Source organism: Squalius cephalus (genome assembly GCF_949319135.1).
Source record: "Squalius cephalus genome assembly, chromosome: 3".
NCBI classification, from domain to species: Eukaryota; Metazoa; Chordata; class Actinopteri; order Cypriniformes; family Leuciscidae; genus Squalius; species Squalius cephalus.
The window spans coordinates 34,765,797-34,837,885 of NC_137124.1; the positions used below are offsets into that span (position 1 = coordinate 34,765,797).

The 72,089-nt window shown below is 37.7% G+C and overlaps 2 protein-coding genes across 2 annotated transcripts in view; both read right to left on the reverse strand.

Moving 5' to 3' along the window:
• Nucleotides 1-545: 545 nt before the first annotated feature.
• On the reverse strand, nucleotides 546-35,113 carry hsd17b12b (hydroxysteroid (17-beta) dehydrogenase 12b). The gene is made up of 11 exons (XM_079865113.1): nucleotides 34,796-35,113; nucleotides 12,577-12,623; nucleotides 11,628-11,703; nucleotides 7,044-7,151; nucleotides 6,651-6,715; nucleotides 6,481-6,525; nucleotides 5,636-5,670; nucleotides 4,874-4,955; nucleotides 4,548-4,613; nucleotides 2,339-2,488; nucleotides 546-1,663 (listed from the first exon to the last, which is right to left on the reverse strand). Exons 1-11 carry the CDS (start codon nucleotides 34,947-34,949, stop codon nucleotides 1,556-1,558), a joined length of 936 nt encoding a protein of 311 aa, XP_079721239.1. The 5' UTR covers nucleotides 34,950-35,113; the 3' UTR covers nucleotides 546-1,555.
• Nucleotides 35,114-48,373: 13,260 nt separating this feature from the next.
• Nucleotides 48,374-72,089, reverse strand: part of ttc17 (tetratricopeptide repeat domain 17) — a 30,417-nt gene continuing 6,701 nt past the window's right edge. The window contains exons 9-25 of the mRNA XM_079865094.1: nucleotides 72,031-72,089; nucleotides 71,693-71,805; nucleotides 61,623-61,769; nucleotides 60,068-60,183; nucleotides 59,644-59,794; nucleotides 59,408-59,479; nucleotides 58,122-58,346; nucleotides 56,645-56,831; nucleotides 55,851-55,979; nucleotides 54,189-54,451; nucleotides 53,953-54,103; nucleotides 53,337-53,457; nucleotides 53,074-53,233; nucleotides 52,876-52,959; nucleotides 51,826-51,945; nucleotides 49,846-49,989; nucleotides 48,374-49,725 (exon numbers count right to left, since the gene is read on the reverse strand). The exon at nucleotides 72,031-72,089 is cut by the window's right edge and continues 102 nt beyond it. Coding sequence (XP_079721220.1) covers nucleotides 49,594-49,725; nucleotides 49,846-49,989; nucleotides 51,826-51,945; nucleotides 52,876-52,959; nucleotides 53,074-53,233; nucleotides 53,337-53,457; nucleotides 53,953-54,103; nucleotides 54,189-54,451; nucleotides 55,851-55,979; nucleotides 56,645-56,831; nucleotides 58,122-58,346; nucleotides 59,408-59,479; nucleotides 59,644-59,794; nucleotides 60,068-60,183; nucleotides 61,623-61,769; nucleotides 71,693-71,805; nucleotides 72,031-72,089 — 2,374 coding nt within the window. The 3' untranslated portion in view covers nucleotides 48,374-49,593. The remainder of the gene's footprint in view (nucleotides 49,726-49,845; nucleotides 49,990-51,825; nucleotides 51,946-52,875; nucleotides 52,960-53,073; nucleotides 53,234-53,336; nucleotides 53,458-53,952; nucleotides 54,104-54,188; nucleotides 54,452-55,850; nucleotides 55,980-56,644; nucleotides 56,832-58,121; nucleotides 58,347-59,407; nucleotides 59,480-59,643; nucleotides 59,795-60,067; nucleotides 60,184-61,622; nucleotides 61,770-71,692; nucleotides 71,806-72,030) is intronic.

The window sequence follows — 72,089 nt, forward strand, 5'->3', positions numbered from 1 at the left end:
ATGGATTCAATTGTTTACATTTGCAAATACATTTATAAAAATTCTGAAATCATGGGAAAGCATGAGGGAATTAAGCCATGCATGCCAAAATCATGACAATAATAGTCTTACTGTAGACCTTCCATCTTTATCAATTTACCATAAACACACTTATCTGATACATAATATTAAGAACAAAAATAGCCTGTTTAAACATCTGATCTAAACTTTTTATATTCATATCCATTTGGGAGAAATATTTACTTTTTTGGATGTTTCTCTGGGCCCAAGATTCTAATCTTTGATGACTATTTTGAGTGTTTAGGTTTTACAAAGTACCACGGCTGCCTCGATTGAAATGTATAACTGTTCCAAAAGAGTATTGTCCGGACCTCCGCTGGGAAGGAAATATTGAGACCGGACCTCTTGGAACTTTAATTGAATTCCCCTGCTATAGACCTTCCATCTTACCACAAACACACTTATCTGATATTTAATATTAAGGTCAACTGACGTTCCCTTTTTGTGTATGAAAAATCCATCAAAAATATGAGTGAGAAACAGTATTAGAAAGATTTCTTTTATTATTATAATTATTTGAAATGCAAGATTAATTCACAAGCAGGCATTTGGACTGCGTTTAGTCTGCTGCAGCAGGCTTTAGACTTTTTTTGTAAAAGTAATTCAAAATGAAACCTGAAAGTGCCAATCATTTAGGAATTCTAAGTGCTGTTTGGAGAAAATACTGCATTTATCGACCACATAATAACGGAACCACAGCCTCAGCTTTCAAATAAACTGTTGCCAGATTTGAAATTTGCTTCCTCAAAACCCCAGACAGCACAAGCATTACAAAGTGAAAGATACACAAACTTTCCACAACAAACTCCTTTCAAAAATAGATGCTCTGACGATAGAATGCATAGTGCCATCTGTGATGGGCACAAATAGCTAAATGTAGTGCATTTCGTTTGTGTAAACAACTGCTGAGTCAGATGAAGAAGAAGAAAAAAAGCAAATATGGACCACGAATAAATGCACGTTCCAGATGCAATTTTCAAATTGTTTGTAGGCAACCTGCCTAATTTAAGTCATATATCTTTTGATTATGGTAATGGCGTTGCTGCTAAGTGCTGCGCAAATAGACATTTCATTCAGGTTAAGAAAAAATTTCATAATTTATGTTCATCAGATGACTATTACCAGAGAACTACTAATTAACTCTCTCTAAACATTAAAGAAAACCAAACAAACTGTACTGATCGATGCTGTTAGTGACTGTTAGGACACAAAGAACAGAGACGGAGACTATTCTGCGGTTGTCCAAACGAGCTAATCAGCAAAGGCTGTTCAAGCAAATCATTTTTGGTTAGCAACAACTCAACAAAGCACTCTAATGTCTGGAAAATACATTGCTTGATTCGTACCATCTCAAACAGACTTATCAGGAGCAGTTTGGTGTGACTGCTCTTGGCCCCTGACAGCAAAAGGGAAGAGAGATTAAGGATTTTTTGTTGCTGGTCCCTCATTTCATCACACCATTCCTTCATCCCTCTGTCTGTCCTTTTTTGTGTCTCTAACCTTGCTTCTGTTTCTTCAGATAGCGTGCGCGCTGGGACAACCCCATGCTCATAACATATTTGTTGAGCAGCTTTGCAGGAAGCAGAGCAGTGGTCACCCAACCCTGCAGCAAAGACATAATAACAGACTTATTAGACTGTCAGAATCCAGAAGACAAAAACATTCGGCTTTAGTACTATAGTTTATACCATATACGAGCTTCCATCATTCTAAGTTGTCCTTTTAAGCATAGTTTGTAGGATTTACACTACTGTTCAAAAGTTTGGGGTCAGTAGGATTTATTTTTAAAGAAATTATATTTTTATTCAGCAAGGATGCACTAAATTGATCAAAAGTGACAGTAAAGACATTTACAATGTCACAAAAGATTTCTGTTATCAAACAAATACTGTTAAAAATCCTGATTACACATTTTACACAAAAATATTAAGCAGCTCAACTGTTTTCAACATTGATAATAATCAGAAATCAGCATATTAGAATGATTTCTGAAGGATCATGAGCCACTGAAGACTGGAGAAATGGTGCTGAAAATGCAGCTTTGCATCACAGGAATATATTTTAAAATACATTAAAAAAGATATGTTACTTTGAATTGTAATTTCACAATATTACTGTTTTACTGTATTTTTGACCAAATAAGTGCAGCCTGGTAGAGCATACTTCTTTCAAAAACATCCACAAAAAAAAAAAAAAAAACATCTCACTGACCCCTTGAATTCACTGTAGACCTGACCTCTGAATTAAAGATGGTGAAGGCATTTTAAGAGGGTCTCACCATGACGGCATGAGGGAGGTAACCGTTAGACTGAGTCTGCAATCCTACGGTACTCAGCTGGGCTTTTACGTAGCGTTCTGGAGTGGGGATGTCGAGAGACGCCCTCTTGATTTTGCTCAGCTTGGTTGTCACAAAAAACGGCAGCACGCTCTTCAAGAAGATACACAAGACACTTCATCACTGTAAGTAGTTGAACTAGTCTAAGTCTGGGTGACCAGAACACATCACATCACAGAAGAAAAACCCAAACACTATACAGTACATCTCAAATGGAATTTCACTTAAAATCATCAGTTGCATTTTTAAAGGTACACTATGTAACATTTGGCCCACTAGCGTTAAAATAGCAAAACTCCATGTATTTTGCAGAAGAACATTGTTTTGGCTCTGCGTGACTGTGCGGATGATTATGATCCTTTACAATTGATAATGCTTTACAATGAACTCTGTTAGATTGGTAATTTATCCGTTTAAAGTCCCTGTAAAGGCAATTCTAAAAAAAAATTCTAAACACATTATAAATGTTAGAAATGTATTGCTAAAACATATTACAAAGACTGTGAACTGTGAAGTACTGAATTGTGGAGTTAGACCGTTAAACAGTTTTTCACCGTTGCTGTGTTCAGGATTTTTCGGGCGGGGCTAAAACGGGGGATCGATGACGCACTGGAGCCCCTGAGCTCCTGGACACGCCCCTACTTGATGACGCACTGGAGCCCCTGAGGCTGCCCCCTCCCCGATCAGTTCGCCGCTCAATCGCGAGTTACTGTCAGTATTATTTACCACAGCCTACAGTTTGCTAACTAGCTATGCCTTCGTCACGGAAATGCGTATTACCTGGATGCGATCACTTACAAAACAGATCGGTGTCCTTATTTAAATTTCCAAACAACGATCATATCAACAAGAGGTGGATTAATTTTGTGAAGAGCCACTTTGATGGAGAGCTGAGGATCACCACCAACACCCGCCTCTGTAGTGATCATTTTACACAGGATATTTTTATAAACTTTCGTCTGAGACAACTGGGATTCACTGATAATCCGCTGTTACTGGTGAATGGGGCCGAGCCGACTAGCCGACGAGTGACGCATGTACACAATTTCCCGCAAAAACCATCCCGCTAGGTCTAAAATACAAACACTTACAATAAGCTTACCATAGTGAATCAAGGTAAGACAAAAACAAGTTTTGGAGGAGGGATTGATGATGCAGTCTCATTATTAAAAAAAAAAAACAATAAAAAAAAAAAATAAAAAAAAATAAAAGAGTTACATAGTGTACCTTTAAATGTCCTTCTTTTCAGCCAACAACAATATAATGTAATGAGGTCTGAACGTTGAAAATAGCTCTTAAAACATTATTTAAAACAATAATGTCTTAGTAAAAACCTAAAGTAATATTGACAAACTATATATCATTTGAAAGCTTACAAAGCTTAAAGAATTCTGACTTTCATATTTGGTAACTGATTTTCTAAGTAAACTACACAAGAGTAGTAATTTAATAATTTGAAACAAGAATATTTACATACTTATAAGGCGTGTTCCGACCTTTATTTTGAAATAGTGATGAACATGAAAAATCGTGAAAGATTGGTAGAAACCTAAAGATTGTTTTCATGAGTTCAAAAGATAACATCCGAGCTATAACGCACATTCATGATCTTTTTATGTTTATTCGAGGTCGAATTCAAATCAAACACTGCCAAACTGCTTATACTACTTCTGAATAGGATGTCTATTTCATAAATTGTATGAAAATTATGGAAATATATGGTTCAGATCACTCAAACCATATGGAAATGGAGGTGCCTTTATATGGTCAGTAATGCAGCTTAGTTGTCATCTAGTGAAAACGTTTGGTACTGCGCCCAAATAAAATCTTACTGAAAGCTCATGTTTTGAGATATCAAGCTAAAATTTGGAACACAGCTTACTCCGATTTTTTACTTAGATTATCTTGCGGTTTTGGAGTAAAACATGTCTTGTAAACATAATATTTCTACATTTTCTTAAACTACTATAACTTTTTTTGTGAATTTATTTCACATCTACAATAATCTGCCAAGTGTCTTCTTCAAAACAAGATCAACCTTAGGTCTACATTCAAAAGCACTCTTGAATTACAACCATTTAAGTTTGGATAGTGCATTTTCATGTGACAGTTAAGTGGTTTAAAACTACTCTGTCATAAAATTTTCACTCACCTGTACAATAATCCCTTTGCTTTTGTATTCAGCATCAAGTCCACGGGAGAAGAAGTCCACAAAGGCCTGGAGGAGTGAGAATAATCATCTAATGCATGTCCTTCAACATCGTGAATGTAACAAACTCATTAACCTTCACATAACCCAAAGCATCAAGTTGCTCTAGTATTCTAAAATCAACAACTAATATGCTCAAAATAGAGCTGCTAAACACAATGAGATTTCAGGAAACTTCCTCTGAGAACATTAGCAACAAGACAGACTTTTCTCAGAAAGATTTCCAAGGCCTGATCCATGGTAGAGAGAAAAAGAGAAAAATGGCTTGCCTTCGAAGAAGAATAGAGGGTGAGGAGAGGAACTGGGTACATGCCACTCGCTGAGGCAACATTCAAGATCACTCCTTTAGACCTAGAAAGAGTCAGGGGTTTTTCACACATTAATGTTCAAACTGTTGTAGAACAGCACACAACAGTGCTTGTAGCGTCCCTTATATTTGTTCCATTTTCACTCGACTATTTTGACAGCACAGAATTATCCCTTCTAACGGATTCTTGCATCCCTGTTGCTATGGCAACCGGTGCCCGTGCCAGTGTACATACTGTTGCATTATGTACTAGTGCACACCAGACTCTAGGGCTCTAGATGGGAGGAGCTATACAGATACTTTCGGTATGGCTTTTATTCTCAAAACTGAGGAAAATTCTTCTAAAGACTTTAACTTTGTACATTGGTTGGAACAAACTTCCATTATTTGTTTCATTTTGGTTTGACACAGTCAGCCTCTGCCACAAGAAATAATTACAGTTTCTATCGAGATGCATTTATAATAGCCAATGAGAAAATGTAAAAGTAAAAAAAATGTATCATGATTATTGGACTGAAGTGTGCAAGACCTAAAAGGCCAAAACCAACACGTAAGCATGAGATGACCAAACAGTATAAAAATAAATATTTGCATGACACACGTCTGTGGGAAATACTAGTCATATCGCTACACGCATGAAAATCATTCCATCTGCTTTGAATAACCAAACAAACACTACTTTAAAATGTCAACAAAAACGCATTTTAGTGATTTCTGAACGTACCTGTCAACCATCCTGGGCAGAACCAATCGCGTCATCTACAATAGTACAGGGACAACACACGTGAATCAGATCTACAATGTTTTAAAAGTCTATTGCACGGTGAATTAAAGAACATGATTATAAACTCTGATAACTTCCAATGATCTTTTATGGAAAACAATGCACATGACAATCCTTGAAAAATTCTGTCCTATAAATTGCATATGTATTTTCATCATACAGAGTCATACATCTTGGATCCTGAGGGAGGCAGCATAGACTCAAAATTCAGGCTTTATAATACAGAACTGCAGTGGCAGCTGGCTACACACAACTTATTATGCACAAACGAACGTTTATATGTAGGGCTATAAATATTATTAGTTTATATGTAGTGCTGTAATTATATTGTATAAATTAGTCAAATCAGTCACATCATGAAGAAGCTAATTTTCCTGGATACGTTGAGATAAAATAGTTTCTTATAGAATGAAAACACTGCCACATTCAGGATGCAAAATGTTCTCTCCAGCCCTAAAAGGAGTTCTGTAAATATACCAAAACTATGAAGACTTTTACACATGACAGCCCCTATTAGCACACCAACAGCAGTTTGTGTTGAGAAACTTGGCCCATCCAGACACAATACAGAGGAAGTGGGACAGTTACCGTTAGTAAAATGTAGACAAGGAGTCTTAAAAGCAGAGCAACAACAAAACAAATGACCCAAAAAAAAAAAAATGATTAACCTTATAAATTATAAAAACTACGTTATGACTGTTTCTGTCATTTACACATACACTTTGTTACCAGAGGGCATGCAAAGGCCGTTTCTAGGACTTTAGTGAAGAGCAATTGCGTCTTACCTGACAAACCGACGTAATGTTGATGTTGATCATGTTGTTGATGAACTGCAATTACAACTGTCAATATGTTACCAACCAAAACAAAATTTAAAACAACAGACAATTACACTTCTTTTTAATAAAATGGAGGTTTTGCACAATGCGTTTTACAAATGGCTACATAAACTCACGCTGTCGACATTAGGAATGTTGAGGAAGAACTCTGGGTAGGAATAAGACACTCCAACATTGTTAACTGTAGGTGGAAGAGACATAAAATAATTTCAGGGGAGATTATTATTAAAAAAAAAAATTTTTTTTAAAAACATAATAAAAGCACTTTCTATGCACTTGAGCAATATAAAAAAAAACTGGTTAAGAAAGAGATGTGGAAAGATAGGTAGTTCCCTCCACTTTCCCATAGCTGGCAGCAAATACTAAAGTGTCACTAAACAGACAATTGATCATTAAAAAAAGAGAGAGAAATAAAGTTTTGCTGTTTGAGCCCAGAACATATTGTTCCAGAAAGACACCCTTACCAAATAGTATCCCACTAACACCTAAAAAACAGAGATGTAATATACCTAAAACTCCTATTTCCAGTCCAGCCAGTCCAGACTCAATCTTAGTGTAGATGTCCACAGATCCAAAGTCAGCGGAAATGGTTTTGGTCTCTACAGTATATTTGCTCTCTGGAAGAAAAGGAAAAGTAACATTAGGAATGCAGGTGATTTATGGAATGTCACAGAATGTTAACAACATGAGGCTAATTTGCCTTGCACTGGTTTGATTCGAAGAAAGTATACATAATTGCAACAAAACATAACACAAACTAAACAAACTAAAACTGCAGTTTCTCTTCACATGAGCCAGTGCATCATTCAATCCTTTGAAATGCACTAAGATGTTCTGTTGTAAAAGTACTTTATTTACTAAATATGCCTGAGTATGGATGGTGGAGAGGAGAAAGAAACAGAAAGAATGGAAAGAAAGCACTAAAATAACTCCATTCACGTGCGTGCTCTAGTAGACACTGCACTGTTTCATTGAAAGAAATGTGACGTGCATAGATGGCAGCACTCAGAAAGTCACACCAGGAAAATGCAGCCAGAAAAGAAAAAATACACCAAATCTTAATCAAACTACACTCAAAAGGAGAATAGGAGAATTTATTGTACTGGTGGATACTGGTACCTATTAAAGTAATAGATACTCAGGTCATAAGCTGTAATGATGTATTTGGTGTTAGTAACAAATTTGTATTGCAACAGACCACAGATTCAATGAACAGCTCTGAAAGTAAAATCAATAGGGTACATTTGAGGAAAACCCACTAGAGGAATCTTAAAAGCCTACTGACCATTTTCAGTTCACTATTGTCATTTTGTAAAGAGTACTTAAGGCTAGGGGTGTAACAATAAATCGTGTCACAATATAATCGCAATACAAAAATGCAACAAAATATGTATCGTGTATAGTTTACCCAAAATGAACATTACTGTGTGAAAAAAAAAAATCAAGTTTACAGAGTTTTAGTGTCAGTACTGCATTAAACTACGGTGTATAATGTATAATAATGCAATTGGGGAATACTTGTGGGTCCTGATAATCCCAAATGTCATGTTACTAGTAAAAAGTGGCCTACGTTATTTTAAATATAGTCAGTGAAAGAGTGCAAGTATATTTGTCTAAAATAATTCTGTTTTCAGCTTCAGAATCATGAATATTTTTAATCTGGTCTCACTATTGTCCCATGCATTGGGTTACCAGCACCAAGTCCAAGCCTATTCATTTACACCCACAATGTAATGCCAAATTTAGCATTTTAATCAAGTTAATTTTTTGTTAACCATCTTTTACCATATGTCTTGGAGTATCGCAATAATATCGTATCATGAGTTCAGTATCGTGATATGTATCGAATCGTGACATGAGGGAATCGTCACACTAGCCTGGTCCTACCAGAGTCTGTGGCAGAGTCTGGCCACTCTCCATTGACAAGCGTTAACTTCCTTGAAGGCGGGTACTCTGAAGTTTAAAACTATTGGATCTGCCCAGAGCCACTCTGGATCTGCCATAACCAATCGCTAACGTTTGGTTGTGACCTCAAACTAGCGCACAACATCAACGTCATCGTTCTCAGCCACTCCCTCTGTTCGCTAATTGGACCGCCAAAAAATTGCCCGGAGAAAACCCACGAATATACCGCAAACCCAGACGGAGTACTGAAGGAAAATGAAAATTGAGCGAAAGTACGTAGGAGGGCGGAGCCAGGCTATCGTCACACCCCTTCTTAAAGCACAATCATCAGTATAAACTACAAGTACACTGATATTTTGGCCACTATTGTCATCATTGTGACATCATTATAATTAGTTGATGGCCACTTGGTTGATTAAAACGATTTGTAAAAATTTGGTAAAAAATTGTGTTTTTTTCAAAAATGAAAAATGCTTTTTTTAAAGGTTCAGGTTTGCTGTGCAAAAACCTTCTCTTTAGTTGGCAACAGCTGGTTTTTAAGCACTTCTCATTTCAAGATTGGGAAGATAGTTGGTGCTTGTCAAGTTCCCAAATGAACGCTATAGAGACCAAAGCTTATGAAACACTGAAAACAAGGAATTTTGAGCTGCTCGTGTGTAAACGAGCACAGTGCCTCAATTCATACATTTATTTAATCAAATCGCAGAAATCGTGATTAATCGTGCAGACCTAATAAATTCTGCATAAAACAAATGTTTGAATATAATAAATGTTAATATAAACATTGCTCTATCACCAGTATACACCATATAGAAGTCCTGTCCATTTGGAGGACTACACCACACATGTAAGGCAAGAGTCATCATCATGTCCAACACTTTCGTCAATTGTCACTTTTGTCTGATGAAAGGTGCGCCTGACTATATTTGCCAGTGTTCAGTGGAGGTCACTGGGCTGATTTCCTCCATTCGATGCTCTCTCTCTCTCTCTCTCTTTCTCTCTCATCCCCGCCATGACATCTCCAGGATCCACCTCCATCTGTGAAGTCGCGCTCTGCTGCAGAAGCCAGGCAGCTCAATTGGCAGAGTGCCTGCCTTTCAACACAGAGCTAAAAATAACTCGGCTCATTAACATCCACATTCATTTAGCAGAGGGAGACACTCGCTGCCTCACAAACAGGAGCAGCACTCCATACACACACACCAATAGGTACCCCACAGGTCCTCTGCACACGAGCAAACGCAAACGCACATTTGCCAGCACATGGATGCACACACGTGCGTGCATGCTCTAAATCATGCCATCCTCCTTAGATCAGGAGTCAGCCAACCAAAGGACAAGAAGAAATGAATGGGGGTGCATCTGCGATTCAGCCACTGCCGCTCTATTCATGCAATGTTGAGACCCTGCCTTTGCTTTGTTCTTGCGGTGCCAGTGATATACACAATCAACAGTAGACTATACATATAAAAGTGTAAATAATGAAAATAATTTATTTAAATATAAAGGTCACGTTTTATATTAGGTGTCTTCCACTACTATGTACTTGGATCAGAAAGATAAATCTCATGTACAATGTACGTACTGTGCTCATGTTGTATTGCAAAACACTTTTGCTGCTATTGAGGTGGGATATGGGTAAAGTTAGGGACAGGTTTGGTATGGTTAGGCTTAAGGGTGGGTTACAGTGTGAAGTGAGGGTCAACAGTGTAAGTATAGATGTAATTACAGCTGTAACTACATACAGGTATTTTTTTTATATAAATACAATGTAAAAACATGCATGTACACAATAAGTGCATTGTATCAAATGATACATTTAAATGTTAGTACAGTACATAGTAGTTAAAGACCCTTAATAAAAAGTGGGACCAAATTAAATTTCTCTTTTTACAGCAACACAATGTACATAAAACAAGAAAATCGAGTATTCTTAATTAATAGTTAAACATAGTGGTGGAAGAAGACCGATTAATAAAACAATATTTGGCCATTATAAGAATTACACAATTTTTGGTTTTAAATCTTTTGGTGAATTTTGATTTGAATCAATATTGCGTAAATACATTTTTGGTGTAATTTCAACCCATTATCATGCAGCTCATTTGCTAAAATTAAATTGCAGAACGTGCACCTATGCATTCATATCAACCATTGGGCAAATTGCATATTATATGAGCTACAAAAAAAAGAGAGAAAAAAATAGACACATTGGGCTTCATTCATGAAATTTCCTTCCATATATCACTAAATCTGCATGTAAAAATGGACTCTAAAAAAATCTCTCCTTCAAATTCACAAATGCTTCATAAACCTCAGATTTGGAAGTTAAACGTGTGCATACAGGGCCTAAAACTAACGTTTTGCCACACCTGCCAATGGCCGGTGACTTAAGAAGAAAATGCCCAGTCAACTGCACGTAGCGTCGTTCACATTAGTTCACGTTCATGTTCTCACAATCGTTAGAATTCATACAAATATTACAGGCCAACTGTTACACCGTTTCAAATACTCGCCAACGGCTATTTTTTCTCACATTTGGCACTTGGCGAGTGTTAATTTTTGGCCCTTTGTAAATGTCAATGAATTCCAATCATTCATAAATAGGGCACATAATATGCACGCTCATTCATAATTAGAATAAACCCCACCCATGAATTATGTGTACAGGAATGCTGTGGGATCTTCTGGACTCCTTTATCAGGTTTGGCAGACTTATTGGCCATGTGCCTAAATAAAACTTTATTAATTAAATTGCTAATCTTGCTGACAAATTCTACACACGCACTCAGAGTAGTAGCAATCTATAATAAAAAATTAAAATAGACTAGGTGGATGTTTTCAATCATTTTTGTTTATCAGTGAAATTAATTTTCACATTTAACTAAATGATTTTGGTATTATTATTATTATTATATGTTATCATAGTAAATTGTGTCATCAAAATGCAGTGTCACCAGTTTACCTAAAAGAACACAAAACGTTCTGATGTTTTACACACCATTAACTCGTGTTTGGAAGCAGGTGTATTTTTTTTTCCGGACCAACTAACAATTTGCAAATACAAACACTCCTGAAAATTTATGAATGGTTTACGCAAAAAAAAAAAAAAAAAAAAAATCATTCTGCTTGTGTTTCATAAATGAGGTCTATAGAGTGTTTTCCCATAGGTCGAAGCAGACACCTACCAATAGCTTTGGACACTTCATCCAGCTTCTCTTGAGTACGGCTGATGAGAACTATAGCAAAACCTTGTCGAGCAAGCTGCACAGAATCAGAAACATTTCACATTATAACTATACAATATTATAACAATTGAAATCACACATGATCAGATCATAAATTACGCTAGCATTCACAATCAACACATATTCTATCTGCATTACTATACAAAGGATCCGACTCTTAAGGTCCCAATATACTTACAGTGAAATTAAAGAAAAAAGTCAAGGTCAGAATTAAGTAAAAACAAACACACTGACGAGTTGCTTTATAGTAGAAATTGAAGTCGTAATTCTACTTTAAAGAGACCCTGACACTGTTTTTTTCCATGTTTAATATTGTAAAGCTGCTTGATTTTAAGCAATCTATTGTATGAAGTGTTATATAAACATATCCACATCTCTATGATCAGATGCTTTCTTAACTGCTGTTTTCTCACTGCTGTCATTTTCGTTGTGTGTTTATTTTATTATTGAGAGGAAAACATGCAGCACATATTTAAATATTCATCTGAACGCAGCTCTCAGCAGTGTGGGCAGCGTTGGGATGTTCGCTAACAGTATATCGATGCAAAGGTATTGCAAACTGTGTTTTACACCCAAATGAAAGAAAAAGAACTTCGCTGTGAGTGTATCGGTACCTTATGTGTATTATTACAGAATCAGATCTCGTTATCTGAATCTGATGTATTGTTACAATCACTTAAATATAGCATATAATAAAAATAGCAATTTCATAAAGACCTTCAAACAGTAGAAATGAGAAGCAGTAGGGTAGTAAATGCTTGCCGGGTTGTCGACTGTATGAGGCAAACCTTTGAGAGCGGAGTTCTCCCTGAACTCTGACTGAGACCTCTAGTTTGATGACTCATTGTGATTTCCGTGAGGGGGGCAAATAAAACATGAGGAATCTTACCTCCTCCGCATAGGCTTTTCCGATTCCATCTGTGGCCCCAGTCACAACTATAGGGAAAAAGTCAGAGGAAGAGAGTATGTAAATTATCACACTAAACACACATCATCTCGACTTATATCTAAAGACACTAAAGACAGCAAGTGTAACTATACATATTGATAAACAGTGCTTAAAACACAAGCTATTACTTTTGTGAGAAAATAAAGATGATGTCATAAATTTCATTAAATAAAAACTAACCGTATATTTTGGAATTAAAAATAAAAGTATCCAGGGACTCTCATGCATATTAAACATGGATGTATGCTGTATGAGCTGATGAGACCATGGAAACGACAGCAAAACAGGCGACATGTTCCTGTACCGTTCTCTATTACACTCTTAAAAATAAATGATCCAAAAGGTTTTTGCAATGATGCCACAGACAAATCATTATGGGTTCCCCAAATGTTTCAGTAGAAACTTTGGGTATAATGAAAGTTTAATAATCTATATATATATATATATATATATAAGGTTTTTTATATATATATATATATATATATATATATATATATATATATTTATTAGAAAATATATATATTTTCTCCCGTCTAGCAGTGAAATTGTTTATGACTACCAACTGAATATTACTTTCTAGCCCCTCCCATTCCGAGGGCGTTTTAACTCCTATGGTGGCCGTATTATTTCAAATCTGCCGGCAGTCGCGAGTAATCTCCCCCTCGCATTCGTCACGGTGCCACTGAGTGTAAAAACGCGAAAGGCGAAGCTTGAATTTCCAGGTATGTCCCTCTTTGGCTAATGTATTTTCAAGATGGAGGCGCAACATGGCTGCCGCCATTCGAGCGGCTCGCTCATATGTATTCTAAATGGCAGATTCTACACTTACGAGAATACTTGATTAGTTGGTAGAAGTAATTACACATTAATGAGCATATATATTTTTGAAAGAACAAAGTGTTTTTTGCTTAGAATCAACTTAAAAAATTACAGAGTGTAGCTTTAAGCAACCCAAAATGGTTCTTTTGTGGCATCACTGTGAAACCCCGCCACAAAACCTTTATTTTTAAGAGTGTAAATAACTTTTTTCCAGTCTAAAGAACCTTTCGGGAAATTAATTGTTAAAGGTTCTTCATGGAAACATTCACACTGGTGAAAAATAAAAGAAAGATAGTAGTAAAGGTAGTATTGGCATCAAAGGTTCCACGAAGAACCTTGAACAGGTTCAAGAACCTAAAGAACCCGAAAGGTTCTTTAGACTGGAAAATGGTTCTTTAGAATATTAAAATGTTCTTCAACATAAGAAAAAAGTGGTTCTTTTAGGAACGGTTTACTGGAAGGTTCTTTGGGGGAACCAAAAATGGTTCTTCTATTGGCATCACTGTGAAACACCCTTTTGGAAAGTTTATTTTCAAGAGTCTAAATGCCAATAAAGAACCTTTATTTTTAAAATATAGTTCCCCTGGCTTCACCTAGACAACAGGCCCTGTCACCCCACATATGCGGTTCACCTCTGTAAAAATAGCTTGAGGGCAAGCAAAGAGGGAAACGTCCTCACATTTATAGAAAGAGCAGAAAAGAATGAATTCATGCATGGTTCCCTCTTCACTGGGCATCAAGGACACGGGACAAACATCCCCAACCCTTTAGCCTGGCATCTTTGGTGTCAGAGATGCCAGTCCTGATTAAAGATTTACATGGGCAGCCCGCATACACCGGCTGGAGTAACACAAGAGAGTGTGGAAAGGGAGGGGTGGATGACGAACAATAAGACAGCGCAAGGGAGGAGCGAATGAGGACTGATCCTGGGGGCAGTTAAAAATAGAAAGGGAAGAGTGAAAGGCAAGCAGCTAACGGAGAGTACAGTTGGGAGGGGGCGGCACACAGTTAGAGGCAAGGGAACCATTTTCCCAGTTATTTTTAAGCACATTTACAATACATTACTCCACATGAGCGGAGGAAAAAAAAAAAACACTGGTTGGGACGAAACGCTCCGAGGGTGTACTGCTAGGTGAGGACATGCAGAGAGAGTGAAATTTTGTATGAATGCTGCTGTATATAACACACCCTGAGCAATGTCCTACAACACATTCTGGAAATGTGAATGAATGGGAGTCTTATTCAGAAAAACTCTGCTCTCACGTGTTTAGCGCTGCTGTACCACATCACATCTGTACTTCAGTTTAACTAGACATCCAATGTAAAGAAGACGCATCTGTTCACGTCAAGTTGTAAAAATATCTTGATTTGAGTATAATTACTTGATCTGAGTACAAACTACATTCGTTGTTTGATTATCTTGCATTTCAAGGCTTTGACATTTAGAATTTCATAAAATAACCTTGCCCTTCATCTAAATGGAGGCAATGCTTTGAAGAAAAATTAAGTTGATGCATTACAGGTCGTAAACAACACAAATAGCTTAATATTAGATATGGAACCTACCAGTCAAGGTCTTTCTTACTACAGTTAAAGGGATAGTTCACACATTTTTCAATTAAAATTATATACAATTTAATTTAAAAAAATCACAATATATTGATAAAAACATTAAAATACCACAATATGCAATGGATCATGACTATAGCATACAATTGCATGGCCAAAACGATTCTCATTCTATTTAATTATTTTTACTGAGAATGACAAACAAATGGTACATGATAAATAAACAAAACACACATTAAATGTTTTAATTATTACTTGATCTTAATTACACATTTTTAACAATTTTTAGATTAACAGTACAGTAAAAACAGTAATACTGTAAAATAGTATTTTAATTTAAAATAACCGTTTTCTATTTTGATGGTAAAAATGGATTTGCAGCATACATTACTCCAAGTAATATTTCTTATTATTATCAATGTTGAAATGTGAAACATTGTGGAAACCGTGATTTTTTTTTTCATGGTTCTTTGAAGAATAGAAAATTCAAAAGCATAGCATTTATGTGAAACAGAAATCTTTTGTAACATTATAAATGTGTTTACTGTCACTTTTGATCAATTTAATGCATCCTTGCTGAAAAAAAGGTAGTGTATTTAATAGTTAGACTTTGTTTACTGAGAAATGTTCACTTCATTTACATTTCGTTGAAAAAAAGTTCCTCCAATAAAAGGGTAGCAGCGCTATCCGGTTTACTTTCTAAAAATCTGGCACAATATTAAATACTACAAGCCTGCATCTGAGTGAAAACATTCACAGATTGATGGTGAATTTGAGCATCATCTGTTGGAAAATGTCAAAAAAAATCCTCAGAAAGTGATGCCAAACCTGACGATGAGGAATTTGGGTCAGTGTAATTCAAGTTATTTTAAAAGTAGCCTATCTAAACAATGACGTTAAACAGCCCAGTAAATTAAATTATCACACAAACTGTACATTAGTCAGACACGGCCCCTTCCCGTCTGCCATTTGAAAAACAACAGAGAAAACTGCTGAATAAAAAACTGCAAAGTTTAAATATAGCTGCGAGCAGCGATTACGGGCCCAAGCCGGTGGCACCGCCACCCCGGTGCCTTTAGTTCTCGCAGCTATATATATATATATATATATATATATATATATATATATATATATATATATATATATATATATATATATATATATATATATATATAAAGACAGAAAATATTACTTGTCTTACCTTATTCTGATTTTATGATACACTCAAAATATTCCACAACATTGATTAACGTTGATTAACCCGTTGATTAATCGGTGGTAAAATATTCTCACCGTCACATACCTAGTATATTTTTATATAGATACAATAGGCCTACCTGATTTTGAACACAAGAGGGTAGTATAGCACTATGAATGACATGATTTATTCATTTTTTGGACAAAAAAAAAAAAAATCTGGCTGTTTATAAACTTTAACAATTATTAAATTGAAAAAAAAAAGAATAAAATGAGTTTAGTTCTGATATTTGTACCATTTTATATAGAAATAAATGGTGTATAATTACATTTTTAGAAGATATGAGGCTTTTAGTGTTTTCATTTTTGACATTACTTTAATCCCTCGCCATAGCAAAACCGTTTGAGATATGTATTATCCGTTCACAATTTAGCATCTTTAATGTATTTTCATCATGTTGAAAAAGTTAAGAGGAGTGGGTAAAAATTCAGAGGCTGATTTTGCAAAGAAATCCACATTCAAACCAAAATATCTGACTTCCTGTTGGTCGGAGCTAATGACTGTAAATTAGAAAGTTGTCCGGCTCGATGAGACCAATATACGTACTGATTTTTGTAACTGTTGGTAAAACTAAAACCCCCACTTTTGTCAAAAGAATTTTGAAAGTGACACACTTCCTGCTGCCAGTTGGTGGCGCTATAACTTTGACTCACAGTAATTACATCCATCTGATCGGCCTCTTACCACAAACACACTGCTGAAGTTTCATCAAGATCAGTTAATGTGTGCAGAAGTTATAACACTTCGTGTTTCTCTTTTCTCGTCATAAATTTGTGTCCTCGCCACGGCCAAAGCGTTCGAGATATCAAAAATCCGTCCGCAATTTAGCATCCTCAATGTCTTGACTTCATGCACACAGAGTTTGGTGGCGATTGGATGAATTCTCTAGGAGGAGTACATCAAATTCCATAGCATGCGTTCTCCAAACAACCCATAATAGCCGACTTCCTGTTGGGTTGGCGTAAAACTTAAAGAGTGCGAAAGTTGTTCGGCCCGATGAGATCTATATGTGTACCGAGTTTCATATTAATTCATGCAAGCGTGTTTGATATATGGACCACGTTTTCAGACCCCGTTCAAGGGGGCGCTGTTGAGCCCCCGTCACGCCCGTTTCTGAAACTTTTCACATGTCTACTGGCTAATAAGTGTGATGTGTCTGTCGAGTTTCATCCAATTTGAAGCATGCTAAGAGTCTCAAAAGCATCCGAAAAGAATATTAAAGTTTGATGCGTTGCCATGGCAACAGCATCTAAGATATCAATAATCCTTCCACATGTCTACATCTGCCGTGTGTCTACATTATACACAAAGTTTGAAGCAAATCGGGTAAAAATAAGAGAGTGATTTCAAAGCATTTTGAAAGTGACACACTTCCTGCTGCCAGTTGGTGGCACTATAACTTTGACTTTGAATAGTCACATCCATGTGATCGGCCTCTTACAACGAACATACTGCGGAAGTTTCATCAAGATCAGTTAATGTATGCTGAAGTTATAACACACTTCCTGTGTCCCATTATTTGCCATTTTGCCATAAATTCATTTCCTCATCACGGCCAAACCGTTCGAGATATCAAAAATCCATTCGCAAGAATTCATCCTCAGTGTCTTGACTTCATTCACACCGAGTTTGGTGGCGATCGGATGAATTCCCTAGGAGGAGTATTTCACATTCCATTGTATGCGTTTTCCAAACAACGTATAATAACCGACTTCCTGTTGGGCTTTTGTAAAACTTAAAGCACGAAAGTTGTTCAGCCCGATGAGATCTATATGTGTACTGAGTTTCACATGCAAGCGTGTTTGATATATGGACCAAGTTTTCGGACCTCATTCCAGGGGGCGCTGTCGAGCCCCCCTGCCACGCCCGGGTACCATCTTCAGTCCGGCCCTGATGGCCGCAGGTTCTGACGTGTGTGCAAAATTTCAAGAGTTTTTGAGCATGTTAAAGGCCCCAAAAGTGGCAAAAAGGCACAAAAAAAAAATCCTTACGAAAAGGGCTTGGGCCCTAATAACCTGGAGAAGCATTTCAATTTTGCGAACATGCAAAGGGGCGACAGGGAAACACCCCTTGTAAATGTCACATCCGTAACTGGCAGGTTATCACAAGCATGAAGAAGTAAAAAAAAAAAAGTGTTTGTCGTCGACCTTCTCAAGCTACATATCAAAAGATTAAATGCTGGAGTCTGGTCAACTGAGAAATGATGTTATAAGAGTGAAGACGACGCCCCCTCACAGCGCACACTGATGCTGCTGCCGCTAAATATTCTGAAGGCTAAAAAAAGAACAGGAGATTAAAAATACCAGGCAGGCACTGCAGCCTCGTCTGGAACAGCTGCAGCACTTGAATACAAACGAGCCTCAGCTTCCCCCGGCATCACATGCACCGCACTCGCCGACCAGGCCGTATACATGCCGTCAGAGACCCGTGCATTTACTGCAGCTGCATGTCACACAATGGAGAGCTGTTTAGTGAATTAACCGACAAGGATGAAGCGGGAAAAAAAGGGTACAAGAACCCTGACTGCTAGCTGCCGTCCGTCAATAATGGATTTGTTTTTGTTTCATTCCACAAATATATACTGCCGCAATCATCGCGGGTTTAGATTAAACATTTTATCATCAGATGAATGTGTTCGTATATAGCTCAAGCTACAGTTTACTTACAAGTCAATTTTTTGTAACAACTGGGCATTGTTCTTCAACAAGCCAGCAAGTTTCTCTCTCTCAAACCTGGAAAACTTTGAGAAAAACAAAAGTGCCATCCCTCACTGCCCTTGGATGTTCCCATGTTTGCTGTGTTATGTAATAGCACACCCATCTCCGTCCGCAGACCGGGATCCTACTTCCTCATTGGATGCCGCAGTAGAGGATTCAAAGTGTCTCCTGGGCCCCCACTCCCAGTAACATGCTTCTTTAAATAGCATGGGGTGCCACGTGCCTCTCTCGACGGCTTTATTTGCTTCACATCAGCAGCGCTGTTCAAAAGGACGGTTTTAAAATCGGCTGCTCTAAAAATAGACCGAGATGCATTTATTTTTCCCTGAGGCAAGATATTTTCAGAAAGGGGGAGAACTATGTGAATGTCTTCTGCGATCCAGTGTGCAGTACAGTAGCATAACAGCAATTCATAAATGTCTATTAATGAAGCAGCATTCAGAACAATGTGTAAAAGAGGGGAAGAGCCTTCAATTAGGGGAGGGCAAAGGAATTGCAATCGAGATCACATTTCTTGCTGAAATATCGCACAAATATTCATAATTATGTCACGTCGTTGTGGTGAAATGCGTACGTGTAGTCACACGTTCAAGTATTTTTTTATTCAAATTCTCAGTTAATGACATTTTGACATTTAGAATTCCCTGGAATAAAGAAATCACAGACATTTATAGCGGACATGGATGAGCTGAGTAAAGACATACTTCCTCAGTTCATGTTCAGGCATTAAAGAACATTCCAGTCTATATTAAGTATAATTTTCAATTGACTGGTTAATAAAAACATATATTGGTCTGTGTTTATCAATTAATAACAGAGTAGTGTAAAACACCAGAGGAGTTGAGAGAGAAAAAAGGAGGCAGGAAGCACTGTGCACATTGTTCCATGAGAAAGAGGAGGGAGTGACAATAAAAGAGAGCTAAACGGAGGGAGATAATATGCAAAACAAGGAGACGAGGCACGTGTTACTGAGGGTGCTCTTCGCGAGAGATGTAAATACACACAAAAACTCAAATGTCCAACTGCAGCTCTCATTCAGTCATTTAAATGCATTCATTCACAAAAGTATACTACCCACAGACATGCATATAATAATTGCTGAAAAAAATGTAAAAAATACAATTATTAAAAGGACAATAACTGGTATGAAGAAAATGTATTTTCTATGCATATTTGTATATTTCTTATTTTCTGTTTGAAAAAAGATTGCCTAATGCCTTCAAGGGATTCTTTTGACGAAATTAATCCATGCAACTAATTAATAACTAATAGGGACTGGAGCTTTCAAGCCTCAGAGAGGATATTACAAGATTCCTGCACTATATTTCAAGTCTTCTGAATTCATACTACAGCTTTATATTAGGAACAAGCCAAAAACTACTCGGTTACTATCGTAACCTCGGTTCCCTGAGATAGGGAACGAGTATTGCGTAGCTATACGCAGTGGGGAAACTCCTTTTCCTCGATTTACTGAAGCTTTTATTTAAAACGCATTTGCAGCTGCACAGCTAGCACATTGAGCGCGGCTCGCTCATAGGCTGTGCTGCAGCAACTGCTTAAACCAATGGCGCGGGCGCCTCTGACAGGCCACCAATGAGCAACATTGCACGTCAGAGCTCCCCAAGGGGGCGTGGCCTTAGTCTATATCAGAGCCCCGAATTCGCCATTATAGCAGGTTCCACTACTGAAGCGACAACTCACCTGGTTACTATAGTGCGGCCGGCTACGCAATACTCGTTCCCTATCTCAGGGAACCGAGGTTACGATAGTAACCGAGTAGTTCCCTTTCGAACGGTCACTTCGTATTGCGTAGCTATACGCAGTGGGGACGCCATACAAAACGCCGCACTAAAAGTAACTGGTTGCCACTGAACTCAGGATCCCTGAGCCCAATATCAGTCAGAAATAGGGTTGGGCATCGAGAACCGGTTCCAACTGGGAACCGTTTAAAAAATAACGATACCATTGGAATCGTTTCGAAAATTTGTTTTCGATTCCGATCATCGGTTCCAAACGCGCACGTTTGAATTTCCGGAAGTGCTTGCCGCGCCCGCTTGTTCTGTTGCAGCAATGGAGCACGTTAAGCGGTGCTCAATAGTGTGGCTTTATTTCACCTTAAAAAAGCCTGGGTCGGCAGAGTGCAACACAGGTGACAAACGTATTTCTTGCACGGGCGGGTGCACTACAAATAAGACTAAACACCTACGCCTGCATGGTGTACAAAATTAAGTGTAGCGTTTTTGACATGCTGCGCGGTCCACTGTCTCGTCCTCCTCGGGCAACCCTGCGCGACCAACGTTAGTAACGTTGCCAGGAGTGCAAAATAATTCATCTGTAATGTTTGTTATTTTGAATAGAAATCATCACTCATAAAGCAGTCATTCACGTCTTCTCCGGTTTATTTGTGTTCACATACAGTATCCACCAGGGCTCTTAATCCAATGGTGCGCATATTTGGAGAAATAATGATTTATCATCACATGTTTGTAAAATATTTCGTCATACAGAATAACATTACTATTCATTTCCCACTGCATTATGCGATCTGAAGAGCTCAAACAGCGAACACATCGAGCTCTGTCTCTGCTCTTCCTGATTCGCGTCAGTTTATGATATCAGCGCTCTCTCATTCGCTGTACAGCTGTTAATCATCTCACGTAGACCAATGCGATTTGAGGTATTTTCATATAGAGAATATTTATAGTAAACTTGCTAAGCAAGGTAGCTATTAGCTGCATATAAAATGCTAAATATAACATATTTCAACATCTTTTTTTGACTTAAAACTATTTTAAACCACGACCGGAATATGGTGTTTTAAAGTGAGCTTTTATACATTGAGTTAGTTTATACATGTCCAGAGAGTCCAGACCAGGTTGCAAGTTCTGCATATATAAATCTGTTTTTTGGTCTGGTGCAGAGGCATTCCTAATTTTCTCCCACATGGGCTGCAGCTCCCAAAATTAAAACTAAATCAAAATAAAATTTTCCTCTGTGAAATGAGCCTGTGACAGGTTTTGACTCCACCCCTCAAAGAATCGGAATCGAGAATCGAAAAGAACCGAAATCGAAATGAAGAATCGGAATCGGAATCAGAATCGTTCAAATCAAAACGATGCCCAACCCTAGTCAGAAACCTTATATATGTTTGATATATATAGACCAGACACCGTCGGGCCTTTTATAACATATATGTGTCAGTAACACTACCAACCCAATATACTAATGAGCCCGGACACCGTCGGGGCTATTTAGTAAATGAAATATAACCAGCAAGCGGGTTTTATATATTGTGAATGATTATGCACAGTACACTGTAGAGAAGACCGGGCACTGCCGGGCCTTCATCATACTGAAAGCACCTTCGCATGCAGAGAAGGAACTTCCATATTATAAAATTTCATAAATGTGGAAGGCGAGGACCAGCCGGCCGCATCACAAATATCCTGAATAGGAAAACCAGATGACCAAGCCCACGACGAGGCCATGCCTCTCGTCGAATGGGCTTAAATACCTATAGGGCAAACCTGACCCATCGAGGTATAAGCCATCGATATAGCACCCACAATCCATCTAGACAGCCTTTGCTTGGTGACTGGATCGCCTTTGGATCGGCCACCAAAGCACCACCAAAGCAGACAAATAGCTGTTCTGACTGTCTGAAAGATGCAGAACGCTCCAGATAAATTTTTAGTGCTCTGACAGGACATAGAAGATTAACCTCCCCGTCCTCGGCAGAGGGGGGAAGGGCTAATAGCGTAATGACCTGTGCTTTAAACGGAGTTGAAAGCACTTTAGGTACATAACCATGCCTGGGTTTGAGGACGACCTTAGAGTCACCTGGGCCAAACTCCAAGCATGAGGGGCTCACTGAGAGGCGAATCTCAAAAATGGCCTGTGATGAGGGTTTATCTGAATATGAAAGTATGCGTCTTTCAGATCCATTGTCACAAACCAGTCCCCCGGGCGAATTTGCGCTAGGATGTGTTTGATAGTCAACATTTTGAACGGCCGTCTCATGAGAGCTTTGTTCAAATGTCTCAAATCTAGTATGGGTCTGAGACCGCCGTCTTTTTTCGGAATTAGAAAATAACGGCTGTAAAACCCTGAATATGTTTGCGCGGGAGGGATTAATTCTATCGCCCCTTTTGCTAACAAATTCTGCACTTCGGCGCGAAGCATGTGACCCACGCTGCTTCTCACTGAAGACTCGACTACTGCCTGAAATTTTGGGGGTCTGCGAGCGAATTGGAGCGAGTAGCCTCGCTTTATGATGTTTATGACCCAACTCGACACACCGGGGATGGCTTGCCAGGCCTGCACCCGTGTGGCTAGGGATTGAACCACTGAATGGGATGAGTCGCCTACATTGTGGGGACTCACTACCCTTATATTGTGATTTGTGCACGTAATGAGTGTTTGACTGACTGTACAAGCTTTCGCCTGTGGGGAAGTCATTTTTACAACATGGAGGGGGCCACCTAGTGTAGGGGGGCCGTGAAACCATGGGTTGTGTTTGTGAAACATACTCTTTTTGTGCTTTATTTGGGTCGCCGTGAAAACGGCGTTTGTTTGTAGAGGCGCGCTCACTGCTGCGGGCCTGTTTACAATAATAAAATCCCCAGCCGCCTGAGCTAAACAGGGAGCTGTGGGAAGTATTGCGGGTCTTTTTGAGGGTGGTCCGGCTAGCGCGAGACACGAGCCCTCTCTCTTCGTCCTTGCTAGGACGACTTCGGCGGTACCGGATCACTCACCCCGCTGGGCCGCGGGCCTTGGCGCCGGGGCATCGGGTAGCGCTTTGTCGATCTCGGCTGGCGGAAGGTATCAGCCGCAGGGCGGGGCTGAGATACCTGCTTTGCCGGTCTGACTGGGTGCGGCGAAGAGGCTGGCTTGGCTTTGCTGGACGCTGAGCTGGAGCACTTCGGCAGGAAGTGTCGCATTGCCTGGGACGCCTTCTGTGCCTCGGTGAATCTCTCCAAAAACCCTTTGACCACCGGGCCGAAGAGGCCGGAGCCGGACACGGGGGCGTCGAGGAAACGTGTCTTGTCCGTTTCCTTAATCTCTGTCAGATTCAACCAAAGGTGGCGCTCTAACACAACCAAGCTCGCCATGCTCTTACCTATGGCCTGTGCTGTAGCCTTCGTAGCACGCAAGGCTAGGTCCGTAGCGCTCCTCAGGTCGCTGAAGGCTTCCGGGTCCGGGCCAGTCTCGTCCATAGACTGGAGAAGCTTGGCCTGGTAGACCTGGAGCACGGCCATGGTGTGTAGAGCCGATGCAGCCTGGCCAGAAGCGGAATACGCGCGTCCGGCGAGGGCTGATGTAGCTCTACACGGCTTGTTGGGGTGGGTAGCTCTAGCTCGCCAGCTAGCCGCCGTGTTCGGGCACAAATGAGCTGCCACAGCCTCCTCGAGGGGCGGCAAAGACTCATAGCCCTTTTCCGCTGCACCATCCACTGATGAGAGTGTCGTGGAAACAGACAAACCCACACGTGCTGAGTAGGGCGCTTGCCACGCCTTGGTCAGCTCCTCGTGTACCTCAGGGAAGAATGGCGCTGGTTTGTGACGTGGGGCCTGCTGGCGCCCCGAGAGAAACCAGCCATCCAGCCGACTACGGGGCGGCTCCTCGGGCGAGGCCCACTCGAGGTCGAGGTCCGCGACGGCCTTCGTCAGGATCCGAAGCATTTCGGCGTCGGAGTTAGTCCTGGTCGCTGAGATGCTGCCTGATGACTGAGAAGCTTTGACGGGGTCGAGAGAGCCCGGCCATTCCTCCTCAGACGCGGCAATCGACAGGCTGTCGTCGTGATCGCCCGATCCTCCGAAAGAGACAAGGCCCGCCACGTGGTGGGGGGGGCGCAGGCCTCCCTCGAAGAGAACTGTAGAGGGCGTCGTGTCTGGAGAAGGCGAAACACGTGGGGACGCGGCCGGCGTGCGTTCGCTTATCTCCATGGTCTCGGCTTCTTCCGCGGCTGAAGTAGTGCCGGGAAGGGAAGAGCGGGTGACGCGGCATCGCCGTCTCGTAAGAGAGTTAGCCGGGTGCGCAGCACGGAGATCGGCATGCTTTCGCAGGCCTCACATCTGCCGGCGGAGAGCGCATTTTCCGCGTGGGCGGCTCCCAGGCAGGAAATGCAGCATCGGCCTCGTGCAGCTTGAGTCCGCACGTGGCGCAGGATGAACTAGGCATGGTATCAGTAAAGGATATCTCGTCGTCGTCGTCGCCGGATAGCCACAGGTGAGACAGCGTCAGGGGGAAAACGGCTTGAGTGCGTAGTCCGCTGAGAATGCTCGCTCAGGCTGAAGGGCTTTTTCCACGGCGAAGCTTACAGTATCGGTCAGAGACATGCAGTTGTCGCTGAAGGAGTGAAATCTGCTATAATGGCGAATTCGGGGCTCTGATATAGACTAAGGCCACGCCCCCTTGGGGAGCTCTGACGTGCAATGTTGCTCATTGGTGGCCTGTCAGAGGCGCCCGCGCCATTGGTTTAAGCAGTTGCTGCAGCACAGCCTATGAGCGAGCCGCGCTCAATGTGCTAGCTGTGCAGCTGCAAATGCGTTTTAAATAAAAGCTTCAGTAAATCGAGGAAAAGGAGTTTCCCCACTGCGTATAGCTACGCAATACGAAGTGACCGTTTGAAAGGGAACAGTTGTTATTCACTGATAATCTTCATCTTCAGTGAAATATTAACTGCTGCAACTGGATCACTAAATCAGTGTGTTGAATGGATCAAGGTGTTCTTTGAAAAAAATCTGACATGAAAAACAATGACACAAAAGGCAAAGCTATATCGTATGGCTTCAAATGTGAGGTGTGAAGAACAGGGCAAATTTAAGCTGTTATTCGCTTAAAATGTTCACATCTTCCATAGCTCTGCTTGGTGAAAGAGAAGTACCAATGCAGGATTCATGAACGAATGAATAACTATTTGGTTCACAAAACCAGTCATTGAGTCATTGGATGATAAATTTACAAACAGGAGTCGGGAGTCTAGGGCTGGACCCGAATATTCATTCGGTGGGTTGGTATTCGATTTGAAAATTTGACATTCGAATATTCGTTGTTTTGTTGTTTTTTTGCACACTTGGGATCCCCCGCGAAACGGTTCTCATTCGCGCTTGAATACGGCCGGCGACACACTGGCTGCGTGAGCGTCTCAGTTGCGTGGCGTGGTGTCCGTTTTTATTTCGGCTCTGATGTTAACAGGTTGGAGTTTGCACATTGCCTGCGTGAGCCACGCGGAAAACGCGTGCATGCTAGAAATAGAACCGACGCCTAAGTGTTCCAGCAACGGAAGTGTTCTCTGGCTAGAGCGCAGAACAGGGGAGTTTGTATGGACCGAAGTGCATGAGCTTGTGTTTTGGGTTAAGCTGCGTTGCTTTGACATTGTGGAAAATAGAATAATAGAAACAAAATGCATTAGTCTTTTTACCCATTATTATCAATCTAAATTAATCTCGTTTTTAATTTAACTTAATTTCGTTTTTCTTTATTTAAATTTCGTTTTTCTTTATTTACATTTTTTTTTTCTTTATTTAAATTTCGTTTTTCTTTATTTCAATCTACCCTTTACTGTGTCAGTAATTTGTTAGTCAGAAAAATATTAGACTACCTTAAAAGTATTGCTTAATTTAACAGACCTGTGTGTGTGCGTTTTATATCACTAGTGCAGTGTCCATACTCGGAGCATATAAGCCCTGCCTGCGTGAGGTGCGCCGCCTCACATTTTAGTTTACTAAAAGTTTATTAATTCTGAACGTGTCGCGTCTCGCGTGTCTATCTACAGTACAGGCCAAAAGTTTGGACACATTACTATTTTTAATGTTTTTGAAAGAAGTTTCTTCTGCTCATCAAGCCTGCATTTATTTGATCAAAAATACCGAAAAAAATGTAATATTGTGATATATTATTACAATTTAAAATAATTGGTTTTCAATTTATTATACTTTAAATTATCATTTATTTCGGTGATGCAAAGCTGAATTTTCAGGATCATTACTCCAGTCTATCAAATGATCCTTTAGAAATCATTCTAATATGATGATTCATTATCAAAGTTGGAAACAGTTCTGCTGCTTAATATTTTTTCATAACCTGTGATACTTTTTTAGGATACTTTGATGAATAAAAAAAAGAAAAAGAAAAAAGAAAAGAAAAAAAAAAGAAGCAAATGTTTTCAAGATAGAAATCTTTTATAACAACAATATACACTACTGGTCAGTAATTTGGGGTCAGTAATTTTTTTCTTTATTTTTTTTTAAATAAATCAATAATTTTATTCAGCAAGGATGTGTTAAATTGATAAAAAGTGATAATAAAGAAGATTTATATTAAAACAAAAAAAATTTATTTTGAATAAATGCAGTTCTTTTTAACCTTTTATTCATCAAATATATTAGGCAGCAGAACTGTTTCCAACACTCATAATAAATCAGAACATTAGAATGATTTCTAAAGGATCATGTGATAGACTGGATGTCACATGTGACACTGAAGACTGGAGTAATGATCCTGAAAATTCAGCTTTGCATCACCGAAATAAATGATAATTTAAAGTATAATAAATTGAAAACCAATTATTTTAAATTGTAATAATATATCACAATATTACATTTTTTTCTGTATTTTTGATCAAATAAATGCAGGCTTGATGAGCAGAAGAAACTTCTTTCAAAAACATTAAAAATAGTAATGTGTCCAAACTTTTGGCCTGTACTGTATATTGCACCAAATGCGACACTGCACTCCCTTGTGAAGTCGATTGGATGAACGGTTCTCGAAATAATCAAAATGCAAACAGGCATACAGACACATAGAGAATACTGCCTTTATTAAAGAGAAGAATATATTCAGCCCCTCTCTCTCCGAAGCTTCGAATATTCGATGTTCATTACTACTGAAGCTTCGAAGCTCAAAAAATGGTATTCGGACCAGCCCTACTCAAGACCTAATAATTCTTACGTTCAAGTCAATGATCACAGGTCCCTGATGTTAAAGTGCCCCTATTATGCTATTTTAAAGTCTCCTAATTTTGTTTTGGAGGTCTACAACAGGTTTTTTCAATGATTCTCAGATGACTCCATGGATGAATCAATCTCTCTAAATCCCTCCTTTCCGAGAGCTACTCTGCTCTGATTGGCCAGACAGCTCAGTCTGTTGTGATTGGTCTACCGTGTACAGCGCGTGTGTCGGGAACAAAAACGCCCATTGCCATAACTGAACCTGAGCTCCATTTGGAGGCTTCCTACAGCTCATTGATTGCACACCGTACACTAAAGACAGTAACCAATGATGACATCGATTTTACCACAGAACTAGTTAATCAACCCGAACCTCCATCTCAAGCACGACTTGAGCAAGACATTTCTCAGTGATACACTACTCAGTTTAAGGTACATTATTAGATGTTGCAACTGTAATTCCTCACCATAAGCATTAACAAATGTATGTCCATCAACAAACCGATGTATATTTTTCTAATTCATTGCGGTGAACAAGTGGGAACTGTTTCAATAACGGTGCATACGTTAGCCAAGCTCTAATGTGACTGATGTAACATAAACGTTGGTAAAACAAATCTTGCTCCAACCTTTAACTTTACTCAAAGTAAAAGTATAGTAAGAACGACAGACAATCTGCATTACAGTTTTAAGTAATAAGGGGCTTTCGCACGGGAGGAACCTTTTCATAGTTCCTATAACTATTGGTGAAAGTACCCGGATGTCGGCGCGTTCACACCGCAGGAACTAGGAACGAATTAGTTCTAGGAACCCTTTGAGGAACTAGTTTAGCTCCTATTTCAGAGTAGGGTCTAAACCAGCACTATAGGAACTATCAGTGACATTAGTGTACGCAGATTGGCCGAATGCACACAAAACACCAGCACCCGCAATTTTTAAAAAAGCTATGTAAAGACACAGATTATAGCCTATATGTTTACTCCAGAAACTAACTATACGAACATGGAAAACAGTGATTAGCCGCTTTCCGACCAAGTAGTTACAGGAACTTAGTTCTAGGAACTGTCCACTTCTAAACAGTTCTAAGAACTACTCTCCCCCAAACTCGGTTTTGCTGTTTGCGTTCGCACTGGCCAAGTGGCCATAGGAACTGGTAGGAGGGGTAAGGGAGTGACGCAAGCACGGTGACTTTTATTTTGATGGCGCGACGGACCTTTATTTTGGCGGCGCTGAGAACGCCAAAGCAAACAATGCTCGCATTCTCTGTGTTTATTAGTTAGCGATCTGTATAACAGTACTGTTTAATATGTTATTAGATAGAACTGTTATAGAAAGTAGACAGTATATGAAAAAAGGTTATTAGCCTATGCCGTGTGGTTGATGTCCAGTGTTGCTAGCTGGGCAGATAAACAATCATGTTTGGCTTGGTCCCCTCAAAGTTGCGTTGGATTTTCTCTTCAGCATAAAGGTTTAGAGACCCATCTATCACTGTTTTCCATGTTTATATAGTTAGTTTCTGGAGTAAATATATAGGCTATAATCTGTGTGTTTACATTCTAGCTGTTTTAAAAATGGCGGGTGCTGGTGTTCCGCGTGCGTTCGGTCAATCAGCGTACACTAATGTCACGGGTAGTTCCTATAGTGTTGGTTTAGACCCTACTCTGAAGTAGGACCTAAATTAGTTCCTACAAATGGAGTTCCTAGATCTAAAATCGTTCCTAGTTCCTGCGGTGCGAACATGCCGACATCCGGGTACTTTAGCCAATAGTTCTAGGAACTGTGAAAAGGTTTCTCTGGTCGGAAAGCAGCTATAGATGGGCCTCTTAACCTTAACGCTGAGGAGAAACATGATTATGTATTTCTGCTCAGCTAGTGACACTGGACATCAGCCGCACGGCATATATTAATAACTTTTCATATACTGTCTACTTGTCTTTCTATGTATAACAGTTCTATCTAATAACGTATTAGACAGGACTGTTAGACAGATCATAAACTAATGAACAAGGAGAATGCGAGCACTGTTTGTTCGCTCAGGCTCTGGCGTTCTCAGCACGGTCAAAATAAAAGTCCCAGCAACGAGCACGGCTTACGCCACTTCAGAGTTCCTACTGGCGGTGCGAATGCAACAGGAAAACGAGGAACCATAGAGGAACCATTAGCTAGTTCTCAAGGACTGGTGGCTAGTTCCTAGAACTATCCGGTGCGAAAGCCCCTATAGTGGCCCACAGCTGATTAGCAGAAGTTTTTCAGTAAGACAGTGATAACGTGATTTAGCCAGTTAGCAGGAGACCTACACAATATAAAACACAAAACTAAGTATTTTGAACAGCGGTAGAAAATATATACATCAATAATTAGTCATACTTAGAGGTTGTGATTCTGAGGAGCAAGTTGGTTCAAATTGGGTACTGACCCATCTTTCTAGAGCAAACGTTTAGCGAATCTCACGTTGAACTCCGAGATTTGAGAAGAAGTCGTCAGTAAAATGAAGGGAACAGCAAAAGTTTGGGATTATACTGTTGTGGTATTGTGGTAAAGATTAATTTTAACCACTGATTCTTCACAGCCCCATCCTTTAGAAGTGAAAATAAACCGAATTTACAGCGTCTTGACGACATGATGTCCACAGAAACGAGCTACAGCAAAATGTCCTGTCCACACAGAACATAGGTGAGCATTATGCAAATGTGGTAAGTCGTGACGTGTGAACTTCGCGAAAATAGATTTGAACTCCAAACGACTCGTTTGAGCGGTTCAGAGTCGACTCTTTTGAGATAAAATAACTTTATGATGCACTTACAACTTTGCAGACTGTTTACATTCACATTCAGCTACATTACACACTGCGTGAAAGGTAATTTTCAAAACTTCATAATAGGGGCACTTTAACAGCTCACCAGAGTAAGATTATCAGTGAGAAACAACTTAAAATTCAATTTATTCTTCACACAAAGCGAGTTTATGCATTAAAATTTGAAATATAGTGCACAAGTGGCATGGACTAACCTACTGGCTTTCATACTTTGAAAAATATTATATTAAAATATGCTGATGCTCTTTTGAAGATTAAAAGGGGCATACTTATGAAGACAAACAAAACCATCTATATTTTACTTAAGATATAGCTATTTTTACTATATCAGTGGTTCACAATCATAACCAGGGAGCCACATTTATAAGGGAGTGGCATCATTATTAGTATGTTAAAATGTTTTAACACTACTAATAAATCAATAATTAGGGATGCACAATATATCAGCCACCATATCGGTATCGGCCGTTATGTTAATTTTTAATGTTATAGTTATCGACCCAATAAGACAATTTGGCTGATATATTAAAACAGATAAATAATGGATTATTAGATGCCCACTGTTCACCATGAGGCTTTTGAACTGCTTGAAATATGATTGAAATCACTTTGAAAAGAAAAATACAGTTAAAGAATTAGTTCACTTCAGAATTAAAATTGCCTGATAATTTACTCACCCCCACGTCATCCAAGATGTTCATGTCTATCTTTCTTCAGTCGAAAAGAAAATAAGGATTTTGAGGAAAACATTCCAGGATTTTTCTCCATATAGTGGACCTCAATGGGTACAACAGTGTGAAGATCAAAATTGCAGTTTCAATGCAGCTTCAAAGGGCTCTACACGATCCCAGCCAAGGAATAAGGGTCTTATTTAGCCAAACAATCTGTCATTTAAAAAAAAAAAAGAATTATATTTTATATATATATATATATATATATATATATATTTTTTTTTTTTTTTTTTTTTTTTTTTAACCACAAATGCTCATCTTGCACTACCACTGCGATGCGCCACTGCGATAAGCACGTTGAAAGTTTGCGTGCATTCCGGTTCAAAAAGGTAGGGTAGGGCAAAAAACTTCAAAATTGTCCGACATCATTGTTTTACCTTTTATTTTATTTTTATTTTTTATAAATGGCGTTTGGCTTAAGTCTTTGCACGTTCGCTGTGTAAACACTAGGTCGGTACTTCCGTCTATGTCACGCGTGACCTTTCGATGTGACTACGTAATGTGTGATGCATCGCAGTGCTAGTGCAAAACGAGCATTTGTGGTTAAAAATTAGGCTACCGGTATATAAATATTTTTGGGAGTTTTTTTTTTTTTAAATAACAGATCGTTTCACTAGATAAGACCCTTATTCCTCGTCTGGGATTGTGTAGAGCCCTTTGAAGCTGCAATTTGGACCTTCAAACCGTTGGACCCCATTGAATTCCACTATATGGAGAAAAATGCTGCAACGTTTTCCTCAAAAACATTAATTTCTTTTCAACTGAAGAAAGAAAGACATTAACATCTTGGATGATGTGGCGGTGAGTAAATTATCTGGAAATTTTAATTCTGAGGTGAACTAATCCTTTAAGTGCAACGTGCAGCGCAAGTCTGTCATATAGGCTATATAAAATTATAATGAAAACACTTCTGTATAATAATGTTGTGAATTATTTGTACGCCCGTGTTTCAGCGTTGATAAGGGAAGAGCACATCCAGAACGAAATTACTATAAGTTCACTTGTGCATTCGCAGCCTTTTGTTTTGTGCAATTGTAAGTTGTAATAATGTTTATTTTGTGCATATATAATATGTGATTTGTCTAATATAGGACGCATTTGGTTAAGATTTAACAAAATAGTAAAGTGCACCGGTGATCTTCTTTAGCTCAAACGGCAATGCACGACATCAATAACTATGTCATATTACGTAACATATTACGGACTGTCATATTACGTAACATTATAATGGGAATACAATTGTAATAAAACTTTGTGAAATCTTTGGGTCACCGTGTTTCAGTGCATTGTTATGGGAAGAGCGGATCCACAGCAGGAGTTACACATTCTGATAAGCATGTAACTTAGTTCAAGTTCACTTGTGGATTCGCGTCATTTTATGCAGATATAAGTTGTAATATGTTTTTGTTGTATAAATATCTGATTAACCTCATGTAGGATGTGTTTCGTTGATTTAATTTACCTGCCAACAAAATGCTTCAGTTTACGGCGTAGCTCAAACAGCAATATTCCTATTTTTAAACAGTTTTTTAAACAATTTTTAAAATTTTAATTTCAGAGTTTTCTTTTTAAAAATCATTAATGCATTATTAATAAATAATAACTAGCTCTTTTATTTTTCTCGTGTCATTTTCATCAACAATATGGTTCAATTGAAATAATTTTATTATTGTCTGTGCGGAGCCTATCCCATTTATTCATGGAACATGCATTTTGATTCTATATGCAAGTTATGTTGTCCAATGACTTGTTTGCATTATTTATGCATTATTTAGTTTATTTGTAAGGCTTTTTTTTTTTTTTTTTAAACAAAGTTGGCCAAAGGAGTGTAAAATTAATTTTAAAACTTAAACTGGTTCAAACTAGGCTATTGCTGTAAATGTTTGATTTGAAGTGCTTGGGAATCTTTTGTTTTTGAAATAAAACATTTGATTTAGATTTATTAGCCAATATATCGTTTATCAGCTTTCAAATATAAAGAATTATCGGTATCGGCAAAAAAAATTTTATCGGAGCATCCCTATCAATCATTAATAACCAAAAATGAATAAGTATTGTTTTTTATTATTTTATTGTTTTATATTATTGTTTTAACAGATCTCGAAACTTCTGGAATCACTTAATGAATATTGGTTCATTAAATGGATATCAATATTATCAGTTTCTGTTAATAAAAAAAAGTTTGAAAACAAGCAGCTGTCATAATTCCAAAACGTTGAGATCCACTTATTTATATTGGTCTAAAAGCAAAAAGTGCATATAAGTATCATTTACAAATACAAAAAAAAGAGGATTTTCACAGATGACTTTTAATCAATGACAAGTCCAGTGCTTGTCATTGGAGGATCAACATCTTCCGTTCAGAGCTTAGGGCAAAACCAGAGCAAAGCATGATGGTGGTGACTGGTCTAAGGATGATGGACTTTTGGAACTCCACGTACGATAAGCTCATGGTCAAAAGTCAGATCTACCAATAAGGCAAAAAGACTACAGTCAGTGAGAGGATCACTCCACCTCCTGTGCTAAAAGGCAAAGGCATTATCCATTGCTTAACTCCAGATCCCACTCGTCATCATCAACTTCATCCATTTGTCACAGAGTACATGTCAGTTAAGAGCCAAAAGCCATGAACTAATTACCTTGTACTTCTATGAGCTTCTGCATCTTTAAAGTCACCATAAAATCAAATATACCATTTTTGTTTTTGATGGAATATTGCAGTATTTTGTTATGATTTAACTGTGCACATCAATATTTTTGTAATTTCACGTGCCCTCAATTTTTAATCATAATAACTTCCCCTCCCTCTTGCAGTGACATCTCTTCTCTGCTCTCTGATGACGTGTTTAATGGCGTGAGGGCGGGACAACCTGTCACTCATATGAGTTGAAATAATGCAAACTAATGGCTTCAACAAAAACATTTTCCACTCGATTAACCAACTCGTGTTTGTCTGTCTTTAAATGTGCATACGTTATTGTTAAAAAAAAAAAAAACTTTTATTTATTTTATTTAACTGTGGCAACGAGAGCCTCAGCCAAAGACCCGGAAACGTCAACGGTGGATACGTACAGCGGATAAGATCAGTGAAGGAAAAGAAAAAAAAAGTTAGTAGAAAAAGTTAGTAAAAAAAAAAAAAAAAAAAAAAAAAAAGCTCCAGCCCTCATCTTGATAGACAAAAACTGTTGTATAAATTGCTTCACAATGAATCATCATGTTACCATCATGACACACAGTAACTGATGGCTGATTGTTGGAGCGGCTTGCCTGAATAATGTCAGTGCAGTGTGTGTACCAACCTGCCCATTTCCCGAGTTTGGATGCCTTCATCAAATTTCCATTCCCCACAATCCACACGCGAATCCCGTTAAGCAGACAGCACAGAGTGCACACCGACACCCAGGCCACAGTGGCAACACCGATCCAAAACAGTGCATCTGTCAGCAGCTCCATGATGACAGAATCAACGTGCCTCGGTGTCTCACACACGTAAGACCACAACTGTTCTCACAGATTCTGCACAAATACAAATAGCCGAGATGCTACACGTTGTCGGCTCGGTAGTGTGTAGGACTTATTCAAGCACATCCGCTTCCGTGTTGATTACGCGTTGTTACGTTATTCTGCAGACTGCTTTCTGATTGGATAGAGGATCTGCGCGTCACCGTACACCACCCCATGCCTCTCCGGCGACATAGATTCAATGTGTGAATAAAACATTGTTTAAAAAATATGGACCTTCTCTGAGATTACTTAAAATAATTGAAATAGTTTTATCAGAATCATACGTTATCGCGGAGACAATTAAATACATTTAAATATGTAGGGAAACATTGGGGAAGATGGCCCCCTTAAGAACAATGTGCATAGGCCTACTTTTAATCTGTGAAATATTTTAAAGTTAGCATGTGCAGGATAATGATGATGTGTTATTATAGGAAATAAATAGAAAATTTAGCTAATTTAGTTGTTATAGAACAAAATGTTAAATTATTCCAAGAGAGAGGCCATTACCCCACTACTGGGGTAAGAAGCCCCACATGTCTCAACTTTTATAAAATGCATAAATTACTTTTGATATAATTCTTGTTAATATCTATATTTTGTGCCAGTAATGTAAAATCCTAAATCATCTACTCTATTTAAAATAGAATTTTGAAATTTAGTTGAATCACAGACAAAGCAGAATCCCAGTAAAAGAGACTTTTCTAAAGGTATTTGACTTATATATGCATATGAATATTTACATATTTAATTGCCCATTTATTAATTGAAGATTTGTGATAATAGGCTAGCACCACTATGAATGCAAATTGAATGATTTCACTCAACTAACCTTTTAATGAACAGACACAAACATAACATGCATGCTAACAAAGGTTTTTAAGTTGAAATACTGTTTCGTATTTAATTAAATATTATTATTATATTTTACTATGCAAAACATAACAGTCAAACAGTCAACAGTAATGTGGGGGGGGGGAATAGAAAAATAGCTGATATGTTTTTCAGGTGAATTTTAACACAAATTACTTATGACATATTTCATGCAAATATTATAAACCTCTTCTAAGCAAGATATCCTGAGTGCTCTATTATTCTCTCTTATTTTTAATATGCTTATTTTGCATATAAATGTAACATATATGCTTTATCGATTATACATACCTGTACTCATACAATTGCTTGAGCTGTCTGTTTCTTCCTTGTTCTTGTATTGGTTTTTATTTTCTCGAACACAATGTCTAATTTATACAAAGTATGTACATTTTTCTTTTCAAAATGCATCTCGATTTTCACGTAACTGCCAGATTTGTTTTTGAGGTAGTTATTACTTATCATTCAAATGTATCAAATAAAGTGCAAACAACAAAAGACAATGCTAATTTAGAAAATTGTAAGTGGGCAGGTTAAGTCACTGGACAACCAGAGTTATAACAAAAGACATGGATAAAAGTTTGACTCGTTATACATAAAAAAGAAAATTGATCTCAGATCCTTGAAAGTGGATACACACACACATAAAACACACTTTTAAATCGGAACACACTATAGTCTATATTTAAGTAAAGACAACTATTACTACAGTCTAAGCTTAACCCAAGCATGTTTCTCATGTGTCTGATGTTTATTGCTTATACTGTGTATAGGACACCTTGTTTAACATTTTATATAAATGCCTGCTTTAAATGTTCTGGTTGAGCCTTAATATTTAATATGCCACAGTTAAAATTGGGTCATATAAATGCTATTAATAAAAAATGTTTGGTTTGTATTGGCAAACCTGACTCCATATATTGCATGCCAGAAAGAAAGGACACGTTTATTACCACATTTAGTCAGTTAAAATTAGTCCATGACTTTTAAAAACCCTCATTTAAACATGCATACAATAAAATGATGAGTAAAATTCACAGCATTACACACAAAATGGAGAGTAATGACAACCAAAATATTTTTAATATGTGAAGATGTGATCAGTTAGTCTCAGTGTGTGTGTGTGTGTGTGCTTGTTTAATTTACGAGGACACAATTTTTTATAATGACATGGGTATTACACTGGTATTACAACATAAAAATGGTTTATTAGGAGTCGCTTTAAAAATGGCTTTAAGTACTAAACAATGTTTTATTAAAAATGTAAAAATGCTGAATGTTTTCTGTGATGGGTAGGTTTGTACAGTTTGTACAGTATAAAAATCATTATGTCTATATGGAAAGTCCCCCATAAAACATGAAAACACGTGTGTGTGTGTGTGCATGCGTGCGTGTGTGTTCAATCTGTCAAATCCCCTCCAAACTCATAGATTTTGTTTGCTTTACAGCAGTTTTTGAGGGGGAGCGATGACATTATATCAACAAATCTACATCATTTTAAATGATTTTAATAGTAAAAAAAAGGGGGGGGGATAATGGGTAACATTTTATTTTAGTGTCCTTGTTACAAATGTTACTTACCACAGTAATAACAGTAAATTATGCATAATTACATGCAACTATACCCTCAACCAAATCCTAATCCTACATTAACCCTATAGTATTTAAGTTGTTAATTAATATTACTCAGTACTTAAATATATAATTACACTGTAACAATGACACCTTAAAACAAAGTGTATCCGGATAATGAAATAACAAGCCAATGATCAAGACCTTTAAGAGAACTTTACATTGAAAACAGACAACAAATGTTTTCCATAATCTGTAACTTTTTTTCTTTATGTTATTTTTTTCTTGGAGTCCTCAAGTGTCTATATATGCTGCAGTTGTTTAATGCAACTGCTAAGGGTGGTATTTTGAATGTTATATCATGTGGAACCAGGGTTATTAGTTAACTAAAACTAAAACTGAAATAAATAATAAATAAAAACATTAAAAAAATAATAATAATTTAATCTGTAATATAAAATTAAATTAAATAAAAACTAAATTAACACTTTTTGGAACATCACCAATAAATACCAATTCAAATTAAGTGACTTGTAATTTTTGAACATTGATGTTAGGAGAAGATATAGTGTACATATTTATTTCAAACAAAGTACATTTTTAGGATTTTTAGCAGTTGCAATTGATTCAGCTCATTTTAATATATTAGTAGGCTATATGTTGAAGCCTTAACGTCAAATTAAAGTGGAAAGGGGAGATGTTGGTTACATTTTTTATTATCATTTTTAGATTTAGATTTCAGTGCCTTCCGAAAAGAAGGTAAGCTGTCATTTTGAAAACCCCTAGTCTCATCATTATCAAGTTACAACCATTCAAAGAACAGTATTATGCCGAATTTATCATTTAAAATGTCAAAATCTGTAAAATGACAGTCAGAAACCGAAACGACTGGTGCGTACTGATGCAGAGTTCTCTCTGCAAACTGCGACCACGTTGTTTAATTGTGCAAATTAAATAAAACAAATTGCAGTATATTGCAATATTCTTCTATATCATTGTCCAGTCTGTATAGGTCAGGAGTTGGAGGTTTACTGAGGAGTTAACTGAACAACCGACATATTTCAAGCATACAGTGAGCAAAAAAATCGGTCTAATGTAAGATCTATATAAATCCACATTCTATTTCACATATATAAAGAAATATTTAAGGATATTTAAGCCGTGAGTATTATTGTTGGCATGTGCACTCCTTACTCAGTATTCAGAATTGTGTTTATCCTGAAAAATGCTTCATTTTAAATCACTTGAATTGTTTTAATGTAAGTTTGCAATAGCATGACGTGTAATATTGAACCTGTCACAATGTCAAGAGCAAAGAAAAGGCAGAGAATACAGTACATGGTTTGTATAAAAGTGGCCAATAGTGTCTGGCCAAGGAAAATTGGCATCTTTGCCCTTTATTTATTAAACATTTGTTGAAGATTTTGTAGTGTAGTTGTGCTAGACTTTATTTGTGATAAGGCATGAAACATGCCAAATTGTGCGTACATCATTTTTGACCAGGCTGTCATACAAAGAAATTATGAACACATGCAAAAAAAACAAGAGAGAACCAATGAAATATTAATTACTGATTATGTCGTATAGTCAGTGTATGCTTTTTCCTTACTATGCTTTTTTTGCATAGTAAAATAAAACCTGTAGCTTTAGTTTTCCTTTTTTTATTTCAAATAATTTTGTCAGATAAAACCCTGACCAAGTTTAGTGTTTGTTCTTCCCTCATATTTAATTCAAATGAGTGCAGTCAAATCGATTAATTGCAATTAATCGCATATAGCATAAAAGTTTGTAAATATATAATGTGTGTGTGTGTGCTTGCGTGCATGTGTGTGTGATGTATTCACTCTCTCTCTCTCTCACACACACACACACACACACACACACATTTATACATAAACATACATATTCAAACTTTTATGTTAGATGTGATTAATTGCGATTTGACATCACTAACTAACAAACTGAAAAATATTTCCATCATATTTTGCTGGTTTAATTGAGCTATACTGTCATTAAAAAAAAAACTGGACATCGCTTTTGACCACTGTATATCAAGCATGTCCATTCAAATGTAAAAAAAAAAAAATATGTACCAGTCATTTTATTTTGAGAATTCATCTTTTTTAAATAAATCCAGCATAATCCGAATCTCACTTTAAGACAAATAGTGAGGAAAAATCACATTGTGTTTTGATAAGCAATACAAGAAAACTACCAGAAAACAAAAGCAAATCTGTCTTCTTTGTATCTTCTGTGGAAGAAAAAAATTAAAAAGCATATCTTGATTGAACAACAATGATGTTAAGAAGGATTTTAAAGTCTTTTAATAAACCAAAAAAATAGTATTTTAATGAGAGTACTGTTGAGTTTAGAAAGAAAAATGTAATTAGTGTTGTTCTTCAAAATCATCATACAATGATGTGGACTGACAACACATGTTATTTTGCAGAAGTCAGGAATCATTGCTCAACACCCTGAATCATCAGTAACACCCACACCACAACCTGTTTTAAGTAATGAAACGGCAAGTTTAAACAATGTGTTAAGCTATAGAAAATGTTCCAGGCTGTCTGTGCCTATAGGAGATGAGTGCACAGACGCTGGGTTACGTCAACCTAAGGTTGAGCAAGCTTTCAGAGCAAAGTCTTCACTTTGCTTTTGACTGAAATGCTTGATGCAAAGATTACAGCCGCAAGGGAGGAAATCAAAATGAAAACAAACTATCTAAATAACATCTACCATATTAGAAAATATTTACGTAATTTAAAAAAATATATATTATTATACATTGGTTATATATATATATATATATATATATAAAGATTATATATTGCTTTGCATCTTGCATGATTAATAATTTACTTTGCAGATTTTATAATTAGATTTGTCTGGGCTTTGAACCTTATGCGTGGCGTGTATACCAAAACAAACTAACCAGTTTGACCGTCTAGCTACTTTACCACACTGCAAAAATGAATTAGAATGAAAACCTCACTTGTAGTTGTAAACATTTGTTTTGTCATTGATGAATTAATACAAAATAACAATCCACTGTTTGCACATGCGATTTAGAGTGGTTACGATATGAGCGCATCAACTCTTAAACAGAGTCAGAGGATGGGAGTCAACCTCATGCCATATTTTTTTGTTAAAAAGCATAAAGAGGAACAATTCCAAAAAGCTTACAGATCTGTAATTCTGAACTAAATATGCAATCAGTGCACCTGTTTACAATCTACAGCATTGTAAGAAGAAGACAAAGAAGAAACAATACATAAGTGTTGCATAGTATCCAGTAGCTATTAAATCAATGACATGATAACAAGCATTTGAGAAAACACACACAAATGTCATTATTCACGTGCCTGGCATCTGTTATTTAGGCATGGGCTCTCCTGATCTGTTGACTCGGATTCCCATCCCTCTCTCCCTCTCTCTCTCTCTCTCTCTCTCCCTGTCTGCTTCTCTCTGTTTTAGCTCAGACCCTGGGGCTGGAATAACCTGCACACAAATTAACATGCATTGTTGTTATACATTAGTTTTATTTAAAATGCCTTACTTTACTAGACAAAGCGGGTTGCTTTAATGGGTTGTTTCTGCTTGATTAGAGGACGAGACTGGAAAATGAAATGGAGAAAGTGGGAAAGTGAGAAGCCCTGAACATAATTTTATCATAAAAAAAAATACAAATAAAAACTAGTCTGGAGAATAAAAAAAAAAAAAAAATTTTGTTGGGGCATTTCAGTTGACAATGACAATTAGAGAGAAGAGAGAAGGGAAAATGAAGGAAAGTGCTGTCAGCACCTTCACACTCATACACACTTATGACTCATGAATTTGTATATATCAAATAATTATTTTTATTTTGTGAAAACCACGCAATGTTGACATCCAGTGCATTGAACAATTGTTTTACTGTAATCGTGAGTTAATCCTTCAATAAACTATCATGACGTCAATGCATGTTCTGAAACAATAAAACAAATATTCTCACAAGCAAGATCACCTATTATCCAGTATTTTCAAAATGAGTAATCATATCTCAAAGCAAAACATGCAGCATAAGCATTCAAAACTTAATAATACTGTTGTTGTTGTTTTTCCAGTAATGCATTTACATTACAGCACTGCTGCACCTATTGTTTTGCGTTTTTACAGTACAGTAGCACAGTATATTATCAGAAGTTGTGCACAAGTCTCATACCATGCCATGATGATGATAAAATGATTTTTTTTTTTTTCTTAAAAGTTAATTAAGAGAGTGTATGTTCTGTCTGATGTGTGGATAAATAATGTTAAGAAGTCTGAGTGGATTATGAAGGCTCCCTTATGAAGATTAGTTTACCTTATATTGTATGCAGTTAATCTGTCTATAACGTAAGTGTGAACAAGCTTTATTTTAGAGCACAGGTAAGGGCACGTGACACTAGTAGCTGATTCTAAGCAAACATTTTGACATGTTCCTATAGTGAGCACATCACACGTGTTTTTAATTGAATTTAGCAAGGAGTTTTTCAAGGATCGGTCCGTCCATACGACGTTTACTGTTGACTATATTTCCATGTAAACTCATTGGAGTGCCACGAGTCGTGTTTAGAAATTGTATGGTAACTCTGCAAACACACTTGATGTTCCACGAGCTGTATGCAACAGCACCTGCGCGCGCGTCAGCTGCGTCTCTGCAAAACTCCAAATAAGATGTCACGATCCAGATGTAATATTCTTTTTATTGCATTTGTGCTTTAATTCAGTTGTTCATTCACATGGGAAAACCGTCAAGCATCGCATCGTTTATATTGGCTATAGTAAGCATGCAGTCCCCAACCCTTACTCTTAAAATTCAGAATTAAATCACATGTTAAATTGATAAGGCGCGGTTGGAGTCACTTGATACTGAAAGGGTGTGCCAGACTTGGGTTTAAAAAAAGAAGAAAGGAAAATAGTAAAGACCGAGGATTTGTTCCAGCTAAAAAAAATAATAATTAAAAAAAAAATCACAAAATAACCATTCTGGCAATGAGTATGATGATAGTCCGAGAGGAGCAGAAGTAAGAGAGAGCTTTCTTCTATTATTCGCTGTGTGCGCCCTCCGCAAATGCTTTTTGGGGTAAGGGCTTCCCATTGATAGTTGAGAACAGCAAGCCCAGACCGCAAAAAGATTCGTGAAAGACTTTTCCATTCGCTTTGAATGTGGCATCTGAGTTGTAGGCTTGGTCCATAATTACTGACAGTCCATGTTGTTGTAGCCAATGGCCGGACCGTGTGCAGTAGACTCCAATTCTACACATTCGCGGATAAATGCACGGAATCCGCTCTAGTGTACGACTCCCTTCCCATCCGAGCCCGTGCACCGTCATTTTATCCGCGCTCTGATGCCGTTCCTATGGCCATACTGTACATATTCTCCCGTTCGTGATGTGGTTAAGCAAAAAGCTGATCTACTCCTGTCAGTCGATAGATCTGTTGAAGGAGGGGAATTACTGCGCTCCAGCTCACAGTAAATAGAGAGCAGTGAAGGATTTCATTGGAGCATGCGAAAACTCGTCATTCGACCAATCCGTGCTCTTCTCACACAGGGACCCCCCTTTTTGAAAAAAGGAAAAATATAGAAAACTAATTCTCCACCGGAGTGCGAAATGCATTTAATAAATTTGCTTCATTGTTGCCTTTGCAAAGCGCGTTTTCTTAATCCGAATGTGTCATCCCGTCGTTCCTACCACATCTGATAATTATAGTGATATATTATACGGGTTTCGGTTGTTCACCGGGTGTTAATCTAAGAGTATTAACTCAACGCATCTGGAATGATCCATTCAAATACAAAATGCATCCATCCATATCAAATAATAAGCACCACCACCGCCGATAAATATAAAAAGGATCCAGCTGGACACTTACCACAAGTTCCTCAAGATCCTTGTGTACAAGCTTGCACACTGCTTCCTCTTTTCCTTGTCTCATAAAATAATGAACACCATTCTCTGAGTCTGGCTATATTTGGATACCCTACGCACGCACGCGCGCGCGCGCGCGCACACACACACACACACACACAACCATAAAATAACCTCATCCTCACAAGCACGAGCACACATGCACACGCACACATAAACTCTCTAGCCAGAGAGCCCTGCACTCAAAGTCGTAGAATTTCCTCCGGATTCCAAGGTCAGAACTGAGAGTGACAAGGGGAGAACAGCGAGAGCCTAACATTTAAGTCCAGTCTTAACAGATAGCGCTCTCGTGGAGACATGATGAGGTTGTGGTTTCATTTGTGGAAGTTTCCAGTCAGTCACGATTCCCTCCATCTGTCTCCGGCACCCAGCGCTTTGCCCCTACTGACGCAGCCGACGCGCATTACTCACTTTAGCAGTCACGACTCGCCAATCTGTGCTGTTTCCGATTAAACCGCACGCCAAAAATGTATTACCAGGGAGCGCTAGGCTCTTACCCACCTCATACGTTTGGCAATTGTGAAGAATTGATTGGTCTTTGAAGTGATGAACACAAACCATATGCATGACCGAAATTTCACAGCTACGTGTTTAGTCTGACGAGCTGGATTTACAAAGACCACGCTTTGGTCTTGAACAAACCGGATTGTTTACAAATCAGCGATGCTAGATTTGATGCTTTGGCTCCTATACAGATCATTGATGGCTGTTTCTAATTTATTTAATTGATGTGATCTTGAGGTGCCATGGCTTGTCACAGATTCTTGTAAGAGGGATCCCATCCCAGGCTGGTTTTAGCTTTTGCGGATGAGGGACCATCTCGATCAGCTTGCCTGGTCATAATTAAGCCAGCTAGGACGAGCAAACCATCTTAGGCTGATTTAGGATGGTGTTTTCAGCAGGGTTCCCAGACTACCCTCAGGATCCCCATGCAGGGAATGAATTATTAAACGTATGTGATATTCTGAATTATTGAGGAAATGGTCAGATGCTCAAAAGCAGTCTTCTATGTAGGCTGTAAAGACCAGAAAACGCACTGCCTCATACAACAATTTCCTCATGTCATGAGAGGTCTATAAAGGTCTATAAATGTCTATAATGAATCGTCTTTCATGCGTTTCTGTAATGACTGGATCTTTGGACTGGACACAAGCTGCAGCATTGTGACCGAAATTTCAGCACCACTCGTGGCGGACAGCTCCTCTGTATTATAGACGCTGCGTCGTGTGATATCGGCCACGAATGATAATTATCAAATTTATTGTTATTCAGAGAACCTTTGTTTTCTTATTTGAGCGTTTTCGAGATTAAATCAAGCTCCAATGAGACCCCCTCCGTCCATCTCCATTCACTGAATGCAGACAGGGTGATTCCCTGACTTTGACGTGATGCGTGCGATATTAAACCTCTGCGTGCTGAATTGAGTGACCATACAGATCCGTCAAGAAGAAGAAAAATATACATAGCCTTTAAAGCCAGAACATGCAACTGAGGTCACCAGGAGAGCAAGAGATCTCGCCGGTGGAGGGAGCCCTCGATGAGAGAAATACCCGTGTCAGTACTGAATGAAACGTTCAATAACACACGGAAATATCTCAAGGACAAAACGATAGAACATAACGTGCCGTCCTGGTGTGATTTTATGCCTCAAAACGAAGGCTGCATATGAGGGTGATACCCCTGTCTATTTCTGGATCAAGCTGTTACTATTTTTAGAGCACTTGGAGAAAAAAGCACTCACAAATGCTCCTCAATACGTGATCACCGTGACATGCGCGTTCACATCTACTCTCTAACGCAGTTTGCGTAAAGGGTCGTGAGTCGTGACGCTCGGTTATGGAGACATGGCATCCTTTAGAAATGACTAATCGTGATTTCTGCTTTTATTCGAATGCATGCGGATTTTTTTTTCTCTCTCTTTTTTGACAGGCTGTTGAACTGATTTGAGCCACTGTTACGCCCCAATTAACGGCATCAAAACAATAATTAACAATAGCCTGACAGATACAATCACAGACAAACTCGTAATTAAAGCTCATAAATACAAAGATGTATGTAATGTATACGGAAAATAAGTCTTTTCTGTTTCCTCCTTTATCCAAAGCTGCGTCAGTTGCATTGACGTCACGTTCATATTCTCCTCCATTTGCCGATGCCTTAATGAAAGACATTACTGCTGTATTCGGTGGCTGTTTTTTTCGTATAAGGCGATAGTATGATAAATGCTTGAGGCAAACACTTTAACATTATTTAAACCAGGAGGAGTTTTTACACACACAAGCTCCTCACGCATAAACACGCCAATATACTGTCAGTGTAAGAGCAAGAATGGACATTAAACTCTTTCTTGAAAACTAGAAGGACCAAGTAAAAAAACGATTGTTTCTAATCTTAACCTACTCAAATTCGCGCAGTGCAAACCAGACTACATGCAATAAAACGTGACACAGAAAAGTCATGTAATGGTTGTGCCAATGACTGATGATGATGATGCAAAGACGAGCAGACGTTGCCAGTAAAATCCAGCTCTGGATCTGAGGCCTTATGCAAGTCCCAAACTACGTCCATCTGATCGCGTTAGTGTTGCAAAAAGCCACAGTTTAGCCTGTTCAATCATACATATTTTAAAGTCATATCATAAAGCGGCATCCATTCAAACACAGCAATCAATAACAATTTCTGTAATACCGTTTTGTAATAGCAACATTTGAGGCCGCAGCCCAAAGTAAAAACGGCCCTGGCAAAAACCTTAACGCAACGCGCAAAACGATAGTAGTGATATATTTAATTGGAAATGTAGGGTAATGGTTTGCAAGGTGATCACTGGTGACAAAGCCTATAAAATACGCATTCCATAGTTGCAATGTGTTTATGCATCAATAGACTTGCTAGGCTATTTCATACTGTTTCATGTCAAGTGTAGTCCGACGCAGGCGCTCGCATTGAGGCCTGAGGTACAGTAGTCGCGTAGTCGCTGTCCGTGGTGCTGAACCCGCCGTCCGCTTCACTTCAGCCGAGGGAACAGATTCTCTTTCCCTTCATTGTTGTTACTTACTGGGGGACAGAGTTGGCACGGTCTATAGACATTCCAGGTTACATATTCAGTGACTTGAGATGTAGCAGGTGAGGGACATGCGAACCATTATCAATACTGTAGCAAATCAAGTTAAGAGGAGTAAAACATGAACACTACTGACATGAGATAAAATTTAAAAAAAAAACAAAAAAAAAAACAACAACATTGTTTCATTATGTCATCCGTTTGTTTGCTCTTTGTCAAACCTAAGAGCGGACTCTGAACGTGTACCGGAGAAATCAGTGCGATTCATAAATGTTACAACAGCGCGAATCGTGACCACTCGGCAACAATAAGAACAGCACGCTTTGAGGACATATCGCACTAGTGAATTTAAACTTGTGAAAGAGCCGCATAATATCAATGGCGAATAATCTGCTCTGCCAAGTATCAAGATAAATGAAAAGTTATTAGAAAGACTGAAGCGTGTGACTCTAAGCGCTTATTCTCTGTAATCCTGAACACAAACAAAAAAGTAGCGTCTTTCGATCTGAACTGTTTATACTCCAAATGCCTGTAACCTACAATCCAACCACAAGCAATCAAACTAGTTATCGCCAATTCAGTTCCTGAACATTTCAAAAACCGACCAAAGTCAAAATAAGCCCCGCTAAAGTCCAGAATGAGTTCAAAACTGAAACGGAAAGAAATATCACTCACCGTAAACATTCTCAGTCATCGAGGTTAAAAGTGATGTTCACATAGGGTTCTGAGAGGATGTCCTATACGGACGCGCGCGTGCATTTGGACCACAGTGCTCACTGCGTGAATCATGAGCACACTCTTCTTCTTCTTCTTCTTTTTTTTTTTTTTTTTGAATGAATGAAGATAAATACCTAGAGAAAGTATCAGGGTTCCCAGTGTATTTAGGGGTGGGGGACTGAACTTGATTCCTGACAAGTTAAAGGAAGGCTAGGCTTGTTTTGCATAGACAGAACACGACGTTCTGCGTATCTTCACATTCAAGGTAAGAATTTACTTAGTTTTGCTAAACAAAATAAATGATTTTAGTATCATTGTTTCACCCCGAGTTTGTGTAATAAAGCAGACTGTATAGTGTACGTATTTTTAAAACGTGTTTTCTCATTCTTTATATTCAATTACTTTGTGCACATACTCCGTATGCTTAATTTAATGGACACCGGGGCTTCTTAGATACAGCAGTGTCATTTCTGTTGGTGGAGAGCACAGCTTTCCCCGCCACCAGCCTATCACTGTGCTATTGACCCGCATTGACGTCATTGCGTCATTAGGTTTCCCTGGGAAACGCAGAAATTCAAAAATAGCATCAAATTAATTCAGCTGACAAAGAGAGGGGGCGGGGCTGTGGGTAAAACGGGTTTGATGGGGATGGCTAGTAGGGGGCTCTCCTAGAAGTGTGGCACTCAACTAGACACGGTGTTACTACTGAAGCGTCAAGTAAAATCTATTGATGGGTCCAACTGCTAGTGTGCAGTTAGTAGCATTTTTTTTTTTTGTAGCAAAGGAGCTTAAATATTCTGTATATTGGATACGTTATCATGATTAGCCTGCATCTTGATCTAAGCATAATATTATTGACATTTTAAATAGCAATTCTTTACCATGAATTAATATAAGATTATCTTTTTTAAAAGTTGTTAATAATACACCTTGTAGTAGAGGCTGTATGTTCAGTACGTTTATTGTCATGGCATGTTTTTATATAGTGAATGTCATGAGGCTTCACAGCCACCTTGTGGTCAAACTCGGGATAGCATAAACGTACAGCTTCGACCTCTGCAGCCAATGTTAAAATTAGCCTGCAATCATATTAAAAAGTCAAAACATATTTATAACATATCCATCCTGCATCATAACTACCACTTTTTATTCATTTAAACCTAGAATTTTTTCAAGGGGGGTTGATTTGGTGGAACATTTTATAATGTGACATTCACAAGGTTGTTAACGCTTTACAAGAGACACACTAGCATGAATGATACTCTCTTTTTTGCTTAACAATACTGAACGTGTGATTCAAGTTTAATTTAGGTCATTAATCAGAAAACAATCATACACATGTCTTTAAAAACCTCATGTCCATTTCCAATTTAATTTTTGATTAACTTGTATGCTTTCACATAGACTATGGACAACAAACAAATTTTTTATCTTGACTTTCCAAGTATTATACATAGAACAATACAGTTCAAAACTTAAGAGTCAACAGCTCAGCTGTGAAAAGTAAAGTGATTGGAAGTGTATTAAAGCAAAATCTCCTCATTGAAGGTCCCTTTCAAAAAACGGCAATAAATATGCTGTTAAAAACACAAACCACATTGTTATTGATCTTTTGCTTAGTTTAAATATTGCCAGTGGCTCTGTCTTCAGCCTGAACATTAAAGATTGTTCCCATGTCAGCTGTAACAGTAGTTTGAAAGCAGTGCAGTAAATGATCAGGGGGAACTCTCCTCTCCACATGTTTGCAGTAGTGGATATTTTTAGCTAAGAAAAAGCAACAGGAGGATGTACAAGATGCTTCAGCCTGCTTTGATGGCAGATACAAGGAGCATACAAGCCTAGATAACAGCAAGATGTAACTGTCTGAACTGTTAACATTAGCAATAACTAAATGGATGTGTAAAAGAAAGGGTTATAGTGTTTCTTTTAACAATCTGTATTCTGAAAAAAAAAAATATTTTAAGACACCCTTTATACACCTAGCAGCTATTGCTGAGAGAGGGACATATGGATATGGTGGGACTAAAAGATTCATTGTATTATTTGTGTTATTGCAACTAAAAAATAAAATAAAAAAACACATTAGCATTCAAACATACAGTCCGGCACATTCAATGTCAGGCACGCTGAATCTCAACCCCAGAAAAAAAATATCCCTTTTTAGAAATATCAGGATGTTTCACTAAAAAAAGAGTAATAATCAAACAACCCTTAAGCCATAAAACATCATAAAATTGTCTTAAATATCTGGAAAAAATTAAACCGTTTTCATTGCTCAATTGAAAGCCAACCTTATAAACAGTAATTTATATGTATGAAATTAAGACAACAAATAGACAAACACTCTGTTCCTTACTGATAGCTAAGATTAAGGAGCATGTTCAAGTTATGTGCGTGTGTGTGTGTTTTTGTGTTCTCAGGGAGTTCGCCGGTCCCTCTTGGAGAGGAGGTAGCACTGGATGGTACGAAGACGGTCTTTGGCTGGCCCAAATTCTGGCTGGAGTTTTAGAGTCGACTCATACCAATGCATGGCCTTCTCAAACTCCTCCTATGAAAATATCATTTAAGTATTTATTAGAAACAGTCATCATTTAACATTTAAAATCAATAAAATACTTCATAATAGTAGGTCTCAAAAAAAAAAAAAAAAAAAAGAAAATTCACTGACCATAGCTATATAGACGTTTGCCAGAGTAAAATGATTAACAACAAAGTGAGGAGCAATTTCCACTGCCATGCGCGCCACAGTCAGGGCATCCTCCCATAGCCTCGCATTTTGGAAGATGTTGGCAAGGCTGATGAGAGGCACATCCTAACAGAACAGGAGTAAATATTTATGTCAAGCCAACCAATGGAGAAGAACTTTCTGAGACTGCAAAGGCCCCGATATACTCGCTGCGAAGTTCTTTTTTTGTTCTTCACTTAGGAGTAAAAAGAGTTTTGAAATACCTTTGCAGCGATATACTGTTAGCGAACATCCCAACGCTGCAAAATGACAGCGGCAAAAAAACAGCAGTTTAGAAAGCATCTGATCACAGCGATGTAGATATATTTGTACAAGCTCCGTAATTCAGCCCTCGCCATAGATTGCTTAAAATCAAGCAACTTTACAATATTAAACATGAAAAAAGTGCAAGGCTCTCTTTCAATTAGAATTACGACTTCAATTCCTACTATAAAGCAACTCTCCAGTGTGTTCATGTTTTTACTCGTGGACGTCTGACCTTAACAAACTGAACAGATCAACAGAATATATGAACCGGAATGTTTCCACTTCAAAGAAGGTGGAGCCACAGAGTAGAGGTCTGCACAGGCTTTAAACTGAAGCCCGAACACGGCCCGTAGCCAAGATCGTTTGACCCGACCCGACCAGTACGGTTACATTTTAAGACTGAACCCTGCCAGTCAAGGGTCTTTCATGCGGAGAATATTGCGTAATGATGCATTTAAAAGTTAATGACCAAACGTATCTTTACAAAAGTTCACAGTGCTGTTGCAGATGAAATATAATGTGGATAACATTGAATAAATATCTTTTCATCAGGTTAGATCCTGATTATTAATCACTCAAACACCTTTATCTAAACCACATCTCTACTTAACCGTCGGACTCGCACACTCGCCATGTTTGTAGTTTTACTGAACACATTTTATTCGTGTTTGTAGTTCTCATTGAATGCGCAATGGGTTGTGGGCAATATTAGCGGTTAGAGTGTGCACGGATCTGCACTTTGAATTCTAACCGGAAAAAGTAGACCATCCGGGTATCTTTGGACTAGTCATTTCAACATTCTACAATTTGGGACACACTAATTCTAATTTCAAATACTATTTAGGATGGATAGAATGCGAATTGGGACGCAGCATTTGATTTAGAGAGATGCTTTGCACTCATTCATGTATAATATCATTCAATGTTTTAAACATTTAAATACACAGTAAATAGTATAAAATGTTTATATTGCAATTTTACATTAAATTGCGTAGTAATTTTAGATCTTTATGTCTAATTTTGTGCTATCCCCTGGCTCACCTGGTATCCAGCAAACACGCGAAGTGTCTGTCTGCCGAATATTTTACCTATTCGGTAGAATTTGTTGCAGTGCAGCTTTCCCTGCATAAATTTGCATTGTAAAAAGTTCTCTCTTATTAATTTTAAAAGATAAAAGTCTTATCGCACTCATAGTTAAGGTTTGAGTGCCGTCTGGTGTATTGTGTCCGAAAGAGCATGTGAGCGGGGGCACATGCGCAAAAACAGTTTTGTCAATATATCAATTATTAGCCTATATATAAATGTGCTCCCATGCTCTTTCGCCCACAGCACACGGCATGCAAACCTTAATATATACAGCTTTTCTTGGTTACAAACCCAAACCTGAAGCTATTCATGAAACATGAAGGCTTTACCACAGAGCACACCTACCCATTACGTAATCGCTATGGACCAATGGTAGTTTGAAGGTGTTTACCAGTCAGAGCGAACCTTTCTGGAAAGTTCGCTTTGGCAAGCTGTTTCAAACTCCCGAAACAAACACCAAATGAACTTCGTTTTGGCCTGATATTGTTCGAAATGACGTCACACCAGTTCGTTCTTCGATTTTGCCTGAAGTATGTCGGGGCCTTAATAGTAAAAGTGTATGAGCAGAACCTTCATTTGGTGAGGAGCGTAGTTGAGGGCTTGGCGGAGGCAGTCGATGGCTCTCTTTCCCTGACCTTTCACCCTCCAGTACAATGCTGCCATGCTGGACAGAACCCAGGACGTCTGATTCTAATGGATATACAAACAACCAGATCATGAAATATAACAAATTCTATCACTCTTTTTCACTGATAAACTTTCCAACAGTTGTTCTCAGCTAGAAATACAAACAGTCATGAAATATATTTACACGCACCGTTATAATTGAGCAACAGTGTTTTTTTGCACAGTTGAGCTACTGTACCGTCTGTTTGTAAGGACAATTTGTGTCCGATTATACATGATGTATACATGATGGATAAAAACCAAGCCTCACATTATCTATACTATTGTTCAAAAGTTTGGGGCCAGTAAGATTTTCTTTTTTTTTAAAGAATTGAATTTTGAAGAGCAAAGATATTTATAATGTTACAAAAGATTTACATTTAGAATAAATCCTGTTCTTTTGAACTTTCTATACATCAAAGAATCCTGAAAAAAAAAAAATCTACCACTATTTCCACAAAAAACAAAAAAAAAATTAAGCGGCACAACACTGTTTTCAACATTAATAATAATGATGATGATAATAATAATAATAATAATAAAAAGTGTTTCTTGGGCACCAAATCATCATAACAGAATGATTTCTGAAGGATCATGTGACACTGAACACTGGACTAATGATGCTAAAATTCAGCTTTGCATCACAGGGATAAATTAAATGTTTAAATAGATTGTTTTATAATATAAATATATGTTAATGGTTTTAAATTGTAATTATATTTCATGATTTTAAATAAATGCAGCCTTGGTAACCAAAATATTACAAAATCTTACCAAATGGCAATGTAGGTCTGATATTTTGCAAAAACTAGACTTGTATAAATCATTTCAGACATCATTCAGAAATGACATTATAAAAAAACAAATAGTTTTAATCCAACTGAAGGCAACTTTTAAAGTGCATGTGACCGCACTTGGTTACATTCCCATAGCAGACAACACTCCGTGTCATACCTTTTCCAACACCTTAGCAATACGTGTTCCCACTTGTTCAAAAGACAGTGAGGGAAATTTATCTTTTCCCAGATTCTGTAACACCTGTGACAGAAGAACAAGAGTGAGACAAGACAAGACAAGACAGCCATCCACAAACATCAGAAGCTTTCAGATCAGCAGAATCAGTCACGGATGTAAACAGGAGGAAACAAGCACCTCTCTGAGCTGACTCTCTCCAGTGTAGTGAATGCCTCCGCGGTTGGCCACGCCGCTCAGATGGTCGAGTGTGTGCATACTGGCAGGGAGGTTGGCATTGCACACCGGCTCCACCGCAGGTTCCTGAAGTGGAGTGGCAAAATCTATATGCTCTGTGATACTGTGAGGAGTTCAGAATCATATGTTAGTGGAACAGAGCCAACTGTGAAAGCATCCCAATTGTGTTTTAAGGGTACAGAATGACCCTAGGAATGATATCCTACTCTATGTTCTTGGCAGACACAGCCAACCAGGTACTAGCCACAGTTGTGAGGTCCACACGACGTGTGCGCTGACATTCCTCAGGACCGGGCCAACCCAGGCTGCTGTAGTCCTTCCATCGCTCTATAAACACAACACATTAAATGTTGTCTCAATTCCTTTTGCAACAAAAAATATAAATATTAGATGAAAATCTTAAACTTAAAACATGAAGATTAAAAGTGTTGCCTTGGAAACCAACTTTTCCGAGTTTCCAAGGCAACACTTTTAATCTTTACGTTTTAAGTTTAAGATTTTTTTTTTTTATCTTATCAAGAAAAAATGATTTTTTGTTAACAAAAATGATTTTAAAACAACTAACTGAAATTTAAGCTGAAGTGGAAGTACTAAAAATAAAAATAAAGCTAAACAGAAATATTAAAAACAAAACAAATAAAACAAAATAACTAAAATTGAAAAGAAAATATTAATATAAAACTGATAATTATATAAAATATGGAGTAAGAATATTCTAAATATGAATAAACACTATAATTGTATCTAAATAATACTAAAATAGCACTGCTCTGCGTTGATAGTCAAAGCATTCTCAGTTCATTCTCAGTTCATTCTCAGCACCTGAGGGTCCAGGTGAGGGGATTGTGGGCCCACTGATCTCAAGGATGGAGTTGCTTGATGTTGGTTCACTCTGACGAACATCTCCATCTCCCACCCAACCCTCTGAGGTATCAGTTTTGGGCTTTTTCACGCGTTTCACCTGGAATGTTATCTGAAGAGACAGAAAAGAACAGGAGTCAAATTCACTTCGATTTCGAATGCAAAACGTTCCTGAACTTTTCAACAGAAAGACGTACCCATTCAGCTCCCTCATCATCCTCACAGTTGCCGAAGCAGGGTCCTCCCCCTCTCGCCCCCATGACCCTGTCGTTTTTCAGCACGCGGATGCCCCGTAGGTCCCCTGTCTTCCCGTTCATGTCCAGAGCCCCCTCAAACGCTCCTATCAGCTCTTCTCTCAGACGCCAGTCCTGTTCCTCTTCTTCCACCCCCTCGGCCTTTTGCTCTCGGCCCCTCTCCTGCCCACTCGCCTCCCCTGAGCCGTTACTGTCCACCACCACCTCTGCACAAGACAAGAGAATAAAAGTAAAGAGGAAAGCTGTTGTTAAGAAGCACACTGTATTAGAATCAAGAGTTATGCAGAAATCCTTATTCATTTATTTCCATGTGGATTGACATCAGCAATGTGATAATGGCTATTTGAAATAAAATACTACTGTACGCCATGTGTCCTGTCAGCTATTGTTTAAAAATAGTAAGAGAAACAGCATGAAATATGAAACAGTATAAATTATGCAACCATACATTTTTTAAATAGTAGTGTGCTATACTGCTGTATCACATGACCTCACAACAGTGCATGTTTAATTTATCAAGGACAGGACAGTTACCATCTCAGACACTTTTTTTCACACTTTTAAATTTAATCTTGAGTAAAATGTCCATAAAGCATGGAGAAAGTTGTTGTATAAAAAAAAAAATTATTACACTGAGTTCCATGTTTGCATTTTCTATGTGTTTTAATGCAGTTTATGAAATATAGAATCTGTTGGTTTTTAGTTTGAAAATCACATTTAAATATTTCAATGCAGTCTCTTGAGGCAGTCTCTTGATTTTTGATAAAATAATCAAAATGTGTCGAGAAAGACATAAAAATCACATATATAGTACTATCCTTTCCTGCACAGAGCCAATTTAAGACCCTAAAGATGCAGTCACAATTATTTTGTAATGAAGTTTAGTGGACGAAATCCAGGCATTTTAACAGGAATCCCCAAGACCAGGAATTTCATGTGAGAGCAAAATATTTCCCCACATAGTTAATCCAACGTTGGTTGAGCAAACTTGAACAAAAAGCTGCTTGGTTTGAAAATGACTTTCGTGTGTGTTGTGCTTCTTACATTGCTACACTATTGACAATAGAAAATGGACCTATTTAACACAATAATTCAATAATTTACACAATAAATTTAAACCTGGAAAGACAGATTCAGGATTTTGAACAATGTCAAAAGGAAATACAATGTCAACATGAAAATGAATAAGAGATATTTAAGATTCATTGCTATTCATATTCATATTCATATTCATATTCATATATATATGAAGAGTTCAGATGCAAAAGCCTCTAAGTGCCATCTGAAATTTTCTTCTAGAATGATCATTTTTATCAAGCTCGTATATTTAAGTTCAGTAATTTCACTTAAATGACAATTAATAGGTCATTTTCATTCCCATTGAAGTGAAATTAATAAACTTAAATATACGAGCATCTGAACTCTTCATATATATATATATATATATATATATATATATATATAGTTTTTTTTTTACTAAATTACAAAAATGCAAAATAAACAAAATTTGTTACTGGTCTCAGACAGTTGGATGGAGTCCGCTGCATCTTATGTGAACATCAAACATAAAGAAAGAAGCCACATAAGCTCCATTATTAATCTTACTCTCAAAGAGGAGAGAGTCTTCTAAAGCAGACACAGGCATATCTGTGTCCCAGGCCTCCTGCCTGCCGCTGCTGCCCGAGTCCCAGTCCTCCAGCTCAGAGTCTTCCTCTGCCTCACAGCCAGAGCCAGCTATACACACACACACACACACACACACACATACACTTCAGCTCACATGTTGCTTAACTTGCATTCAAATCAATATAACTGCATTATTTATATAAAAAAGTAACAAAAGGTAGAAAAACAGGACACTTGGACACATTTTTATCATTTGGACTGTTGAATAAACGAGTGTGTTAGTTCAGAAGGGGGTTGCCAAATTAATCCCTAAATCAATAGCTCAGAGTTCCCCCAAATGAGACGAGGACAATGAGTTCATTTTTGTCTGCAGAGCACAGCAGCATCTAAATAAAGCCTGTGCTATTTTCAGTGCCCTGAATTATTGAGGACACGATTTCGCTATTTCAAAGTGTCTCTCGCTCAGATGAGTGCCAGGGGAGAGAGAGCTGAGCTAGAGAAGGGGAGCAGCACAAGATGCTGAGGAGAAGAGAAAAGGGGAGCAGGAGAGGGAATGGAGCAAACCCAGAATAGAAGATGCAACGGTAAAGAGTCTAAAATTGGCTCAAAGATTACAGTGCCTGGGCTATAAAAAGAGTGTTGAGCGCTCTGCCGCTGAGGTTGCAACATCAGGGAGAGGGATGGAGGGAGGTGAAAGGGGGTAGCTGTCCAGGGGGAAAACTCTTGAATCAGTGATGGGAGGGTCATATGGGTTTACATAGGAGGATACTTACATGGACAGGCCTGGTGCTGGAGATTGTAAAGAAAGGGGTAAAACTGGAGACAGCGCATTAGAGGCAGGCTGGCACGACACTGGGGACAGTGAACCATGAGAGTCAGGGCCCGACGAAACACTGCCAGAGCGCCAGACAGGTTACCCTGACAGAGGTGAACGTTGACCAGACTTAACAGGGTGTGAGGCTGGTGTAGAGAGAGAGAGAGAGATACATAAACTTTTTAAAAAAGCTTTTGTTGGGGCATCTACTGAAAGAGTAAGAAGTAAGAAAAGAAAGCATACATCCAAATTTCCTTCATTAAAAATGTGTAATTTATAAAAATACATTTATATCAGGGCTGTCAACTAAACATGTTAGAGCGAATGATTCCAAAGAAAATGATGAAAAAAATGAATGCCCTCTGACTTGTATCAAAATCTATGATCAAAATACAAAAATTTCAATTCAAGTTTGAAGTGACACCTGCATGTCCGCAGGTAAGCTAACAATCAACTAGCCACACTTACTAAAAGCAGCTAAGCACAGTCACGAACATAAGAGCCAGCGGGAGCAGCTATTCTAAATTTGAATGTACATAAAAATAAATGATTAAAATTAGGTTCCTAGAGAAATGCTGTCCTAGGACTGCAGTCCCGAAACTGCAGCCTCCAGAATTGCAGGAATACCCTACTCATTATTTTAACTATGCAGACTATGTGGTCACCTAACACATGCACTTATTTTCACAACTTGTTTGCACTGATTAGTTTGGCCACAAGGTGGCAACACTAATCAAAATAGAAATGAACGAGATCAGAGATGGAGAGATGCCACGTCCGCTTGTAATAGGCGACTGTGGGATTCTTTTTTTGGCAAGTCGTTTAAAAATAATAATAAAAAAAAAAATCCCGGGTCTCGGCTTTTTGGGCCTATTTTAAAAAATATGGTTGCTTGTTAGGAAAATCTGACAAGCAACCTTTTCTCTTTTACATTTATGGTCGCTGTTTCCACCAATACATTGCTCAACACTGTCTGCTCAAAGCTAATAGACAATATCAGTGCAATAATACAAGTGCTGTAGCCCCCTCCTCCCCCTCATTGGAGAAAAATCACGCTCAACGTGCAGGCATGTGACACTGTAAATCAACGCAAGCAATGATAGTAAGTAGACGTAAATAGACCTATGTACATTTTCACAAACAATGCCACCAATAGAGATGTACAGAGATGGAGAGGAAACATGGGAGATCATGGATGGTGTATTCTGCCATATTGCACGTTGCCGTTTCCTCCATTCATTGCGATATGAGTGAACCGTCTTTGTGTATCTATAGTCTTTGGTGGCATGTCAAAATAAGATAATCAACAAGCTGTCTACACTGCAATCTAGTTATGTAATCACTTACAGTGTAAAGTGGGTGGTTGAAGTCAAAGTCTGCACTATAACAGGTGTGGTGTTCAACGGTCTCCATTGTAGGTCAGTGTCAGTACGTACCTCAGAGCGGTTGATCTGCAGGGCCTGTTGCAGCAGATCATGAGCCTCTTCATGCAGGCCGTAGTGCAGCAGCAGGTTGGCAGTGTTGACCAGGGGCATGTCTCTGTGCTGAGGAGGGGTAGAATGGAGCGCCTGACGCAGACACAGCAAAGCTTGTGAGCCATTTCCTTTGGCACGCCAGAAAAGACCTGCCTCATTCTGCATCAACCACAGCGGTCCATTCATCTGAGAGAAAGAGACTTTTCATTTGATCTTCTTTAATGCTCTTGATTTTACTGTCACATTTCTATTTCTATTTTAAAAATGCTGCAGAAAGACAAAACCCAATTATAAGCAGCTAACAATTTCTAAGATGTGAATCCAATCAAAAATGAAATGTCTGTCATTATTTACTCACCTGCATTAAGTTCCAATATTTATTCAGTGGAACACACATACACAAATATTTTTAAAAGACTCTTCACATAGAAATGTTCCCTATCAAGACAATGACCATGTGCCATTCAGTTCCTAACAGGCCAATTCAGCACTATAAAAGCACCATTCACCACCTATGTGTGTACCATATATACCACCATTCAAATGTTTGGGGCAATAAGATTTTTTTTAAATAAATTAATACTTTTATCAGCAAAAATACATTAAAGTTATCAAAAGTGATCTTTTACATTGTAACAAACTTTATTTCAAATAAGTCCTGTTCATTTAAACTTTCCATTATTTAAAGAATCCTGAAAAACAGCAATAATGATGCTGAAAATTCTGCTTTGCATCACAGGAATAAATTACATTATAAAATAGACAGTAAAAGAGATTATCAGTGAATAATGGCTATAAGTTGGGTTTGCTCCTCACACAAATCTATGGCATGGTTTCAGAACTTTATTTATTATTTACATTACAGCAACACAAGTCGTGTTTTATGGAGCTTTTATTGTGATTATTTTTGTCCTTTTCTGAGCTGAACAGTCAATAGTAACTATGAACTCTCATTGAATAGAAAAAAACCCTTAGCAAAATGAACAGTTTATGTGTGTGGATAGACATGAGGGTATATTGCTATTACTTTTTACAATTTTATTTTAAATTGATTGATTCTTCAATTCTGTCTGTACAGCTCCACACTGTCCATCCTAACACAATTAGTCTAATCTTTTTTACACATTTTTTTAAAAATGTTAAATCTTTAATTTACATTTCAATGGAGTAATTTGGTCTCCAATTATCGACACAAAGCAAATTGCGCAACTCTCGACATGAGCCATATGCAGCCTTGATTCTTTTACCTTGTCCAGAGCCTGAGCAATCAGCGCTCCGGTTTGCTCCAAACTCCTCCCACCACTGCGCTTCAGCAGCACCTGCACAAAACACACACACACAGAATGACTCACCTAAGAAAACACAACACTCCTACATACCAAATATCCCACTGCTTCATCTACCTGCACAAATAGCTCAGCTAAACTAAGGGTGTGGTACAGAACTTCTTTTACACTGACAGTGTTGACTGTCATACTCATACCTCGGCAGCATGTGGGTCAGGCAGCTCCTTCTCCAATGCCCAGGCCAGAGAGTCCAGCGGGTCTCTAGCGGTGACAACACTTTTAAAGCTACAGTCTGGTGTCTTTTCTGGTGGTGGAGGACTTTTGCTGTCCAAGAGGATATTCAGAGCCCTGGTAACAATGATAAAAAGCTCATTGATTAATACAATTCAGAGAAATAAAAATACACCAGACCTGGTTTCCAGCTTTCAAATCCAGCCAAAAACTCTCAAACTTTCTGCCCTTAAAATAGCATCATAATAAATCATCAATTATAATAAATGATGTAAAAGGAAATGATGTAATCTGGAAAGGTTATGCTACTATACATTGTGGCTGTGATCTTGTGGTTTATACTGATGAAATGTAACATAAGAGTGCATGTTACGGTTCCACTTGTCTTACTTAAAGTTGCGGGACTCAGGGACCAGGTAATAGGTGGGAAGTAGGTGCACAGGAGGAATCGTGGGGAATCGTTGTGCACAATCAGACCTCCTGGGCCACAGCACCGTCTGACTCTCCTGTTCACACACAACAACCAGAGAGAATGTGACCTCTAGATATACTGGACAGTACAGACATATGGTGCTTTCACACCAATTACAGTCATTACTAGATGACATGACGACCTGGACTTTCTACTCTGAGCTTTACTTCCTCAGAATTGGAATTATTACGTTTCTGTGGCAACATTATTAACACAAAATTAATTAGCAAAATTTAAGTAATCAATATGCAAAACCACGAGAAAAAAAAAAAAGTTATGCAAATGTATTAAAATGTTATTGTTCATCTGTCATATTTAGTAGGAAATTAGTTAGTTATCCAACTATGTGCTATTAAATTATATTGTAGCCTGTTTTTCGTTTATTTTTCAGATTATGCTTGCATTATTAAGACATTACCAATTGTTGGAATTGTTAAACAGAAAAATTCAGAGATAAATACTGAACTACATTTTACTGCTGAAGCTGCCACAATTTTTAGTGTCTTCTCATGGCGTTACAATGGTCAAGTGACACTCTGAAATCTCTCCAGAGCGTGAGTTCCAGGACGATATGACTTTTTACAAGTCAGAATAATGTAATTACAGTAACTCCAACACAGTGTGAACACACCTTTATATTGTGTTCTAACACACCAGCCTAATATTGTATAAGTCCCCCTCGTGCTGCCAAAACAGCTCTAATTCATTGAGGCATGGACTCCACAAGACCTCTGAATGTGTCCTGTGGTATCTGGCACCAATACATTAGCAGCAGATCCTTTAAGTCCGGCAAGTAGCGACGTGGGGCTCCTACTGATCAGATTTGTTGCTCCAGTACATCGCACAGGTGCTCGATTGGATTGGGATCTGGGGAATTTGGTCTGTGGCTACGGTGATCCATATACAGCAAACTGCGAAGCACTGTGTGTTCTCAGATCTTTCTTTCATGGGCAACATTACGTTTTTGGGCTATAGTAGGTCTTCTGTGTGATCAGACCAGACAGGCTAGCCTTCGATCCCCACGTGCATAAATAAGCCCATGGCCTTGACGCTAGTTCACCGGTTGTCCTTCCTTGCACCACTTTTGGTTGGAACAAACCACTGACCCCACAAGACATGTCGTTTTGGAGATGCTCTGACCCAGTCGTCTAGCTAACCATCACTATTTGGCCCTTGTCAAAGTCGCTCAGTTCATTTTTCCTGCTTCAAATACATGAAATTCAATAATTTGCTTAATCAATCCCATCCCTATGTCATTGTAACAATATAATCAAGATAATTCACCTCTCAGTGGTTTTAATGTTGTGACTGATCAGGATATATATACACATACACACACACATATATATACATATATATATATATATAAAATAAACTAACCATAAAAGTGCTTAGTGCTTATCAGCTCTTGGCCATATTTAAACCCATTTCACAGAATTTTCATCTTTCATTCAAACTTTCATCAGATCTTACATCCGTAGAGGTGATCTCCTTGTCCCAGTGGGCTGCAGGTTCCCGTCCTAAGGACACAGTGTAGGACTTTTGAGGACTGTGACTCTCATTCACACTCAACTCGGACACCAGTGCAACACTGTTGGCTATTGACACCTCCTCACCGAACTACAAACACACACACACACAACATGTCAGAGAATGAGATGACTGACATCTAAAGCAATATCGCACAAGCAGGAGATATTGCTTTCATAAAACATTTTATAAACGTTTTATAAACAAGTTCGTTTATGGAAGTAAAATAATGTCAAATGTTTTTGAAATAAAAAAGCCTGTTGAATTGCAAAAAAATAGGCATTGCATTAACCATGCTTGCATTTTAATGCATTGTATTTTTAGGGCTTGCATTTTTATGGGCTGAAATTCAACATGGTTGAATATTTAAACTGTGAATATTTCAATTAAAAACATTTCAAACACATTTTCATTATGAAAAATTCAATAATCCATATTCACCTTTCATATTTCACTTCCAAAATATTCAAACCGTTTAAAAATACAACCTATAATATTCAACAGGCATTTTTCGGTCCATTTTATTTCGCTTTGCAAATTCGCTTCCACAAATTCAGTGGTTCAAATTCGACAGTAAATTCAACATTGACATCCAGGAACTGCAGGAAAAGCAGTAGATTGCCGAGCATACTCTCCATCTGCTGTTAGTTGATCTCACCCGTAAGAGGTGCAAAAGCACGTGTTGTTGACGAAGACCGAGCAACAGATAGAACAAGCCATTCATTCATAAAACTCATTTATAGCAATGTAAGTGTATTTGTGATTATTATGACGGCTGTTTAAATTCAGTGTCTTCACGGTTATTTTTCCTGTGTAGCCTACATGCATCTTTCTCTACCGTGAACGAGATTATAATGTTATTCCCCGATGCGGATATATACAGATCCAATGTTACATTTTTGAGGTTGACATATATTTCTCTTGGTTGTTTAGTTGCCATAACTTTATATTGTGGCTGCATGCAGGCTATTAGGGTTTCCCTCAATACTTCAGGATTCCCCTGCTGGACATAACGCTTAACGTAGCATAATGGACTAATTACAGTGATATAAAAGACCAAATTCGCAGGCAAACAGATGGACTCAGAATAACGCGCAAACTTAATGCTGAGCGTTTCCCAGTGATAGACTGGCATTAAGTTGCCTTGACGTTGGACATTCGCACATTTAGGGACCGTCTCTAAAGTGTATACGACATTGGTAGGCTATACATGATTCTAACTTTGATAGTATTTGAACAGAATGACTTACAGTCATAAAACCAACTGTAAAGTGTTCATTTAGTGTCAGGCATAATGCGCACCCTTTGGATTTTGATATTTCTTCAAATAAATGAAAGTTTGCTATTGAAGTTAGAAACGTGTATGCCAATGTTGTATGCAACTTTAGAGACGGTCCCCAAATGTGCGAATGTCCAATGTCAAGCCAATTTTACATTTATTAGGCTACATTTAGTCATTTAGTAGACGCTTTTATCCAAAGCGATTTACAGTTAAACTAACAATAGGAGGACAACAATATGCAAGTGCTATGACTCTTCCCAGTTTAAGCTAATCCAATAGCCTACACGTAGGCATAGCCTACTATACTATACTATACATATATATATATATATATATATATATATATATATATATATATATATATATATATATATATATATATATATATATATATATGAGAGAGAGAGAGAGAGAGAGAGAGAGAGAGAGAGAGAGAGAGAATAGAAGAGAAGAGAAAATAAAGTGTTTGTATTATTTGAACAAGTGTTGATTTTATGCCAGTATATCACGAAACGCTCAGCATGAAACTTTGTGCGTTAAGTTCATATTCTGAGACCATCTGCTTGCCTGTATATAGTAGCCAACAGCCTACTTCCCCAATAAGGTGCGAGTTTGGTCTTTCATATCACTGTATTAGTCCATAAAGCTAAGCATTTTGTCCCGACGGAAGGGGAATCCTTGAGGTATTGAGGGAAACCGATTATAATCCTGTTCATGGTAGAGAAAGCTGAACATGTAGGCTACACAGGGAAAGTAACAATGAAGTTATTGAATGAAACAAACACAGTTTTTGTATCTTTATCATCTTTTCCGCATATATACTGACACAGATAATCATTTTCATTTTATGAATGAATGGCTTGTTCTAACTGTTGCTGGTCTTCGTCAACAACACGCGCTTTTGCACCCCCTGCTGGTGAGGTCGACTAACAGCAGATGGAGAGTATGCTCGGCAATCTACTGCTTTTCCTGCAGTTCCTGGATGTCAATGTTGAATTTACTGTCGAATTTGAACTACTGAATTTGTGGAAGCGAATTTGCAAAGCGAAATAAAATGGACCGAAAATTGCCTGTTGAATATTATAGGTTGTATTTTTAAACGGTTTGAATATTTTGGAAGTGAAATATGAAAGGTGAATATGGATTATTGAATTTTTCATAATGAAAATGTGTTTGAAATGTTTTTAATTGAAATATCCACAGCTTAAAAGGTCCCATATTATGCCCCTTTTCAAAAGATGTAAAATAAGTCTCTGATGTCCCCAGAGTGTGTATGTGAAGTTTTAGCTCAAAATACCCAACAGATCATTTTTTACAGCATGTTTAAATTGTAATTTTTTGGGGCTCAGAAAAACGCGCTGTTTTAGTGTGTGCCCTTTAAATGCAAATAAGCTGCTGCTGCACGGCACAGGGGGCGGAGCTTCACGAGCTCTCGCTCAGTCTCTCAGGACAATTTCATCTCATGGAATGATGATAATATCAGAAACTCTCAGTAACGGTGTTCATTTCGAGTCGGACAATAATGCCTACAGAGTCAGAGTGCTGTATGGAGATGGAACAGGTATAGTTTAGTTTAATTACGGTTATAACATAATTTGTCATCTGCTTGTATGTATCCACTAGGGCTGTCAACTTTAGTCGTTTAGTCGACTAATCGGTCGATGCCGTCTTGGTCGACTGACATTCTCATTGGTCGACCAGTTGCATTTTTTTTTTTTTTTTTTTTCATCAATAAAGAAATTTTCATTGATTTACTCCTTGATATTTATTCCTTTATAAGCAGTTATATATTACTGTATTCTAAATATAATTAGCCTATGTTTTATCCCCAACTTTAAATGCTTTAATTTAGGCTATTTTGTAACAGCGCCACAGTTTAGCGCACCACGTAGAACACTCGTAGGCTGCACTGCTGCTACTTGCGCTCAGTAAGGAATAGGTAGTAATCTCTATGTGTCTGTCTGTCCGTTTGCATTTTGATTAAAACAAAGATGGCCGAACTGCCGGTGCCAGGGTGTAACGCTTGACAAACAAAAGCTTAAACTTGAAGACTGACTACTGCTTGTGGACTCAGATAAAGTGTATTACGTTCTGAACTTTCAAGTTATCATTTAAAGAAAAAAAGAAGAAAAAAAAGAGTGCCTAAATATGCCAAGACCAAATCAAAGACGAGGCGAGTTGTTGGATATTGTGCCAGCAAACCAAACCTGCCGGGAGGGAACGGGCGATGGTAACGCCGATAATACTTCAGAAATACTGAAGGAACTCAAATTATTTCGAACTGAAACGGCTGAAATTTTTGGTGTGCTGAGGAAGGAGGTGAGCGAAATTAAACTGAACTTTGAAGAATTGAAAACAAGGGTGAATGACGCCGAACAGAGGATTGCGGACAATGAGGATCGTAACATGGATCTGACTAAGGTGCTGTTTCATTTGATGTGTAAACAAAAGTACCTTGAGGAGAAGTGTGAGGGCCTGGAAGGCCGTTCACGGAGAAATAATTTAAGAATTTACTCTGTACCGGAGAAAACAGAAGGAAGTAATATGATTGAGTTTATAGAAAAGCTTATTCGTGAGCAGCTTAATATCCGGGAAGAGATTTACATTGAAAGGGCGCATCGCGCCGCAGCAACAGGTGTCTCCACGGGACGTGCCACGGACTTCACCAGATCAATCATCGTATGTTTCCGTAGTTTTAAGGAGAAACAACGAGTGCTATATGCTGCATGGTCTCTAAAGGACATTCGGATCAAGGATCAACGGATATATTTTGATGAGGATTACACCACCGATGTTTTTAAGGAGCGCGCAAAATACAGGAGTGCAAGGAAACAACTCCAGGAGAGGAAAATCAAGTCTCGCATTCTTTACCCCGCAAAACTCATGCTGTTTCTGCAGGATGGAAAGACTAAAATTTTTGAAAACCCTCTAAAAGCAGCTGAGGGATTAAAGGACTTTGGCGTAACGATGGAAGTTCCAAGAAAAGAGCCGGATTGGGACTCAGCGCTGCGGGCTGTAGGATGGCAGTCCCCCCGCAGTAGGAGCAAACATGCTCCTGCTGGGGAAATAACAACCAGCGTTGAATCTCTTCGACTTTCCTTGGTCAGTTATGAAAACGAAAAGACACATAATGAATAAGGTATGTGGAGATTACATTGTGGCAAGCGCTAATTTGTATAAATGAGTGCAATGTCCGCAGTGTGTGAACATATCCCTACACAAGCTGAAAATTCAGAAGGATGTGTCTATGACTATGATGAACTGGACTCGGAGTCAAATTTATTTCCAAACATAAATTATACATGTAAATATTACACAGACGCAGAATTTACTAGTAATATAGAAACGGCTGGTTCATTTTCTCTTATTCATTTGAATTGTAGAAGCCTGTATTCAAATTTTGGTAAAATACATGATTATTTGAACACATTACAAAATAAATTTACTGTTATAGCTTTGTCTGAGACTTGGTTAACGGATGAGAAAGGTGTGGAATTTCATTTTGAGGGTTATGAATTATTTTTTGTTAATCGGATTAATAAGAGAGGAGGCGGGGTTGCTCTATATGTTAGTAGTGATCTGAAATGCAAAACAATTGAGTGTATGACTACTGCAACAGAAGATTTAATGGAATGTTTAACTGTTGAGATCGAAATGAAGAAACAGAGGAATATTGTTGTCACATGCATATATAGAACTCCAGGATCTAGTATTACAGCATTTAATAACAAGCTGGAGCAATTATTATTTGGGTTGAATGAAAATAAAGTGTCTATAATTTGTGGGGATTTCAATATAAATGTTTTGAATGTGTCAAATCATACTAGTAGTTTAGATTTTCTAGATTTAATGTACAGTAGAGGCCTTTATCCTACTATTACTAAGCCTAGCCGAATAACTTCCAGTTGTGCCACGTTAATTGATAATATTTTTGTAAATATATTTGAAAAAACGGTCAAAAGTGGTCTTTTGATAAATGATACAACGGATCATTTACCGATATTTGTAACTCACTTCTGTGAAGTAAAAACAAATAAAGAAAAGTATAGTAAAGTTATTAGGTTAAGAACTGAGGAAAGATTAAATAGATTTAGGGATGATCTAATGAAAGAACACTGGGACAATGTTTATAGTACAAATAATGTAAATAAGGCATATGAATTATTTTTGAAAAAGTATTTATGGTTATATAATAATAATTGCCCAATAAAAATATTGAATGATAAAGCAAGAAATAATAATAAACCTTGGTTAACGAAAGGTATATTGAAATCGTGTAAAAAGAAGAATAAGCTTTATCGGGATTTTGTAAAATATCGGACGGTAAATGCAGAAAATAAATATAAAGCTTACAAAAATAAGTTGACTACTATAATGAGACGTGCAAAGAAAGATTATTATATAAACTTGTTGATGGAAAACAAAAGTAATATCAAAAATATGTGGAAAGTCTTAAGGGAGGTTATAGGCAGTAAAATGAATTATAGTCAGCCATTATATTTAATGAATGAACAGAATGTCGAGATACGTGGTGAAAAAATGGCTGATGAATTTAATTCATTTTTTGTTAATGTTGGTCCAAATCTTGCCAAAACTATACCATTACATAATAAAAGCTGGATAGGTGAAAGCAGAGTCATGCAATCCATTTTTTTTGACGAAGTTAGTGAGAGTGAAATTATTTCCACTGTCTCTAAATTAAAAAGTAAAAATTCATGTGATAGTGATGGCTTAGATATGTATATTGTCAAAGAAACTCTACGTTGCATTATTAGACCATTAAAATATATAATTAATTTGTCTTTTAATACAGGTTTTTTTCCAGATAAAATGAAGGTGGCTAAAATAATTCCTTGTTTTAAAACTGGTGATAGGCACAGTCTTACAAATTATAGGCCTATATCTTTGCTTTCCCAATTTTCAAAAATTCTGGAGAAGCTTTTTGTTAAAAAATTTGATTATTTTCTTGAAAAACATTCTTTGATAAACGATAATCAGTTTGGGTTTCGTAGCACCCGCTCAACAGCTATGGCTTTGATGAAAATCACAGAGGACATTACTACAGAATTGGAGAATAAAAATCACACAGTTGGAGTTTTTATTGACCTTAAAAAGGCCTTTGACACTCTCGATCATGGAATTTTGATATCTAAATTACAGACATATGGAATTAGAGGTGTAGTATTAAATTGGATTATTAGTTATTTAGAAAATAGACAACAATATGTAGAGTATTTAGACCATGAATCTAAGTTGGAAACAATACAGTGTGGAGTCCCTCAAGGCTCTGTGTTGGGGCCTAAATTATTTATTTTATACATTAATGATCTCTGTGATGAATCAAAGATTTTACGTTTTGTTCTTTTTGCGGACGATACAAATTTTTTTGTATCGGGGAAGAACTTAAAAATTTTAATCAAAACTATTGAACAAGAATTGGTCCTACTTCAGAAATGGTTTAACAAAAATAAACTGTCGTTAAATTTAAGTAAAACTAAATTTATGTTGTTTACAAATCAAAAATGTCCTGATAATGTTTGTTTGATTCTAAATGGAATAACTATTGAGAGAGTGTCAGAATTGAGGTTTTTAGGAGTACTCATTGATGAAAAATTTAAATGGAAATCACACATAGCCTACGTAAGAAATAAAATGTGTAAAAATATTGCTGTTTTGAGTAAAGTAAAGTTTATGTTAAATTATAAAGCAATGAGAATCCTTTATTGTTCCTTTATTTTGCCCTATTTGATGTATTGTTTGGAGGTATGGGGTAATTCATATTTTACTAATTTAATGCCCTTATTTATTTTGCAAAAAAGGGCAATAAGGATAATTAATGGAGTTGCTCCAAGAGAACATACTACAGGACTGTTTCTGAGGTCAGGACTACTTAAATTGAAGGACTTGGTTTCTTTACAAACTTTATTAGTTGTTCATAAAGCAAAACATTGCTTGTTACCACATGGACTGCAAACCCTTTTTACTGAAAATAGTGAGACAAGTAGAAGAAATAATGATTTTAAACAACCTTTTGCTGGAAATACCCTCAAACAAATGTGTGTTTCAGTTTCTGGTGTGAAAAGATGGAATTGTCTAGAGAATGATTTAAAATGTTGTTCAAATATAGTTCGATTTAAATATAAGTATAAAGAGAAGATACTTAACTTGTATAAAGATGATGGTGAAAATTCTTAAAACTATAATATGAATGATCATGGTCTCGTCATTGTCTTTGATGCCAGAGTTGTCATTATTGCATTATTGTTGTTTTTGTTTGTTTAGTGTTGTGTAAGCAGAATTAATATAAAAAAATAAAAAAAAATTGTTAAGGAAAATTGTTAAAAATGAAAGTAGATTACATCTGGTCTGCGTTATTTTTCATTTATTTTTTTATTTTTTTTGTCGCTGTTATTTATTTATGTATTTTCTTTCATGTCGGTTAGGCCATCTAATTTGTAACTTTCTTATTATAAGAATGGGGTAGGAGTTTATAAGATTTTTTTTTCTTCATCCTACTCCTGTTCTTCTTGTCATGGAATGTATTTTTGTTGCGTTTGTGTGGATTGTTGTTGTGGCATTTCGTGTTGCATTACCATGAAAAGAGAATAAATAAATGAAATGAAATGAAATTATTTCGAGAACCGTTCATCCAATCGACTTCACAAGGGAGTGCAGTGTCGCATTTGGTGCAATATAGACAGACACGCGAGACACGACACGTTCAGAATTAATAGTAAACTACAGAACAGCGCGAGCGGGAAGTGGCGCACCTCACGCGAGCAGGGCTTATATTCTCCGAAAACGGACACTGCACTAGTGATATAAAACGCACACAGTCTGTTAACTTAAGCAATACTTAAGGTATTCTAATATTTTTCTGACTAACAAATTACTGACACAGTAAATGGTAGATTTAAATAAAGAAAAACGAAATTTAAATAAAGAAAAACTAAATTTAAATAAAGAAAAAACGAAATTTAAATACAGAAAAACGAAATTGAAATAAAGAAAAAACGAAATTGAAATAAAGAAAAAACGAATTTTAAATACAGAAAAACGAAATTGAAATAAAGAAAAAACAAAATTGAAATAAAGAAAAACGAAATTTAAATAAAGAAAAACGAAATTAAGTTAGCCTAAATTAAAAACGAGATTAATTTAAATTTATAATAACGGGTAAAAAGTCTAATACATTTTGTTTCTATTATTCTATTTTCCACAATGTCAAAGCAACAGCAGCAATACAAGCTCAGGCATGCACTTCGGTCCATACAAACTCCGCTGTTCTGCGCTCTAGCCAGAGAACACTCCCGTTGTTAGAACACTCAGTCGCTTCTATTTCTAGCATGCACGCGTTTTCTGCGTGGCTCGAGCCGCGCCTGAGACGCGTGTCTCACACAGGCAGTGTGCAAACTCCAACCTGTTAACATGGGAGCCGAAATAAAAACAGACACGCCATGCAGCTGAAACTCTCACGCCAGCAGCCAGTGTGTCGCCGGCCTTATTCAAGCGCGAATGAGAACCGTTTCGCAGGGGATCCCAGGTGTCAATAAAAATAAAAATAAAAAAATAAATAAAAAAAAAACGTTTTTTCGTTGTTGTTTTATAAATGCTCTATGACAATTGTTTAATAAATGTTCAATCAAAATGCAAAACATCGCGTCTTTTTTAAAATTATTTTTTTTTTAGTCGACTAATCGTTGTGCAGGACAGGACTTTGGTCGACTAAGCATTTCTTTGGTTGACTACAGCCCTAGTATCCACTATTAATAGCCTACAAGTCTGCTGTTTCGGACCAGGTCCGAATGATGATCAAACATATGCTGATGAGTTTAATAAAGTTTATTGTACATCACACAAAATATGAAGCGTCAGTTTTACTTCAGAAAGTCACCGTAAGAGCTGAGTAAACACAGTAAGTTATAAGAAGTGCGCAAGTACATAAACGAATTTCGGTAGAGTTGAGGGAGCATTTTCTTTAAAAACAAAATAATTCCACCTCGTCTTCAGCGACTGCCTCAGATTTCGGGAGTAAATAGAGAGAGCTATGTGGATTAATACATCCAGCCACACAACACCTACAACGCTTGGGAGACATTCTCGTCAGTGCAGCAATGCTCGCTGTGAACTCGATCAGGGCGGGTCTATGTTGAAACGGCAGTGTCTGTCAACACTCGTGGGCGGGGCCTGTGCTTAGTGACGTCACTAAAACAGCATTCTGAAAACAGGTCGTTGGGAGACACTGCTGATGATTTATGGGGATTAATAAAAAAGGAGTGAGTGGATTTTTATCACTATTGGGTGGTTGTGTACATACACTGCAGTGCCAACTGCCAACACACATTTATGTCCAAACAGCATGCAAAAGTGAATTTTGCATAATACGGGACCTTTAAATATTCAACCATGTTGAATTTCAGACCATAAAAATGCAAGCCCTAAAAATACAATGCATTAAAATGCAAGCATGGTTAATGCAATGCCTATTTTTTTCAAGTAGTGCAATTCAACAGGCTTTTTTATTTCAAAAACATTTGACATTATTTTACTTCCATATTCGTTTCAGCTAATCAGACACCAAAAAGGTTGAGAACCACTGCTATAGACAGCTGTGCAGTGGTGATGTTTAAGAGTAAAAAAACTGCTTAATATTTAGTCTCTATTAAAGTCCATGTGATCCGGAAGTTGCAACCAACATTACATCAGTATTGTGACATGTTTTCAGTCTCACCTGTATGTAGTGGACATTTTCAAACACTTCTCCACGGTGATACCGTACAGGCAAGTCAAAAGGGCAGTGCAGAGTGAACTTCTGCTGGCCCATATGACACATTTGGTGATTTCCTGAAACAAACAAAAAAAATCACATGCCTCTTATGCACATTCATGTGAGCAACAAGGAGAGACAATAAACCTGGCGTCAACAAGATCTGGCAGGCTTGCGAAACTTGTTTATCCAGTATATTGCACAATCTTATATAGGACCTTGAGTTTGTGGTTCTATGTAACAGACACTGTATGAATGGAACTGAAAGGTGAAGATATGCAGTCTAAAACATGCCGTCTAACCGAGTTGTGCTTCTTTAGCCATCTGGGTCTCGTGGATGATGTTTCTCAGAATTTGCTCC

Excerpts from the sequence above, each read along its gene's own strand:
- hsd17b12b (XM_079865113.1), bottom strand. The coding sequence starts at position 34,949 with ATGGAGCTGCTGACAGATGCACTGTTTTGGATCGGTGTTGCCACTGTG. Across the intron at positions 6,526-6,650 it reads ACATTCCTAATGTCGACAGC|TTCATCAACAACATGATCAA; the intron begins GTGAGTTTATGT and ends TTGTAATTGCAG. Across the intron at positions 2,489-4,547 it reads GCAAAGGGATTATTGTACAG|AGCGTGCTGCCGTTTTTTGT; the intron begins GTGAGTGAAAAT and ends ATCTTCTTGAAG.